The sequence below is a fragment of the Anolis carolinensis genome, chromosome 4 (genome assembly GCF_035594765.1).
Source record: "Anolis carolinensis isolate JA03-04 chromosome 4, rAnoCar3.1.pri, whole genome shotgun sequence".
NCBI lineage: Eukaryota > Metazoa > Chordata > Lepidosauria > Squamata > Dactyloidae > Anolis > Anolis carolinensis.
In genome coordinates, this window is record NC_085844.1 from 92,358,089 (window position 1) to 92,430,177 (window position 72,089).

Here is a 72,089-nt window from a genome sequence, read left to right on the forward strand (position 1 = left end):
TGTTGTTGTGTGCCTTCAAGTCATTTCAGACTTTGGGCGAGCCTAAGTCTAAAATTATTTATTTATTTATTTACTACCTTTATTTACTACTTTTATATCCCACCCTTCTCACCCCGAAGGGGACTCAGAACAGGTGTATGTACATACAATATTTTATATTATTAGCATAGCACAATATTAGCATTATATATTACTATATTGAACTATACCACTATATTGTAATATTACTGTATATGTAATATATAACATAATTAATATTATTATATGGTATTATTATTAGTATTATATTGTATAACATTATAATTTTTTATCAATATTATATGTATATACAATATATTATATTATTAAAACTGACATAAAAATATTATATTATTAAACTAAGGGCGGGGGCCAGGTAAATGACCCTGGAGGGCCGCATCCGGCCCTCGGGCCTTAGTTTGGGGACCCCTGCACTACAGGCACACACCAGTGAAGGAATCCTCTGATTGAAGCTCATTTTTACAAAGACTTTGTACACCAAAAGGTTCTCTGTACTTTTCCTCATTATCAGTAATGTTATGAAAATAGTGAAAGAAGGCTGGGGAGACAGACTGTCAGGGTTGGCTTACAACAGAATGTCTCAATGCAATAAAACTTGAGCAGGGAAATTTCAGAGTTCAATTTTGCTGCAGTCATGTCTAAAATTTCTTATATATTCCTTGAACGGCAAAAGACAAAACACCAAAGCAGATAAACCTACCTCACCGGCTCCCCAAATTTTCACTATCATAAAAAAGCATTGATATACAACGATGGCAAAGTGCGTTAAAGCGCTAAGCTGCTGAACTTGCAGACCGAAAGGTCCCAGGTTCAAACCCCAGGAGCGGCGTGAGCGGCCACTGTTAGCTCCAGCTCCTGCCAACCTAGCAGTTCGAAAACATGCCAATGTGAGTAGATCAATAGGTACCACTCCAGCAGGAAAATAACGGCGTTCCATGCAGTCATGCTGGCCATATGACCTTGGAGATGTCTACAGACAATGCCGGCTCTTCGGCTTAGAAATGGAGATGAGCACCAACCCCCAGAGTCAGGCATGACTGGACTTAATGTCAGGGGAAAACTTTAGCTTTATACAACGAAAATCATAAGTGGAAGCTAGTATCTGCAAAAGAAAAGAGTTTTTTTATCGTGGCAGAAGCAACTTGAAACATACTGCAAGTCACTTCTGGTGTGAGAGAATTGGCCATTTACAGAGACCTAAGCCAGGGAATACCCGAATGTGTTACCATCCTGCTGGGAGGCTTCTCTCATGTCCCCTCAAGCTAGAGCTGACAGATGGGAGCTCAACCTGTCTCGCAGATTCGAACTGGCAATCTTCAGGTCAGCAACCCAACCTTCAGGTCTGCAGTCCAGCTGGCACAAGGGTTTATAAATGCTTTAATGCATGTGCAGTGTATCTGATATGATTCTTCCATTTCACATGCACATATTGTTAGTTTTGGAGAAAAAGTTTGCTAAAACATGTTGAACTGCTCCTTTTTCTGTAGAACCAACCTCTACTCTTTCAATATCATTTCTGCTTCCAATAGCAAACTTTCTGTTAAAGAGAAAGTGTCCAAAATTGTATTTCCTTCATTAAATGAGGTGAAAAATTGTACAGAGATATAGAGTTAAAAGGCTGTTGTTAGCCTCTCAGTTTATAGCAGCATCCACAGTGATGTTAAAATGCAAACAGGAATTTACAAAGTCATGTCCAAGGTTTTCCTTGCTTATATCAGTTCCTGAACAACAAACTTTAAATAACCATCTCAGCAGAAATAGCTTTGCTGTCCTCAAACTGTCCGAAAGCATTATATTCATAAACAGATTAGAAAGTGAATAAGCAGAGCATGCAGGCCATGGACTTATAACAAAACTAAGCTGATATGTTTGGTAAATATAAGAGACCATTGCAATTCTCCCTTTTATCTGTGGATGTCATTATTCAACTGATGGAGAGATGAAGCTGGAAGTCAATTACAGTAGAGTCTCACTTATCCAAGCCTCGCTTATCCAAGCTTCTGGATAATCCAAGCCATTTTTGTAGTCAATGTTTTCAATATATCATGATATTTTGGTGCTAAATTCATAAATACAGTAATTACAACATAACATTACTGCGTATTGAACTACTTTTCTGTCAAATTAAGCACCAAAACATGAAGTTTTGGTGCTTAATTTGCAAAATCATAACCTAATTTGATGTTTAATAGGCTTTTCCTTAATCCCTCCTTATTATCCAAGATATTTGCTTATCCAAGCTTCTGCCGGCCCGTTTAGCTTGGATAAGTGAGACTCTACTGTATTTATTTGATACTAGCTTGGGTACCCAGCATTGCCCGGGTTGTTTGAAAAAGTCAATGTTTTAATTATACAAAATTCATAAGGTTGTGGATTAACTACACCTGACATCATGCCAGGTTAAACCCCAGAAACTCCATCAGTTCTTAAAGTTTGTTATGTTGGGAAACTTTGCTCTGGATGCATCATCAGTAGGGTTCAGTGTACTCTCTGGCTGTAGGGTAAACTACAAGTCCCACTATGGTGGATCAGTCCTCTCAAACCCCTCCAGTAGGTTGAGTTAGTCATGGGGGTTCTGTGTGTCAAATTTGGACCGGGTCAATCATTGGTGGAGGTCAGTTTCGCTGGTTGTGGGTGAACTACAACTCCCAGAAAGGAAAGTCAGTTCCCTGCAAACTTCTCTAGTAATCAAATATCAGCATATCAAGTATGTGTGCCAAGTTTGGTCCAGATCCCCTGGTGTTTGGGTTCACAGTGCTCTCCGGATGTAGGTGAAATACAACTACCCCAAATCAAGGTGAATTTTCCCCAAAGACCTCCAGTATTTTTTGGTGGTCATGGGGGCTCTGTGTGCCAAGTGTGGTCCAATTTGATCATTGGTGGAGTTGAGTGCTCATTGATTGCAGGTGAACTATAAATCCCAGTGCCCACATCTCTAAAATGGTTGGCGAATGGGCCTCACCATAAAAGTATACTGCAGAGAAGCTTATTCAGCAGCAGCAGCGTGACCCAGAACCAGTAGCCAGTATAAGACAAAATAAAAACACAGACTATTGTTTTCTTCCTATGGAGGCTTTTCTTGTAGGAAAATAATATGGTTGTACTATTTACAATATGGTGGCACAGTGTGTTAAAGCGCTGAGCTGCTGAACTTGTGGACCAAAAGGTCTCAGGTTCAAATCCCGGGAGCGGAATGTTAGCCCCAGCTCCTGTCAACATAGCAGTTCGAAAACATGCAAATGTGAGTAGATTAATAGATACCGCTCCGGCGGGAAGGTAACAGCGCTCCATGCAATCATGCCAGCCACATGACCTTGGAGATGTGTCAGAACCCTGCTACTAGAGCCTGGATGTGGCTCTGAGTTTCAGGGTCACTGACATTGATAAGACACCTGCGTCCCAGGACTCGGAGGAGAAACGGCTGATGGACTTGGCGGGGAATTTGCGCGGGGTTTTACTGAGCGGGAAGAGACTGTTCAAATGAGGGGGAGGGTATATAAAGGAGGGTTGGCCGGAGCCTCCCATTCTTGGCTTTTCTGATGTTCATGTTTCCTACAGTAAAAGTTCCTGGTGATACCACAGAGAGTCTCGTGTGTTCATTCAGGAGCGGCTGTGGTGAGCTGACACTAAGCCAAGAATACGGACACCATCCCGCTGTAGCGGTGAGGTGTAACATGCAAGTGGAGGATGAAGAGCTCTTGGGCGCCGGAGGAGGAAGGTTGGAAAGGGCAACTCCCGAGACGGACGCTGAGTTCCACCAGCTGGCGGCCTTGGCGTCATCCACCGCTTATGCCCAGCCAAATGGGGTAACCCAGAGGCGCGGAGTGGTGCGGGGAGATAGCACCGGAGGAGAGGAAGGTTCACCTTCCCCAGGCCCGCAAAAGATGGTGTTTCTGGAGGAGAGGATGTCGGCGATGGAGACCACCCTGGCAGTGATGTCGAGGGCGATGGAGCGCCTGGCGGTTTTGGCGGAGCCGGAGCGAGGAAGGGAACTCCGGGCTAGCTCAATGTGGGACGTGAGCATGGGAAGCAGCCAGGGCTTTGCAGACCTCCCAGCACCGAAGGGAAGGGAAATGCGAAAGGAGCCCGGTGCCCGGCCCAAGATCCAAACGAGCCTGACGCGGGTGGAGGAGAGTGACGACGAAGGGGGAAAGCCTCCGAGAATCCCGGCTACGCTCCCAACTGAGACCCTGGTGCCCCTGGCGAATGCCGGGCGTGGCACAGGACAAAGGGAAGCAGCAGCGGGGCCCACTGGCCCGCAAGGGGGCTTGCGACGGGCGGAGAATTGGGGATTGCCACCACAGGGACCCCTACCGAGACGAGAGGAACTAAGGATCGAGTTTGGGGGAGAGTCCTCTGAACTGGATTTTTTCCTGACCACGGTGAGGGGCTATATGGAGGACAATGCCCACACTTTTAGAACGGAATCCAGCCGGGTACGGGCCATTGGTGCAGTGTTGAAGAGGGGAGCGGCCAGCTGGTACGTTCAACTACACGCGCGGCGCGACCCATGTCTGGGGTCACTCCGACGCTTTATGGGGGCCCTGGAGACCCGTTTCCGAGATCCACTGGAGCAGATCCGGGCGAGGGAGGAGTTGAAGACCGTCTCCCAGGGGCAGAGGTCGGTATCTGAGTATGCGGAGGAGTTCCAATGCCTCGCTGAAAAGGTGCCGGAATGGTCTGCAGTGACAAAGATAGAACTCTTCAAAGAGGGGCTCAGGCGGGAGATCCTCTCCTGGGCGGTGCATCGTGATGAGCCTGACACACTGCGCGGATGGATTCAGCTGGCGGGGCGCATCGAGACATCGCTGGCCCAGGCGAGGAGGCACCGAGGAGGGCTACAGCAGCGGCCGCAGATGAAAGAGGGGAGCCGGAAGGAGGGATCAACCCCAGCCGGGAGGAGAACGGAGCCGACAGGGAACGTGAGCACCAGCAGGAGGGGCTGCTTCGTGTGCGGCCGTTTGGGCCACAGGGCTGCCGAGTGCTGGCAGAGAAAAGGGGAAGGCGGAGGCCCGCCCAAACCAAGAGCCGTGGCAGGGAAACGCGCCGAGGAAGAACCACCGATGAGGCACCACTCGGGGGGGTTGGTAAGTCAGGACAAAGCCATGATAGTGGTCCCCATTCAGCTGGAAAGTGGCAGCAAACAAGCAACCTGCAAAGCATTTGTGGATTGTGGATGTTCCAGGAACATCATCTCCCCTGAATTAGCCGAGGGATTGGGATGCGAAAGAACGAACCTAGAATCCCCAATAGCTTTTTCGCAGTTGGACGGATCCACAGCATCGGGATCATTAGCTAAGTACAGTGCCGAAGATGTAAAGTGTAAGATAGGGAGTTGGGAAGGAAAGGTGTCATTTGTGATATCACAAATAGCCAGCTATAATGTTATACTAGGCATGCCATGGCTGGGGCAGGCCAACCCGCAAATCAACTGGGAGGATAAGAGCATGATCTTCAGGATGAAGTTGGAAGGAGGGAGCCAGGAAGTGGAGAGGGAGCCGGGGAAAAGGGGGGAGGAAGACTCTATCAGGATAGCAGAACTGGCAGATAAATTACCCCCAGAGTATCGGGATTTTGTGGACGTATTTGATGAGAAGGAAGCAGACAGTTTCCCACCGAAGCTGAGAGTTGAAGTGAAGATAGAGCTAGTCCCAGGAGCAGAGCTTCCTAAGGCAAAAATATACCCAATGTCGGCTAGGGAAAAGGAGGAACTGAGAAAATACATTGATAAAAACCTAGCGAGGGGTTTCATAGAGCCTTCAAATTCCCCTCTAGGGGCGCCTGTGTTGTTCAGGCGCAAAAAGGACCAAACGCTGAGGCTCTGCATTGACTACAGGGGCCTGAATGCAATCAGTTCTGTAAATAAATACCCCCTACCTTTAGTGAAGGACTTGATCGCCCAGTTATCGGAGGGACAGATATTCACTAAATTGGACTTAATTGAAGCGTACCATAAATTGCAGATTAAACCAGAGGACAGGTGGAAGACGGCCTTCTCCTGTGCATTCGGATTATTCAATTATCGTGTGCTCCCTTTCGGTTTGTGCGGCGGAGGCGCCGCGTTCATGCAATTAATCAACGAAGTGTTGCATCCATTGTTGTACAAGGGAGTCTTTGTTTTTTTAGATGACATATTGCTAGTATCTCGGACTAAGGAGCAACACATAGAACTAGTCAGGGAAGTCCTGCAAAAGTTGAGAGAAGCAAAACTGTATGCGAAGCTTGCCAAGTGCGAGTTCAATAAAGACCAGATAGACTTTCTGGGGTATAGGATTTCCTCCCAGGGAGTGGCGATGGACCCTGCGAAGGTAGAAGACGTGAGGGGGTGGGAAGCCCCCAAAACACGGAAGCAGCTGCAATCCTTCCTAGGGTTCGCAAACTTCTATAGAACATTTATCAAGGACTTTGCGCGCCTCACTTTGCCATTAACGGATTTGTTAAAGACTAAAGGTAGGGGAGAAACAGCCAAAGTGAAGGCCCCAGGGGCCAAACTGACCTGGACAATAGAATGCCAGGAAGCTTTCGAAGCCCTTAAAAAGCGTTTTACTGAGGAGCCTGTCCTACAGCACCCTGATATGTCTAAGGCCTTTGTACTACATTGCGATGCGTCAGACCGGGCATATGGGGCAGTTCTGCTACAGAAAGACGAGGGGGGGAACCTGAAGCCATGTGGCTATCTGTCAAAAAAGTTTAGCGATACAGAAAAAAACTGGCCGATTTGGGAGAGAGAAGCCTTAGCGATTCTAAAAGCACTAGAGTGCTGGAGACACTTTCTGGAAGGAAGTGGAACACCGTTTGAGGTGTGGACTGACCATAGAAATTTACAGTATCTAAGATCCCCTCGTAAACTATCAGCGAAGCAAATTAGATGGGCCCAATATTTCAGCCGTTTTGATTTCAGACTCAGATTCTTCCAGGGGAAACATAATATACTCGCTGACGCTCTCTCTCGGATGCCTCAGCACGGGGGAGGAATTCAGGAATCTGAAGGGAGTATTTTTCTTGATAAGCAATGGGGCCTGGCAGTACTAACTCGAGCACAAGCGGCCAAAGAAAACAAACGTACTGCCATTTCCACGGGGGGAGGAGAAATATGGGAGGAAGAGTTGAAGCGAGCGTATGGAATGGACAAATGGTTACAAACAAACAAAGAAAAGGGAGAATTGTGTGGGGATTTGGTGTTTGTAAATAAGAAATTGTATATTCCTGAATGTTTAAGACGAGAAATGTTAAGGAAGTACCATGATAACAAGGGTGCGGGTCATCTAGGCCCCACCAGGACTATTAAACTGTTGGCCAAACAATGCTGGTGGCCCGGAATGAGGAAAGACGCCAGGGGGTACGTCACGCAGTGTGAATTATGTGCAGAGGGAAAAACACCACCGGGGAAGCCCCAGGGGCTATTGCAGAAGGTGGTGGAGCCCATGAGGCCATGGGAATGCGTAGCCATGGATTTTGTAGGCGAACTACCCCCCAGCAGAGGCCACAGATACATTTGGACAATATTGGACCTATTCTCAAAACAGGCACACTTTGTGGCTCTGCCAAAACTCCCTTCAGCTGAAAAACTTGCTGATTTGTATGTGAAGCATGTATATCGCCTACATGGGTGTCCCGACAAGATAATTAGTGACCGGGGAGTCCAATTTACTGCAAAATTTTGGGGAAAATTCTTACAGCTGTTAGGAGCAGAAAGGAACCTGAGCTCGGCCTTTCATCCCGCGACCAACGGGGGGGTCGAACGTACCCAACAGACACTGTGCCAATTCTTAAGGATGTACACCAATTATAGACAGGATGATTGGGCGGACCTTCTTCCGTTTGCTGAGATGGCTTTTAACGGGGCCGTACATTCGGCCACAGGTCGTGCCCCATTCGAAATAGTATACGGACAGGAGGTGGCACCTTTCCCCAGGCTACCCGAGTGGAAGGAAGGGGAGGGCCAGACCGACGAGGAATGGCCGGCCAAAATCAAGCAAGGGTGGCAAACCGTGGTAGAGGCATTGCGGGAAACACAAAAGAAGTACAAGCTCTTTGCGGATCGTAGGCGCCGAGAGGGGGACAAATTGGGCGAAGGAGATCTGGTTTGGCTGAGCACAAAAAACCTGAAATTGGGGTTCCCATCCAAGAAATTGGCTCCACGCTATATAGGACCATTCAGGGTAGCAAAAAGAATAAACGAAGTGACCTATGAGCTGAGGCTACCAAAGGACCTAGGAAAGGTACACCCGGTATTCCATTGCAGCCTGTTAAAAAAGTATAAAGGAACTCTGGACAGCGGAGAACAATAGTTGTGTTTAATCTTTTCCTTCCAGGACGAAGGGGAGGAGGACGCCATGTCAGAACCCTGCTACTAGAGCCTGGATGTGGCTCTGAGTTTCAGGGTCACTGACATTGATAAGACACCTGCGTCCCAGGACTCGGAGGAGAAACGGCTGATGGACTTGGCGGGGAATTTGCGCGGGGTTTTACTGAGCGGGAAGAGACTGTTCAAATGAGGGGGAGGGTATATAAAGGAGGGTTGGCCGGAGCCTCCCATTCTTGGCTTTTCTGATGTTCATGTTTCCTACAGTAAAAGTTCCTGGTGATACCACAGAGAGTCTCGTGTGTTCATTCAGGAGCGGCTGTGGTGAGCTGACAAGATGTCTATGGACAACGCCGGCTCTTCGGCCCAGAAATGGAGATGAGCACCAACCCCCAGTCGGTCACGATTGGACTTAACGTCAGGGGAAACCTTTACCTTTTACTTACTATTTACAAAAAACAAGGTTTTCATAACATAAAGTTCTTTATACTTCCTTGTTATATCTTTGCTTCAGCTTCTTACCTTCAAGCTGGGCTTCTCTCTCTCAATCTCCAAAATGAAGCAGCTCTCCTTGGAGCAGCCAAACACACAGCACTTCTTACACCGAGGCATTCTTTACACAGAAAGAAGTCTTCACACAGGAGGAGCTGAGTAACTCACCTGCTTATATTACCCTACTGGTTTTGCTTAGTCATTGCATCATTTTAACTGTGCCTGTACATCATTTTTGTAATTCAAAATACACTGTTCATTTTCAATCTTTCTGAAAGGCCAATTCCCCTCAAAGCCCACCAATATTCAAATTTGGGCATATCGGGAATGCATGCCAAGTTTGGTCCAGATCCATCATTGTTTGGGTTCATAGTGTACTCTGGATGTAGGTGAACTACAACTTGTATAAATCCCTCAAAGACCTTTGTTTTGGTATTTTTTGTTGGTCATGGGGGTCCTGTGTGCCTTCTCTGGTATGGTGAGCAATATGGTGTTTGTGGAGGACATTGGCAGAGCTCTTGGACATGTTTAACCTGCAATGTGATTGGAGGGAGGGCCATTGGTGTCTTCTGGGGAGTGGGAGCTATAGCTATTTCTGGAGGCAAGAGCTTATCTGTGCAACCAGCCACATACACACATAAATAATTTTCACTTTTATTATGTGTATAGATTGTGTTCTTTGCAAACAGAATATTTTATCCACACCTCCCTCTAAAACTAATTGGTTTATCTTTTTGAAAATAAATATAGCCAGAACCCTCACAAAAATGGGAAAATGTGAATTAAAATGAAGTTTTCACCTAGGTTAACATTTCTTTAGGGATCTCTTGTTCTTCCAGTGTAATTCTGTGGCCAACTTTTGGTCAAAGTTGACGACAGCATCACCTTGGAGGACATTGAAATTCCTAGAGATTTTCTCTCTAGGAATATCTAAGTTTTTCCAGCACGACTTTAGAGTCTAGTAACACTGCTGAGCTAGGGGACAGAATTAATACAGTTTGATACCACTTTTAACTCAATGCTATGCTAAATATTGTACTTTTACCAGATCTTTAGCCTTCTCTGCCAGAGTGCTGGTGCCTTGCCAAACTACAAATCCCAGGATTCCATGGAAGTTAAAGTGGTGTCAAACTGCATTAATGCTACAGTGCAGATGCACCCTGAGATCCCTGAAAGGCCATGAAAGATACCCAAACTCCAACTCTATAAATCCCAGCTGGGATGCCAGTAAACATAGGAATGACCTATAATTTTTTTAATTATATATACAAAATCAATACAAAATACAAAAAGAACAGGAAAAGATAAATTAACAAAAACATCTTAAGATATACATGCTCTAAGATCCAGAATACTTTAATATAGGTTTTTTAAATGCTTGCTCTATTTACAGGCTTTAGGACTTACAATAAAATTATATTGCATTTTTCTAAAGCTACCTGTACAAACTATATTGTCACATTTTCACAAGCATTATATATACATATAATATCAACACACATGCACAGACAACACATGATTATATGCACAATTACATTCTCAAGCTTCTATCAAATCGGATGTTGTTACAAAAATATAAAAGCCTTTGTATTATTAATTTTTGTTTTCTTTTTTTTTAAATCAAAAATTCTGTATGGCCAGGGATCATTTCAAGTCTTCCAATGGATTATCATTCAGTCATTTTAAGCTTTCCGCTGAATGTTGGACTGTGTACACAGGTCTTACGGAAATTTATATGGCTATGATTCCCAGAAACCCTGAGCTAGTGTAAGTTTGCAAAATGTACTCCAAAACAAGCAATCTTTCTAACTGTGTGAAAATTACATCATTTAATAAAAAGTTATCTGAACAACTTGGGCAAGCCATAATTGTTTTAAAACACAGTGCTAGAAAGAAGTAAAGCTCCCCCCACTTCAAAAAATGGTAAAGTAGAATTTCCTTACAAAACAAGGGAAGGATATTTACTCAAATGCAAGCTAAAGAATATGCTATGCAAAAACAGTCTTTTTTCCTTCAAAAATGTAAATAGCAGGTTCTAAGATGGTAAGAAGTACCATTTAAGATTTACCCTTTACTGTAATTTACTTTTTTTAATGCTTAGTTTAATCACATATCAGCAGGGTATATAAGCTTTCCACTGGCTTCCGAATGCAGCCTTCCGTATGACATACAAAAACATGTCTCAAGCTGAGGGGAGTGCTATCAAAATAGAAAACTGACATCCAAAAAAACAATTTTTCAAAAAAAGGATGGATGGGGCAAGGAAGGAAAATAAATAGATTTGTCCTGGGTAAAAGAAATAAATACTGCCACTATCTACTTCACTGAACATCCATCGATCCAACAGCTAAGAAAGGTGACCAGCAACGCCTTCAATTGTACAATTGTGCTTACAATATTAATTTACTATATTAATGGCGCAGAAATTAACGTAAACTCTGGATTTTCGGATTTTCTACATGTTCTAAAATATGTGCCTTAGCTCATTTTATTCCTGTGGGAAATTATCCTGTCTATGAAAATTTGAAGTCCTTGTTCCTTGGTACAAAGAACAGACAAGAGGTACTCCCATCTACCCATTCATCCTCATAGCACATTTTCACTGTTGACCAGTGGTTCTCAACCTGTGGGTCCCCAGGTGTTTTGGCCTACAACTCCCAGAAATCCCAGCCAGTTTACCAGTTGTTAAAATTTCTGGGAGTTGAAGGACAAAACATTTGGGGACCCACAGGTTGAGAACCATTGCTGTAGAGGATAATATATACCCTATCCACTTTGGAGGGAACAAGTCCCCCACTTAAATATGAATCAGACCTTTACTTAAGTAACTGAAGAGAGCATTTGATCCACATGATGAATGCCTTAATATGCAAGATGGAAGAATCACATGCACTCAGGCCATATGACCAGGAGGACATAGCTAGGTAATAGGGTTTTCAGGGTGAAAACTCGTGATGGCACCAATATTTTTAATTATGGTGTTGGTGAGAGATTTTCTGCAAGTTCTGTCTGCTACCTGGTCAAATGGAAACAACATCTTGTAAAAGAAATTCCTTCTTCTAAACAACCATTGAACTATGTGAATCCTCCCCAATTTTCAGTCTGTAACTCTTACTAGGGAAAGTATATGAGTTGGCACCATGTCCCTTTCCCAAGCTTTCCAAGATATTTGCTTGTACGGTAGTAACACAACAGCTGATACTAGCATCACAGTATGCCCTATTTCCCACATTAAACAATATTTTATACCCAGTGTATTGCACTGAGTGAAGATGGTCCTAAACTTTTGGGCACAGACCACAGTTCACATTTTGGCATTTTCTTCTCTTCCCAAAAGTCTGTTGCATCACTTCTTTTGAGTTGTTTTCCATCCAACTGAACATGTGGCACACAACCATCCTGAAGTTTCAATACATCCTGTCTGTGTTCAAGTTCAAAACTTATAATAAGCGACTTTGCTACTGAATCCAATTCTCTTTGGTTTACAAGAAGCTCTGAAATCCTTTGGAAAGGCTTGTCTGCGGAATCGGTAGCCAAAGCAGGTTGAATGCAGAAGGTATTAAAATTTCCAGCTAAGTGGCAAATCTTCTCTACAAAATACCTGAGTGGATTTCCATTTCTGTATGAAGCTGTGAAAAAAAATACAGTACAATAACTTACATATCATGTGAACGGTTACAAAGAAAACAAAAGTAGCATATACTTTTGACTTACCTTTTAAGTGTTTGTTTAGCCCCTTTCTCATTGAAACTTGTGGCTTAGTTCATAGAAATATGATTGCTTACATTGCTATAATTTCTGCCACAAGGTGGAGATCTACTCCTGGTTTCCTCTAGCACCAAGTACTGGCATTACATTAAAATTGTTGGATTTGAAGTGAATGGTTTGAACCATTCGACATCAACTAGCTGAAAGTGTAAATGTAGCCCTTGCCCATACTCCTTGCCTTACTCCTTACACCTTGCTTTGGTGTGTGCAGTAATACACTCTCATCCTGTGGTCCCGAATCTTGATTAGCAATGTCCATTTAGTACATATAGTCAGCTATAGTTATCTATAATGTTTTTGTCTTCGTCAATTTTATTCTGTTTCCCAAATTGTAGCTGTTTTTCCATCCCATGTAAATAAACTCATCTCCTTAATCTGGTTGTGAATCTGCCTTATTTTGGCACTGCCTAGTACTGTGTCCAATGCTAGCCATTCACATACTCCTGAATAACTTTATTTTCTAAAACATATAGAACCATAGAATTAGAGACCACATGGGCAAAATAGTCCAACCCTCTTCCATGCAGGAAAAGCACAATCAAAGTATCCCTGACAAATGGCCATTCAGCATCTGTTTAAAAGACTCCAAAGAAGGAGCTTCCAGCAGACTCCAAGGCCTATGGTTGAACAGCTCTTATTGCTGATATTCTAGCGAGTTCGGAAATTACTGTGCAGAAGATCCATATGTGCACATTTCACATGGACCACGAAGAAGAATTAAAGCTCTTTAATCATACTCTTAGAAGTGGTTTTGAAGAATGACAGAATGTATAAATTTAACAGCGCATACCTTGTAATGAAGAAGTAACCATCTGGTATACTTGGTCTAGACAGTGATGTAATTCCAAGAATTCGACAGCTCGCTTTAAAGCTTTCTTTAACTCCTGGTCAATGGATTCTTCTCTCCTTAATAGGTTTGTTATTTCTCTCTGTGTTGATAATATGTTATTATTATGATTATTAGAAAAACAATACAAATCTTGAAGGTAGCATAGAGTGCTTGCTAAGAGAAGAAGCAATTAACTAACTCTAAGTGAAAATTTGACTGAACAAGAACTTTAATTTACCTTTTTACAATCTGATATTATATCCTCCAGGAATTTAGCGAATGCCACAGCTTTCTCCTTTATGTAATTCTGAACCTGAAAAGGAAATGTTAGACATTGGAAATTACATCAGATCTGGCACACCACTTCGTTGGATAAGCCAAGCCATGCAAAAATTTGGCCTGGTTCATATAAACCAGGCCTCACAATATTTAGATGAAGTTTAGTGGGCCGCACCTCACTTTACACAACAAACACAACATTGTGATATTTTGGGTAGGGAAGACAATGTATACCCATACAGAATCCACAAGAAGTATTACATAAATTGTAAAAACATCCAGCATAGTAGAAGTGCAAGTTTCTTGCCATAAAATTTACAAAGTGTGTCCTTTGGCACCTTGAAGATAACATGTTTTATTTAATGTACATTTACATCTCACTTCATTAAGATTTGGTCTCTTTGCTTTTATTAACCTTATTTATATTCTGCTTTATCTCCGCGGAGGGACTCAGAGCGGATTACAGTATACACATATAAGGCAAATATTCAATGCCTTTTATACAATGAACAACAACATACAATATACAGACAAAGGTAAAGTCCTTCCCCTTTCATCTCCGGCGTCTGGAGACGATGCGCAACTCTGGCCATAGAGAGGCGCTCCTGTTCCATTTTTCCATGCCAAGGAACCTGTTGTTCATAGACATCTCAAATTGTGTTGCTGGCATGTCTGCATGGGGCGCCCTTTTACCTTCCCGCCGAGGCGGTACCTATTGATCTACTCGCATTGCATGCTTTCGAACAGCTAGGTTGGCAGAAGCTAGGGCTACCAGTGGGAGCTCACCCCAACTCGTGGCTTCAAAATGCCAACCCTCCGATCAGCAGATTTCCTGAAGCTAGCAGTTTAACTCGCTGCACTACTGCAGCCTCTATTCTCTCTGCGTAGATGCTTTCTACTTTTAATTTATTTTTTGACAGAAAGTACATCTTTGTGGAGGCAGATACAGAAGTGAATTGAGGGGAAGGAGAAAGAGAGGGATAGGAATGAATAGAGGAAGGGAGGGAGGAATGAAAGCAAGTAAATAAATAAATGGATGGTGAAGAACAACATAAGGACCAAGCTGAAGAGATGGGTGGAAGGTAAATGTGAGTGTTTGTGAGAGTAAGAAAATGTGTGTCCATGAGGGAAAGAGAGCTCATTAATAATAATAATAATAATAATAATAATAATAATAATAATAATAATCCCCCCCCCCCGGTAGGTGCCACACAGTCCTAGACACTTGGGAAGTGTTCGACTTGTGATTTTGTGATACGAAATCCAGCATATCTATCTTGTTTGCTGTGTCATACAATGTTTTATAATAATAATAATAATAATAATAATAATAATAATAATAATAATAATAATAATAATTTATTTCTATTCTGCCCTATTTCTCCGAAGGGACTCAGGGTGAAGAGAGAAACCAGAGATGCCTTGAATATGTCCTTTGTGTATGAATATATAAGTGAAAGAATTGATGCATGGAGTATGAGGTTTGTGCATCTTAGGGCCCTTCCAGACAGACCCTATATCCAAAGATCTGCTCCCAAGTTTTCTGTTTATCCCAGATTATCCAGCAGCACAGTCATATAATCCAGTTTAAAGCAGAAAATCTGGGATTAGATCCTGGGATATAGGGCCTTTCTGGAAGGGCCCTTAGTACCCATCTGCACTGCCATATAAAGTCCAGATTATCTGCTTTGAACTTGATCATCTGGCAGTGTAGACTCATATAATCCAGTTCAAAGCAGATAATCTGGATTATCTGTTTTGATCATCTGGATTATATGGCAGTGTAGATCCAGCCTTAGAAAAATAACAGTACAAAGGGGGGAAAGAGGGGAAAGGATAAGATGCCATGTTCATGTTTTGGCTTCAACCCCATATACCGTTTCCAACCACATCCCCCTGAAAGGCTATGTATGGCCCTGGCTTCAAAAAAGTAACTTACTTCTCTTTTCTAATATAGCATTTCCAGGGAGCAAGGATACAGCAATTAATGAAACAGCTAAAAAAAGATAGTTTATCAAACTGAGATTTTGAACTTAGTGAATAATACCAACCAGAAACGCAAAACAGTGAAATATTATAGAAAACATTCCAAGGCTGCTTTGTATCTTCTACTTTAATGGATTTTTTTGTCTCTTTGTAACAAAGTGAACTGTTTGAGCAATTTGTATCCTAACCATCACAGTACAAATGACTATATACTTTTGCATGGTGTCAACACATGTCACAAGATAGGCAAATCCCAAATGGTGAAGGAATGAATATGTACATAAGAATAAGGAACATGCTCCACAATTTCAAATAAAATGAGAGTAAAGCTTGGCAATACACTATTAAGGGAGATTTACAGTTAAAATGTGTTCCCTTCCTCGTGCCTAAAAGATTTTGTAATGATCTCCAGCTCACCTCATTTTGTGGATACCATTTTAACAGTTCCTTCTGCATTATTCTGGATGTCTTCAGTATACAATCTAAAATATACGACAATCCTGCATCCATTCCATCACAGATGTCCGACATGAATAGCTTCTGAAAGAGGGATTTTTTTAATGCACAAGTGACTTACAGCTTGACGAAAACTGAATGGTGGTTTCAATTGACTTTTAAATAACATATTTATTTATTTACAACATTTCTACCCCGCCCTTCTCACCCGAACATTTACTATCCTTCATCCTTGACATTTAATTCTGTTTTAATGTTTATATATTTGTATATTTATATATTTTAAATTGTACTGAAATGCTTTTAATGTAAGCCACTTTGAGACTCCATGTGGAGAGAAAAAGCAGGGTATAGATAAAAATAATAATTCAATAAAATCAATAAAAATTAAAAAAATAATAATGACAATAATATGCAAGAAGTTATTCTTGTAATATAAACAATTAGGCAGCAGACAACAGGATTTCTGCAGCCCCTTCTACACTGCCATATAATACAGATTATCAAAGCAGATAATCCACATTATCTGCTTTGAACTGGATTATATGAGTCTACATTGCCATATAATCCAGTTCAAAGCGGATAATCTGGATTTTATATGGCAGTGTAGAAAGGACCTGCATTACATTCATCAGATAGTTCAATTTGCTTCCTCTCTGCTGCCTTTTCAAGTTTTCAACAAATGTTTCTGCTTAAACAGGCCTTCAGACCTTATTCATCAGAGATATATAATTAGTTGCACTGCTTTTGAATTATCCAACATGCATTTCAAGTGTGTTAACTGTTTTTAGGTTTATGTCTTAGTAGTAGTTTTTAATCGGATGTTTAATGCTTTTGAAATTTGTACACTCCATATTGTTTCAGATGTTCTGTTTTAATTTTACTGTAAACTGCTTTGAATCCCATTTGGGAGAAAAGCATGATAAAATGAAGAAAGAAATATATTAGACAGACTAAATTAATTGAAATGCCTGGTGCTGAAAAGATTGTAACATGGGTACCAGGTAAACTGTCTCAGATTGCACAAAACATTTTTATGAAGTAGACTCTGGCCAAGATGACCACCCATTCATCCTGCATCATCTTTGCAAAATGTAATACTATCTTTATGCTTATAAAGATATGGAAGGAACCCATAAGGTCATAATAGTAGTCTCCTAGATCGCCCATTTCCATTTTCCTATTATAACAACCAGAAAAATAGCCTCACAACCCACAAGTATCCTTACGTTGCAGGCCCACTGATGAACTAAACTCTTGCTTGTTATTCAAGCTGTTAAACTTTGCATAAATGCTATCTTTTTACCTTTGCATCCCTTGCCTCTCTGTTGTTTTCCACCCCAAAATGCAAGCCACAGCCAGACAGTGCTGCTAAGTGCCCAATATAGTTTACCATCTCTCTCAAAGTCTCCTTTATTTTCTTCTGTGCCTCTGCTACCATTAATGGCAAATCTGAACTGCTGCCCTAAAACAAAAATAAATTATTGAAGTTAGGGAACACTTGAGTGGCTTATTATCATAGATTCCAGTTCAGATTATGAAAGTAGGATGAACTGGGTTACTTTCCACACAACCATATAACCCAGAATATCAAGGCAGAAAATCCCACAATATCTGCTTTAAACTGGGATATCTAAATCCACACTGCCATATATTCCAGTTCAAAGCAGTTAATGTGGAATATTATTCAGCTGTGTGGCAAGGGGCTGAGTCTACACTGCCATATAATCCATTTCAAAGCAAATAATCTGGATTTTATCTGGCGGTGTAGAAGAGACCGCAGTTACTCTGATAATCACAGTACAGTGAGGCCATAAGAGTTTAATTCATTCCGTGACCAGAATCTTAACTCAAATCGCTCTTATCTCAAACTTTCCAAATGAAATGCATTGAAATGCTATTAATCTGTTCCACACTTGCCCCCCTCTCCATTTTTGTTATGTTTTTAAATAAGAAGATGCACTTTATAAATAACAAATAATATATAAATGCACATTCACATGAAACAATGAAAAAAGCACGATGATAGAAGCACGAAGTTGTGAAAAGGAAGCACAAAGTGAAGAGGCAGAAGCATCATTTTCTTTATACTCATTCCAACCTTCCTCCCTCTCTTGCTCTCTCTCTCTCTTCATAAAGTCAAACATAACAAGAATAAAAGCCACACAAAATCAATTAACCCAAAGTTCCTCAAAGTGGACAACAGCAAAGCAGACAGCAATCTCCCAAAGTGGGCAAGAGCATGAGGCACGGAAACACAAGGCTCGGAGGCACGGAGGCTGCTCTCTTGAAACCCTAAAGCCCTGTATTCTCGTGCTAGCGCTTCCTCTGGCTCTATCTTTTAACTCAAAATGCTGCTCGTATGTCAAAGCAAAACTCGGGCTGAGCAACAGCTCATAATTCAAAACACTCACATAAATAAGGTTTAGTCAACACCTTTTTTGTCATCTTTAAAAAGTGTTTGCAATTTACCTGGAAAAGCAACTGCAGATATCCTCCCAAATGTTTCACATCTTCTCTCATTTCATCATAAATGTTTACAAATTCCTCATTTTTTCTGAAACAGTTTCCCCAGTGCTTGGTTAGAAGTATAATCTGTTTGAAAGCTGAGACAATCATGATGCTGCAGGACTGAGCAGCTTGATCAGTCACAAAAACTAAAACAGAAAGGGGGGGATTAGAATACCAATTACTCTGGGAAAGGAGTATATGCTTCCAGCTAGTTACAAATGAATCAAAACATGGATTTGAGAAGAAAATAGATCTTACAGTTCTCTTGACTGTCTTCATCTTGCTCATAAGCCTTTGTCAGAGCAATGACTCCAGTATGAATTGTGAACATAGTCTCCAAAAGACTTTGCGCTATGCTCTCCTCTTCTTCATCAGTAGGTTCAAACACATTCAAAGCCGAACCAATCAGTTCCTTACAAATGGTAGGAAGGAATGATTCAGGTGCATCTGAGCTCAAGCTGGTCAGTTTATTTGTTGAGCCTGTGGTACCAAAACAGTTTGGGGAATAAAACATATGAGAACAAATAAATATTGTAGATATCCCTGTAGAAGGGGCCTGAGTCTCCACTGCCAGATAATCTGGGATCAGATCCTGGGATATAAGGCAGTGTGAAAGGGGACTGAGAGAGTATGACCCAAGGTCAACCAATAAGTTTCCATGACTAAGCAGAGATTTGAACCCTGGTTTCTCAGAGGCCCCTTCTATACTGCCATATAATACAGATTATCAAAATAGATAATCCACATTATCTGCTTTGAACTGGATTATATGAGTCTACATTGCCATATAATCCAGTTCAAAGCAGATAATCTGAATTTCATATGGCAGTGTAGAAGAGACTGGAGTCTTAGTCCAACTATATTATGCTGACTATGTGAAGAACAGAACTATATAAATACATGTACACACACCTGGTAAGTAAGAGCTGTCGAGTCTCATCTTTACCTCCGACAAACATCCAGAAATCCTCTTGCTCTTCCTCAGACTTCTACTCCTCCTGGCATTGAGAAAGTATTTATTATTACATGTTAACCCCCCCCCCCTTTTCCTATGGCATAGGGTTTTATTATGTTTCTGGATTTTTTTTAAGTTTCAGAAACTATACATCTGTGAGTTTTCTTAAAAAATAGATATGTGTTATTTATTTACTTTTACAGTACAAGATGAATACAGCAACAATTCGAAGACTGTTAGAAACCATCTCTTAGTAAATATATTAGTCAGTGCTTGTATAGTAACCCAATAACAACCTTGGCTGCTCCATGAGGAAGATGAAGAAAAATTGCCTTAGTGAGACATTCCTCATGCATACAATCACCTTGTCCCTGTCTAGGTCAGGAGGGTTATAACTAATTTTCTTATCACCATTACAAATATAGCACTTTGCTTTCTTACTCTTCTTTGCAAGTGTAGATACTGCCAGCTGGCAGACAGTACTACTGTATATCTAATATACCTATCCATGGGGTCACTTTACACTCACAATTAGTATAATTAGTATATATTTACTGAGAAATCTTTTTATTGAAGGAAAGGGTTTTAAAGGAACTATTTTACCTCTTTGTCGAAACGGAAGAAACAGATGCATTTAAAATATCTGGTTCCCAGTCATCAGTGGGGTCATTAAAAATTTCATCAGATTTGTTGGTGCTATTTGTCTGGAAGGAAAGAAAATCCATTGGCTCAGATTTAGTGACAAATAATCATGGGCCCGAATTTCGTCTCATTTGTATAATTCATGTTTTTGTTTCATGCCATCCATTCGGAATGCACAAAACAATACACCCCCCCTCTGGAACAGAAATATTAATGAAACAGAAAAAAGTGGAAATGGTAGCTGTTTGGTTGACTGATTTTCAGTGCGCTGGCAGGGCCTACAGCCGAGCGCCGAGCACTCAATGCTGACTGGCAGGTCCTACAGGCTCTGCCGCCAATGGTGCTTTGCCACCAATGGGCCGAAAATCTTCGGTTTTTTCGGACCTTGGATGGAAAAGCTCATTTGGATAGGTGCCCGTTTCTAGAAGCAGCAGACAGAAACGGGGCCATACGAATTGGACAAACAGAAACAGATAGCAATTCCATACAAATGCATGAGACTAGTGACAAGTTTCTACAGTTTAAATAAAAAATCAACACACAATAAAGATTAAGACTAGTTTCTTATAATCGTCACACTTTGTCTGGATGAAACACCCCATTCCAGTGGAGAATATTTCTGTCTCCAGACAGGTTGAAATATCAGCAAAGACTGGTTGATCATAGCATACAATTAAATTGAAATCATGCCTCAACGATACATACAGTAGAGTCTCACTTATCCAAGCCTCGCTTATCCAACATTCTGGATTATCCAACGCATTTTTGTAGTCAATGTTTTTAATATATTGTGATATTTTGGTGCTAAATCGTAAATATAGTAATTACTACATAGCATTACTACGTATTGAACTACTTTTTCTGTCAAATTTGTTGTATAACATGATGTTTTGGTGCTTAATTTGTAAAATCATAACCTAATTTGATGTTTAATAGGCTTTTCCTTAATCCCTCCTTATTATCCAACATATTTGCTTATCTAACGTTCTGCCGGCCCGTTTGTGTTGGATAAGTGAGACTCTACTGTAATGGCAATGCAGGAACATTTTTGTTTTTATAGTATCTATCTGCTTTGATAATCTGGATTAAATGGCAGTGTAGAAGGGGGCGTAGATGGGTTTCCAGGGCTTTCACTCCAGAGCCTTCACTTTCTTTATTTTTATTTCTTCTGCTATTGTATTTATGGCTGGCTCTCTGTCACACATCCCTCAGGTAGCTCTGTAAACTAGCCACAGGTGCACAGCTATGGAGAAAGGGCCAAGTTGATTTCTTAAACAGACCTCATAGACTTCTTTCATTGCAGCCAGCTTGTCTTCAAACTTCTCCATGCTCCAGAAAGTTGTAACACCCAGCTTGATGTTACGGACCTGCACACAAGGGCCAGTGCCATTTTCTTTATCTGTTGCATCATGTCTAATGTAAAAAAACGAACCTACTTACATGAAGTATCAATAAAACGTGACCTTTTAAAACATTGGGAGAAGACCGCACAGCTAGCAAGGACAACTATCTAACAAATAGGTGCTGAAGTTTAAATAAAAAGCTTACCGTTAATCAAGAGTGTTAAAGAAACATTTTCTGAAGTATTAAGATTACTGGGAATATTACTGATTTTCATTACACAGGGCTGCCTCAAGGACAAAATCAGCTGGTTTTGTTTTATCTTTTTAAAGAAAACGTACAGACGCTGCCTTAATTTAATAATTAAACCAACAGAGCACAGCTTCTAATTATTTAGTTCAAATACATACCTGCAAAACACAGTGTGATTTTCCAATTTACTACTAATAGCATTGGCCTCTTTAATCATCATGGATAGTTTCAAAGAATTCCAGTTCGGCTCTGACAAATATTTTTAATAAAGAAAGAAATGGTTATTTATAACAGTACAGTCAATGATACAAGGCTCCTAACCCTGGAATTAACCACCTTACAAGTGGTCTGCTTGATATTACATGTATAAAAGCAGATAATAACAATCAGTGAAATCCAAATATCCCTGTGTCCATGAACACTTGAGTATGTTCCTTTGTTAGAGGCACTTTTTAGTAAGTAAGAAACCTAATTTAGACCCTCAGTGTAAAATATCCCTCAATGAGAAAATGACTCTAATTCTTGAACTCCTAACTAAAAATGGGGAGAACTAGGGGGAAAAACAATAAAAATTTTCTGGGGGGTTTTCAGGCCTTTCTATATCTACTTCTAACACTTTTCCGCACTTCTTCTTATGCATTTATTCCTGCTGGTTCAGGGGATATTCTCAAAGCTTTCGTGATTTTCAACATGACGGAAGCGAGCACAGTGAAGACCCAGCATACATATAGACACTGGTCCCACCATCCTTCTGGGATCACTAACATAGAGAAAATTATAAGACCTGTGTGCCAAAAAAATCTAGGTGCATGGAACCTGTAATATTAGTTTAAGGTTAACATTTATTATGGCATGAGCTCTCATGTACAATAGGCCACCTCCCTGGTTGCATGGGGTTTCCAAAGTTCGTAGCCAATTCCATGTCTTATGCTTGTGAATGTTGTTCAGAAAAAACTTCCGTTCCATTTTATCAGCATAGATAGCTTTTCTTTCCTGCCTCTTCTGGATTCTTACTGACACTGAGATCACACCAATGATCTTACCAGTTAATAAAAATGAGCCTTCTTTATAAATTTAATGCCTGCCATGTATACTGCATGGCTCACAGGGATCATGTAATTGCTTCTGACTTATTCGGAGTCTGACATGGAGAGAAATCCTACCTATATTTGAATTTACTGCAAGTTGTATCAGTTTTCAAAACAATGGTATGTTTGAATGCAAGGCAATATCCACTATTTTATACAAGCATAACACCCAGCTTGCTTCTCAGAAAACGGTTGGAAAACAGCTGTTACACTATATATACTTCCAGAAGAGTTATTATTATCATCATCATCATCATCATCATCATCATCATCTTTATTTATACCCTGCCTTTCTCCTCATGGGGACTCAAGTCGGCTAACAATGCACACTAGACATATTTAAAATGAGCAATACAAAAGTTAAAAGACAACTAAATAGTAACAGTGTGATAAAAACAGAATTAACATTTGGTAAATACGCTAAAATGGTATTTAAAACTCAAGGCCCATTGAATTCCAGGGGGCTTGCTTATAGTAGACACTACATTATGAAAGGCAGTGCATGCAATAGTGAATGGAATATCAAAGAAGAGCTGGCCATTGAACAAAAATATGAATCTTTGTAAATTCAACATACACTTTTTTCTAGTTACTGTGAGAAAATGAGATGCAGATTGAATATCTCTTATCTGAGATGCTTGTGACCAGAAGGGCTTTGGAGTTCAGATTTTGAATATATGAATATTTGCATATATGAGAGTTCTTGGAAATAGGACCCAAGTCAAAACACAAAATTGATTTATGTTTCATATATGCCTTATAAACATAGCCCGAAGGTAATGTTATACTCAATAGTTTTAATAATTTGGTGAATGGAATAAATTTTGTGTACACCTAACCACCAAAAAGCAAAGGGTGTCACTATTTCAGCAGCCTACAATTTGGGAATATTTCAGAATTCCAGCTAAGGGATGTCCAGCCAGTGTTTTAATACAAGTTGTGAAGCATTCCTTCTCAATGTCTGTTTCAAAGAAGAGATGGTCTATTAATATTATTTGTTAGCAATAATAATACTTGTAATACTAGTTTACTAAAATTAAGTTGCACCTTTCTTCCTATTTCCCCGATTTTGTTGAAGAGTTTGCACTTCCTGAGCAATTTTCTGCTTCTCGGCCTCCAGAGCTTCAAGTATCTTGGCATGACGGATTGTGTGATCTTCTAAAACCTAACACAAAACAAGGATTATGAGCTTTTCCTGTGAAAATAAACCAGCTTTTGAAAAGCAGCAGTGCAACTTAAATAACATCATTTTTAATTCTTGAATTTCTCTACCAGACTTCTATTCCATCTTAGTTTAAAGCAAATATATAACTTACCTTGCCTTAAAATGCATAAAATGTATACACTAGAAATTTCTCCATTTAATATAAATGGATACAATAATAATGAAATCTTTCATCCATAGTTCACACTTTGGAACTAGAAGTGATGGTGTTTAGGCACAGAAACATGCATTTAATTTCAAGAACAAAGGACTAATTAAAAGTATAGTCAGCCCTTTGCACAAGTGAAAAACTGTAAATAAAAACCACTTTTTTAAAATCTAAGACAACAACAAGGAAATTCTACATCCAATGGGGCAGGTCCAAGTGTTTGGGACCAAGGTTCTGAGTTTACTGCATGCTTACAATGGCTATCCATAAAATAAATCCCTATGCTACATTCACAGGGAGAGATATAAAGCATTTTATTTCACATTCACATTTCTGAAGAGCGATTTTTTAAAAGGTCTCTGTTCTTTTCAGTAAGATTCCAAATATCTGAGCCTGCAGAATGCTTACACAGGGCAGCCCCAGGATAAGCTTTGCAGTGGCCCAGTTCTGACTGATACATCAGCAGTGCATCCAAGTTATATAAACTCTCACTTGCCAAATATCAGCCAAGCTTATGAAAAGAGAAAGCTAGAGGACACTTGAAACTTTTACTTAAGGCTAGACAAGACAGAATTTAGTGAATCAGTAAGTTCTGTATCAAGGTACATTGTCCAATTGATAAGACAGGATGCTGGGTTCTGTTGTTTTGCCTTTAAATGTACCTCTTTGGCAGCCAACGTTTCCATTTCCAAGCGCTTCTTGTTGAAGTGAACTTCTAGCTCAAGGCCTCGCTTGGCTTTCTCCAATTCTTGAATTTTATTTGCAGTCATTTGATTATTCATTTCCTGCAGTTGTTTCCTATGGGATTCTTCTTTCTAAGAAAACACAAGAGACTGTGAACTATACAGGCAGTCCCCAAGTTGCAAACATGATAGTTTGCGACAGCCACAAAAATGTTTCCAGTGTATAACAACTACAGTAGAGTCTCGCGTATCCAACGTAAATGGGCTGGCAGAACGTTGGATGAGCGAATATGTTGGATAATAAGGAGAGATTAAGGAAAAGCCTATTAAACATCAAATTAGGTTATGATTTTACAAATTAAGCACCAAAACATCATGTTATACAACAAGTTTTACAGAAAAGGTAGTTCAATACACAGTAATGCTATGCAGTAATTACTGTATTTACGAATTTAGCACCAAAATATCACGATATATTGAAAACATTGACTACAAAAATAAGTGAGACTCTACTGTATTTCAAAGTAGCACCACAAAATTAAACAGAAAATAACACTTTCAAACCAGGAACAGAACTTTTTTTTTTTTTAAATTTTGTTACATATTGTTATCTAAGCATGCTCTATACACATATCCAAACCCAGCCTTACTTGTCTAGTTCTTCATAGAGAAAGTCACAAGTCTGAACAGGAAAGCTTCACTTCTACATAACTCTTTCCATGTAATAGGAGAAAACTACCAAACAAAAGTCGGATTCCCTGTCGTATGAAAAGTGTATGGGAAACTCTCCGGTTCAAACTGAGTACTCTCCACATGTTGACTGAGAGTAAGCTTATTTGTTATCAGCTATCAATAAAATGATCAGATTTAGGACTGGATGCCAGGCTGAAATATAAGCCTTTTGTGAAACATCACAGTTGGAAGATATTTTAGCAGGGCAGAAAAAGTCTTTTCACCCTCTTTAAAATAATCTTGTGTGTTCACTCATTTCATATAACAAAATAAACATAGTTTCTATAGAATAATGCTCAGATCAAAAACTACAAAACATTGCTTATAGAAGTACCTTGCATAATGGCATTAATACAGTAAGCTTTCTTGCTTTAGTGGATAAAAACTATGTTCCCATTTATTAGCAGCTCAACCCACTATCTAGCTATATTATAGTTTATATCTTTATATTCTCTCCCATCTGCAAAGAAGTGCAAAAGATGTTGATACAATCAGGCTACATATCCTCATCAGCACTTCAGGGATTTTTCTGATACTTTGAATTGATTGGATTAGTTTTTGCAGATGCACACAGTGACAAGACCTCCGCCTTCCCCCACTAAGAGTCACTTTCTATAGGTTCATGGCCATTCAATTAAAAATATTCAATGATGACTTACCAACTGAGCTTCTAATGATTTTATCCGGCTCTCATAATTTTTCTGCTGAGAACAAAGTTCTTCCTGGGCCATTTCCTTTGCAATTTGGATTCCTTGTATCATTTCTTCCTTAGCTTTCACCCTTGCTTCTTCTATTTCAGATTCAAGCCTAGGAGCATTTTTAAAATCAACAGGTGAGAAGGGCGGGATAGAAATAAATAAATAAATACTAAAGCTCCTACAGACATTGCTGTGACTATTTTCAGATAGAGGAAAGGAGAAAAAATATCTGTATATGACTGTACATTTCGATAAAAGGTCTTCCCGATCCACATTTGCAGGTTGGGCTTTTGCAGATTTGATTATTCACAAATTCCATTAAAAGGATCAGACCTCAAGAAGATACCAGGAAGTCAAAATAAATAAACCACTTTTTTATCATCTTTCTACTACTATTATTACAATCTATTCTCTACTTTTCTACTTTTTTTTCTAACTGCAGTTAACTAGCTCTGAAGATCATAACAGCAAATTTATTTAATCTTTTTAATATAAATAAAACTTTGTATATAGTATTTAATATACATATATCAGGTCAGATACTTCAGATTGCGTTCTCCATCTTACTTTATCTTTTTTCCCTCTTCTCATCAATTTCTTCAACTCTATATTTTATAATTGTATCATAAAATAAATCTTAATAAAGAGTATTAAAAAAATGTTCTCCCTAGGAATATCTAGATCCTCCAGTGTGACTCTATAGTCAACTTCTACCAGGTTGACTATACAATCACATTGGATGACCTATAGATTTCTAGAGAGGTGTTCTCTCAGATAAAACACGGCATTTTGTTTTCATTTACAGTTGACTAAAACTCTGAAGGAGAGTTGCAATCTGGAAAAACAAAGAATGAAGTTATCTTGTGGTCACTATTACCCACCCATCCACCCCCTTCCTTGGATGAGTGAGTTTTCATAAGTGATTATAGTCTGAAAAAAAAGCTCTTTTAAAAAGTAGCATCTGTCCAGGTTTATAAAACAGGATTTCCAATAGTTAAGGGGGCCTTCTATTGAAAGATAAAACCAGAATACAAAAGGCAAAATCAACTCCTAGAATTTGGACCAGTGAGGTTTTGAAAACCAACGCAAGTCTTTCAGCATAAAGTAATATGATGGTCTTTTTCTAAGCCTGTCCGATTATTAAGGTTCACAAGAGAGAATTCCTTTTGGAGACTCCCCCTGCTCTGTCCACCTCTGCTTTGAGAAAATCCTTTGCTGGGCATGCAAGTAAAAGGGTGAAATGCTCTTCCTTAAAAGTGAAGATTTACATTCATTATTTCAGCATTTAAAAAATAAAAAGGCAATTCTATAAAGGAATAATGGATACTGAAGAGACTAAACACCCTAAAGGATCCTGATCCCATCTGCTCTTGGATATTAAGCTTAGTACTTAGATGGGAAGTCATCAACGAATACCATTTGCTGCATGCTATTTAAATTAAATGGAAACTAGGGAGTTCTTTTTCAAACACCCTGTATTTCAGAGGAAGGAACTAACAGAACGACCTCTGAATATTCCTTGCTTAAGAAAATCCTATGAAATTGGTGGGGTTGCCATAAGTCAACAGGTGTCTTGAAGGCGCATACATATACAATGTGTTGAAGATGACTTAATATTTTAAGATGATTGTATGTCAATATGTATTATCGTTTTTATTTATTTTTATTTGAATTCTTCATCTTAGGCCCCATCTACAACGACATATAAAATCCAGATTATCTGGTCTGAACAAGATTATATGAGTCTACACTGCCATATAATTCAGTTCAAAGCAGACAACCTGAATTTTATATGGCAGTGTAGATGGGGCTTTAGAGAGTCCTAAAAGCCTTAACCAGGATCCCCAAACTAAGGCCTGCAGGCCAGATGCAGCCCTCCAAGGCCATTTACCTGGCCGCTGCCCTAAACTTTAGACTTAGGGTCAGCTTAAATCTGAAACAACTTGAAGGCACACAACAGCAACAATCCTAATTAACTTGACTATCTCATCACCAAGAAGCAGGCCTGCACTTCCCATTGAAATACTGGTCAGTTTATGTTGATTAAACCTGTTCTTAATTTTAAATATTGTATTGTTCTTTCATGCTTTTTTACACTACAAATAACATATGTGCAGTGCACATAGGAATTTGTTCATGTTTTTTTCAAACTATATTGTGGCCCCCAATGAACCGGCTCTCATCTTAAAATGCTTGATGACTCCTGGCCTAAACTTTTCATTTCTCAATGTCCACATGTTTTCCAAATATAGAATAGAACGGTACAACTTACTGGCATAAATGTTTCTACCTACAACCTGCAGAAAAATGAAAATGACATTTGATTTTTTTCCCCATATATGTATTGTTGTGTGTTCAAAAAAACCGGCATGCAATATTCATGTCATAAGCAGGAAGAACATATATTAATACTCACTGAGCCCTTTGTGCAGCCAGCAATTCGTTTTTTGCAAATTCAAAGCCCTTTTGACCATCCTCATGGAGACCAACCCCACAAGATTGACTTTTTGTTTTCTGAACTTCTACTGGATGATTAAACCTAAAGTAATGGTCACCTCCAAGAATGATCCGGTCACCCTGTAAGATTCAGAAAATATTCATTTGTGGAATTAAGTTGTATCACACTAAACAACCCAGAGTCTACTATAAATTGCATTATAGCACATAGGATATCTGTGCCAAAATCTACACATAAATGAATTTGTTCATGCATATTCCAGTCTACTTACGTGATGTAGATTTGTAGGGCCCAAAATGCATTTCCCATTAACATACGTCTTTGCATCTTCTAGTGGGATGATACTCACAGCACCATCCACATGTTTGATAATGCTACAAATATAAGAAACATTATGTTATCACAACAAAGTCTTACAATTAGGAATCATAGAATCATAGAATCATAGAATCATAGAATAGTAGAGTTGGAAGAGACCACATGGGCCATCTAGTCCAACCCCCTGCTAAGAAGCAGGAAATCGCATTCAAAGCACCCCCGACAGATGGCCATCCAGCCTCTGCTTAAAAGCCTCCAAGGAAGGAGCCTCCACCACAGCCCCGGGGAGAGAGTTCCACTGTAGGAGGTTCATTTTAGAACATTCCCAAAGATCAAGATCTGCACAGCTTATTATTTTCCCAGTATATGTTTTGTTTTACCATTTATTACATCAGAAGCTACTTCTAAGACAACTTTCTTTTTGAAATATTGGGAGAAGTTGGTGTTCAAGGCGAGGAGGGGGGAATTGAGTTCTTGGCTTCCTGAAATTTATGAACCGAATACACTTCACTTGTTCTTACAATCATAGCTATTACTCATACTGCAGCAGAACAGCCAAGATAGTTGAACAAAATGGGATTGTAAGAAGTTACATGACTTGATACAAAGATACTGTGAGATCCTAAGTACAGCCATGCTGTAACAAACTATAATTTCATCTGGTTGAGCATCCTGTTTTCCAAAATGGCCAACATTTTTTTACTAGGAATCAGAACAAAGAAAGGAAGACCCCTTCTGGATCTGACCCAAGTACATATGTTCACACAATGGCCAACCAGCTACATATAGGAAGCTAATCATCTAAACACGAGTACCTCATCACTATCCCATGTTATGCAATATATAATAGGACACTGCCTCTGATACTGAACGGGATTTATCCTGACTAGTAGTCATTGATGATCCTAGCTCTTTCCTATTGTTTCTCCTGGAAAATTGATGCTGAGAAGCATACTAGCTATAAGCACGAAAGTTTCCTACCACTATAATAAGCAGCTATCTCCAGTTACGCACACACAGCCTTTACTGGCATACAACAGCAAAATCACAACACAGGCATATACAAAAAGTCACAGATAAAAAGGAAAACATACTTAAAAGTTACTAATCTCAATAAAATTTGCAAGAGTCTCACAAGAGAATACACCAGAGTTGTTCAGAAGATATGGAATTGTATAACACCCTTGCCATTGAGAACAGTCAAAAATGGTATTCCTGTATTTTATCCATATACAGTAGAGTCTTGCTTATCCAAGCTCCGCTTATCCAAGGTTCTGTATTATCCAACGCAGGTTTGCCTTTTAGTAGTCAATGTTTTTGTAATCATTTTTTCAATAAATTGTGAAATTTTGGTGCTAAATTCATAAATACAGTAATTATTACATAACGTTATCATGTACTGAACTGCCTTTTCTATCCATTTGTTGTAAAGCATGATGTTTTGGTGCTTAATTTGTAAAATCATAACATAATTTGATGTTTAATAGGCTTTTCCTTAATCCCTCCTTATTATCCAACATTTTTGCTTATCCAATGTTCTGCCGGCCCATTTATGTTGGATAAGTGAGACTCTACTGTATTATCATATTTGGGGCAAACAAACAGAGAATGGTGAAATGTTTCAACAGAGACCAAGTCACAAGAACAAACCCTTTTGGAGCGTTGCACATTTTTATATCTCCCATCCAAAAGAGCTGATGGCAATACATTACATCTTGCAGTCACTAAAGCTCTCCACTGGATGGGATTTATCAAAATGAGAAGAAATGCTGCCATGACTTCATGCTCACACGGAATTAATGACATGGCAGGGGAACAAGTTTTCTTTGCTGCAAGAGTCAGATTATGAAAGTCAAGAAAGTCAAGCCGGGCTGTGGCGCAGCTAGCTAGTAACCAGCTGCTATAAATCACTACTGACCGAGAGGTCATGAGTTCGAAGCCCGGGTCGGGTTAAGCCTCCGACCATACAAAAAAAAAAAATAGCCCCGGCTTGCTGTTGACCTAGCAGCCCCGAAAGACAGTTGAATCTGTCAATTAGGGAAATATAGGGACGCTTTATGCGGGAGGCTAATTTAACTAATCTACAACACCATAAAACTGCTCACAAGGAAAAGAAGAGGAAGAACAGCCACCAATGGACAGTGAAGCAACAGCTCCCCCTGTGGCCGGAAATCGTGAAGCTGGAAGATGTTAAAAAAAATGCCTCTGTGTCTGTCTAAAACTGAATGTTGTTTGTCTATTGGCATTGAATGTTTGCCATATATGTGTTCATTGTAATCCGCCCTGAGTCCCCTTCGGGGTGAGAAGGGCGGAATATAAATACTGTAAATAAATAAATAAATAAATAAATAAAAGTCTGCTCTTGACTGACTTGCACCCTTCCACATTTGTAAGCTTTAAGAGTGTTTCCAAAGACAGGCCAGTTGCTTCAATCTTTCTAAGAACCAAAAAATACCATTCGAAATAAAATGATCTGATAGAGGGCATATAGTTATCGAAGTCTGCTTGAAAATGTATATGCAGCCAGAATTTTATAGCTTTCAACCATGCCAAGGTTTCAAGAGCAGTTTGACTCGTCTCAATGCATAGAACGGCATAAGGCACACATCTAGGAAGCCCCATTAGTTTCCAGAGACACTTGGAATGTAGTGTATTAAATGATTTATCGATTGCAGAAATCCTATTTGGGTAACCATTCAGTAACACAGAACCAAGTCTAACTCCAGTCCATTCCAGGGATAATTCTCTCCATGCAGAATTTTATATAAAACTATGCAACCTCATGCAAATACTTTGCACTGTGTTTCCTTTAGAAAAAAAATGTTCCCCACAGCACTTTACATTTAATTATTTCTTTGGAGAAACACCTACCAATGGTCATCAGCAATTAAGATGCCAGAGAGCTGAATATCATGGCGTGAATTTGGCTTGCATCTTCCAACCGTCGTTTGTCCTTCCTTAATCATGTAAAGCAACATCTCAGAGAGTTGGGGATCTTCATTGAGATTGACCAAGTTAGGCAAACTGTTGTCTACCTTGAACGTAATACCTGCTTTCTAAAATGAAGGAGTTAGATAAGTGAGATATTATTTAGGAGGGCCCAAAGTAGTATGCTAACGTTATTTATCTGCCTTTAGAAATATAATAAAGGCAAAGGAGAAGAATAGCAGTCAGAAAAGTTCAGTATTTTGCATCAACACCTGAATTTCTTTAAAAGGTTGTACCTGTAACTCCATTGTTTCCTCAAACTTCTTCTTCTCTGCTTGCTCAAGTTTTTCTTTCCAAGCTCTTTTGTAATCAGAGGGAACAAAAGAATGGTTAAGTTATTTTGCAAGGATTTTTCAAAGGTTAACACAATTCGGGAGGGAAAGGGATACATCTAAGCAGCCCTTGTGCCTTTCTGCTCCATAGATCAATATAAATAATGATCACTATCATCTTCTTATAACAGGAAGCTTGCAAAGCATGGAGAATCAAGTCATTTTGAACAGATAACATTAGGCAGGTTTAAAAAAAATACCAGTAATTCTGTAGAATTAAAACAAAACACTTGGAAGAACTTGATAACAACTTGGGCTTAACAATTATGTCATGCTATGAGCCTTGGAAAATGTCCAAAAATAAACTATAAAATTAATGCAATATCAGAAAATAAGATAATTTGTAATATAAAATTTATGTGTGTAAGTAGCTCAGAGCCTGTGGAAATGTTACTTCTTTTAACCATAGGTTCCAGATTCCCTCAACCACCTTGTCCACTGGTAATGCTGGTTGGAGTGATTTGGAATAGTCCAAATGTAAAATATTTCCTGCCTCCAAACAGTCCTATAAAACATAAGTCCAGTCAACAATGGACTTTCCCACATTAAGAAATTCAGATTTAATATTAATAAGGCAAGCAAGAGAATTGCCAGAGCAGCAATTTAACTAGATGCATTTGCTGAAATATAAATAATCAATCAGTAACTGACACAAATATTAGTTATCCTACACAATAAACATAGTATTAGCTAAGAATTGTTGCAAGGAGTTTTCCACAACTGAAGATTTCCACAGAAATATGTAGTCATGGCTTACATCTTAAATTTCCCAACATTTAAGAAATAGGTGCACTGACATGGCTTACTTGGTTTGACGCCAGACTAAGCATTAGTGAGAATTGGCTTCCACTAAAATGAGTGTGAAAGGTTATTAATAACTGCTTGAATTTCCATTAATTTCCATGGGATTTAGGTTCCTTCTACACTCCCATATAATTCAGATTACCAAAGCAGATAACCCACATTATGTGCTTTGAACTAGATGATATAAATCCCCTTCTACACTGCCATATAATCCAGATTATCGAAACAGATAATCCACATTATGTGCTTTGAACTAGATGATATAAATCCCCTTCTACACTGCCATATAATCCAGATCATCAAAGCAGATAATCCACGTTATGTGCTTAGAACTGGATGATATAAGGCCCCTTCTACACTGCCATATAATCCAGATTATCAAATCAGATAATCCACATTATCTGCTTTGGACCAGATTATATGAGTCTACACTGCCAGTTAATACAGTTCAAAGCAGATAATCTCGATTTTATATTGCAGTGTAGAAGGGGCCATAGTTCAAATAATTGAGTAGATCCAACCCTATGTATTTGATTTATTACACCTATGTAATGAATATCTATTTATTGCATACTGCACCTAAACAGACTGCACCTAACTATACCGAAACAGACAGCATTGTAATTGTATTGTGTTAATATATGTACATAATGATAAGGAGAATTGTCTATTAGCAATTCACTGTACTCGGACATTCACAAGCTCCCTCACCTTTGCATCTCAGCCATCTCTTTTTCTTGGTGGTGCAGTTTCATTCTTAGCGATGTTATTTCTTGAACATAAACTCTCTGCTTTTCAGGATCAATATTCTGAAGATTCTTTTGAGCCAATTTCAGTTTCTCAATTTCCGCTTTCAAGTCTGTATTCAGCAAGAAGACACAACAAAAGAATTCCTATATTAAACATTTTGGTGAGATGTTTCTTTCTCTCCTAGATCAACTGAAGCTGAGAGAGAAAACCATTTTCTAAGAATTGGCCTATAGACGCACACTGAAGATGAAATTCTAAGAACTCTTGTCAAGACATCAAAGCCAATTGAATTCTTGATTTTAACTTCTTACAAACAAGAATGCATAGTATTGTGCCACATTGTTATGACATGCAAAAATAGAAACTACAGCACAGGACAGAATTATCTGATTTCAATGGAATGGGAGTCTTTATTAAAGTTGCAAGACTAATGATTCTGCTTATCCAATTAGTAAAAGCCAAGGGTGAATCCTATTGATAACCCCAACTAGAATAAATGCATTGAAACAATTACTGAATGGTGAGTCAATGCTTATATAAATTCTGCTAATTTAATGACTCTATTTTTGTTGGAACCACCAACAGCATTCAGATCCAAGTACTCAATTTTTATAAAATGTCTAGTTCTCCAGATGTAGAAATGTAAACAGTACAATATATGCAAAAACATTCAACATAACAGTTATCCGGGAGCTGTAAATGACTCCAAGTCCCCTTTGAGCTGACCAAAGGGAATTAGAACTGCAGAGTAAAGAAGAGTACATTTTGTTCTTTCTCTCAACATAAAGGCGTTGTAGTTGTCATTGCACTGAAACAAATACTTCATATTGGCACACAAAAACAAAGATGCCTGCACTTCTGGTGTGTTTCATACACATATATTTATAGTTGAAGGACAAAACATCTGGAGACCCACAGGTTGAGAACACTGCTCTAGACTCTAGATTTAGCAGATGATATGAAATGGCACTTTTAAAGAAATATAATTACCTTGAATTAACTTAGCATTGATGTCCTCATTTACTTTGGCAATGTTGACTATGTAACAAGCTTGCTGAGCATAACGAAGAGTACTAAGAGTTTCCTCTACATTTCTAGCAGCAGGGCTTACTGTGGCAATCATAGTTGTTTTCGAATTTCCACCAAGGCTTTCTTTTAACAGCCTTTAGTTAAAGGAAAAGATAATAAAGATAAAGTGATTTTTCTCAATGAGGCCATACGATCTGACTTCCAACACAGTAACAATGAATTTGAATATATCCACAAGTTTCAGGTTATTACTAAAGGTGTGAGTCAAGATAGTGATTGGTTTGCACATTATATTCATTCATTCTCTTTTTTAGCCTGCCTTTTCTCCATAAGTAGGACTCAAAACAGTTTACAAATAAGATAAAAACATACAACAAAGACAGAAACTTGTAAAAGCTTATAATTAAAATCTAGTTAAATTGTTGATAGCATTTAATAGTTTAAATGCATTAAAAATAAAAGAAAAAAAATAAAAACAGTACACCAAAAAAATCACAACAAAACTGTATCATATATAAAATATGTACATACCATGTAAGGACAGATTCACGATATGGAATGAATACCTTCTTCTTGTTCTGATTTTGCTCTGAAAGGGCAGAAATAACTTTCCCCAGAGTTAAAAGGGATTTGTTTATACTCACGCCTTCCTATATAGAGGAAGAAAGGAATAACCAAGATGGATCTATATATTACATTCTTGTTCTGCACATTAGGTATTGTTGTATTACAATATATACTAAAGTTTATGTGGCTCATAGGGCCCTTCCACACAGCCATATAACCCAGAATATCAAGGCAGAAAATCTCAAAATATCTGCTTTGAACTGGGTTATCTGAGTCCGCAGTTCAAAGCAGATAATGTGGGATTTTATTCAGCTGTGTGGAAGGGGCCAGAAACCAACAGAGAAGTTTATTCCACTGGCGAACAACCTGATACTCAAGAGGGTAAATTTTACATTTTACCTTCAATCTTTCTCCACTAGTCCGAGCTGCAGAGCAGCGTTCGCTACCTGCGAGGTCTACTAGATTAACACGACTGATAATTCTATGTTCATGTTCCTCCTTTTCCACAATATCTGTCTGAAATGTAAAAAAAACCAGTTAGACATCTATCCCTATGTTAAGGAAATATCTCTAGTCTTTTTACTTCCCAAAGACTAGAAATGAGGAGATTAAAAATACAATAGTTTAATTCTGCAGATGAACTAAGGGTTGGATGACCGACAATCAATTCAGATCAAGAAAACTTCAAGAAAGTGACACATTTGACTATTTCTGCAACATGGGTTTTATAATCTCAAACTAAAGCAAACATGCATACGTACACACAAAATCAAAATGTCCTTTTTCTCCTTCTTTCCTGTCAGAAATTTTCCCCTCTCAGCTTATCCTTCAGCTTTGCATCTCTGTGTCTCTTTCTAAAACAAAATAATCTTTCTTTGTGATTCTCTCCCTCCTATCACTGTCGGGTCAGCCTGATCTCACCCAAATGTCTTGATCTGGCAACACTTAGCAATAACATCTTTTCCCAAATTCCTTAACTCCTTCTCCTTCTCCTCCCTTTAACTCCCTTTAACCCCTTCTTCTTTTTGAAATTCACATTACATTTCCTGGTCCCAACACCTAGCCTGCATCTATGAAGTCAGCTCAAAATAAGTCCATAAATCATCATTTATTTTAGTAATCTAAAAAAAACGAATCGTTTCTTTCCTAACACACTAACACCTCATGAACTAATAGCAATAGCATCTACTACCAAGATTCAATAGGAAGCAATTGATTTTTTTTAAAAAAAAAAAAGGCTGATTGCACCTATTATTTGTAGGGCTGGTTTGATGAAGGAAGGTGTGTTGCTTAATGTTATATATTGTTTTTAGTTTTTACATACTGTGGTTCCACCCAGAGTTGGGAAATAAATGTGATGATCACCTTATTATGGATCAAAGTTTCATTAATTTCATGCCCACCACTGTTGGATTCAAATTATAACTTATTAGGACATATAAAACTACTTGTATTCTACTCGTGCTTTTCCATTGTTTGCTAGGAATTAAACAGTATATAAACAGTTCTACTATCTAATCCAATGTTTCTCAAACTCTGATCCTCCAGATGTTTTGGATTTCAGCTCCCACCATTCCTTACAGCTGGTAAACTGGCTGGCATTTCTGGGAGCTGAAGTCCAAAACACCTGGAGGAGCAGTGTTTGAAAAATACTGATTAGTCAATGGTCTGTTGCATATTTTCTACTAAAACACAGTAAGAATCTTTACACAACATACAAAGAGAAAGTGGGCAGCTGATTTCTGAATTTCAAATGCATCCAAGTTCATTAGTTTTCAAACCTTTGTTTGTGTCATCACCAGGGTGAAAACAGAATGAGACCGAGAACTCTTGTCGTTCATGCCTGTGGCCGCAGTCGCTCTGTGTTTATTTCCTAACTGGAGCCAGCTCTGATGAAAAATAAAGACAAATTCAGACACTTTGAGAAAGCACATTAAATGCACAATTTAGAAGACACTGGAGCATTTAAACTGACAAAAACACAGATTATATTTCATTTAATTTTCAATTTGTCCTATGGCTGGAAAAAATATATTATTTTTAATGTGACACAACATTTGAATATATCTGTTGGCAATATACATAAACACATATACAGCCAAATCTAAGAATGAGGGTGGAAACCTTTTGATCCTCTGGATATGAGGATGTCAGTTCCCATTATCCCTTACCAGCCTATACTGACTGGGATTTCTATAAGTGGAAGCCCAAAACCATTGAAGCTCTATAGTCCATTCTCCAAAAATTGCCATTTTCTGCCAGTTGGATTCCTGATATACTGCTTGACATTTGCTAGACGATACATCCCATTGGCAATATCTTTCTAATCAAACCAGGATTCTAATACTGTACTAACTGTCTCTTGAACTGTGTTAATATTGTATTAATAGGATTACTGTGTTACTGGTATTAAAGCTGGTTGGTACCACTAACCTGTGCAAAAGTACGGAAGATGTCAGAACTATTTTCTCCATTACTCTAGAATCTTTTATTTAGGAAACCCAAAAACAAAATTTTCACATATTCACTTGAAAAACATATTTATAATTCCAACTATAGAAATAATAGACACTTGCCTGAATATCTGAATAAGAAGTAACAACATTCCTAAAAGGAAAAAAAATAGTTTTATCTACTGGGAAAAATTTAATTCCACTTAAGACAAATCCTATCAAGCTTGCAGCTTAAACACCAAATAGCTTCAAAAAAAGCTAACAGATCACTCAATGAAAGGTTCTACACATATTTCAAGTCCATAATGATAGAATTATTAAGAGTTTACTCAGGAATGTCTATTTAATCAGTTGTTTTCTTCTAGTGTTAATAACTATCAATTCATGATGCAGGTCAGCAAAGTGAAAACTTACACTGTCAGGTCTTCCACATATGGCCCAAAGACTGGATGTTCTCTCACACGAAGCTGTTTATCAGAAAAAACAATGCAGATCAGAGATATGAATCGGTCATATAAGACTACGTAACAAAATTTGAAAAAAAATCTGTTCCTGGTTTGAAAGTGTTATTTCCTGCTTAATTATGCAGTACTTACTTTGAAAGTAGCTGTTATACACCAGAAACTTCATTTTTGTGGCTGCCACAAACTATGTTGTATTGGTTGAAACTTGATGAGATATTCATTGAAAAGTTATAGCAAAATGTGCTGTAGGATGTCCCGCAAAAACAAAGTTTTGGCAGTTTAATAAACCTTTTCCATGTTTTTATGATAGAAACTATTAGGAAATGACATTTAAAACCCAGGAACAAAAATCTTATTACATAGTGTAATTCTTCAAAAGCTACAGTTCTCTGTCCTACAGTTCAATTTTTTAAAATTTAAACAAACTTGTTCACACTATATTTTATTCAAAAACCAATAAAGTTATCAAAGGTGTTCACAAGAATCGCACCAAACAAAACAGTATAAGAACTAAACACTTTCCAAGGGCAACAAAAACAGCATATTAAAAAATAGAGAGAAAAAGAGATGCCATCCTGCAGTTCAGGGAGATAAACTTTATATAGGCTTCTTGTGAACCGTATCTTGCTCATACATGAGCATGTCTCATAGCTGGTAAATACCCATACAGAATCTATGTGGCCCCCAAGAAAACAGACATTGGACAATATACATCCTTGCTAAAACTAGCTTAAGTATACACATCTATTTAGAAGCTTGGTTCTAAAAAGAGTGCTAATAATAATGGTGCAAAAATAATAACCAAGATCCTAGAGGAGTAAAATAATTAGCCAAATATACCATTTTGTAAGCAATTATACCTTCTCACCATTTATATGATAAACATTCAAGATGTAACTCAATGCACAAAAGATCAGCAGCAACAAATGGCAGTGATGTCAATGAATGGCAAAAGGCTGTCTAACCACTACTTTCACAAACCACAGCTTGAGCCTTTGTCTCCCAGCACAAAATCTCTGTATCTTTGATCACTTCTTTCATCAAAACCTGACTCTATGGGATCTTTGAAGGCTTGAGAAATCACCCCTCATATTTTTTTTTAAACAAAGTACAGTAGAGTCTCACTTATCCAACATAAACGGGCCGGCAGAATGTTGGATGAGCAAATATGTTGGATAATAAGGAGGCATTAAGGAAAAGCCTATTAAACATCAAATTAGGTTATGATTTTACAAATTAAGCACCAAAACATCATGTTATACAACAAATTTGACAGAAAAAGTAGTTCATTACACATTAATGCTATGTAGTAATTACTGTATTTACGAATTTAGCACCAAAATATCACAATTTATTGAAAACATCGACTACAAAAATGTGTTGGATAATCCAGAATGTTGGATAAGTGAGTGTTGGATAAGTAAGCCTCTACTGTAATAGCATCTCTCATATACTGCCCTAGCTGCAATGTCAGACATCAATGAAAGAAGCAGGTATAGATACAGCCGGCCGATATGAGGACCATACAGTGCAGCATGCTAATGCAGCCAGAGAATTCTGCTCCCCAAACTGAATATTATCTCAGCCAATGCAATTCTTTTATGAGACGAGATTACAGCCACCCCTTTGCATTTGTGTTTGGCTTTTGTAGATTTTATTATTTGTGGAATTTTTCACATTTTGATCATCCCATATAATTCCATGGTCGACTTCCATCAGAACAGAATGACACTGGAGGACCTAAAGATTCCTAGAGAAAATACCTAAGAATCTCAAGGTCTTTTAGTGAGATAGACAACCAGAGTCATGCTGGAGGATCTAGAGATTTCCAGAAAGGAAAATACAGTTTTAATAGGATTTGTTTTTACACTTTTGAGAGTGGCCTGTAGCTCTAATCCCAAAAAATGTGGAGGGCTGTCTGTAAATCTAGAGTTGTTTCTGTTGTTATGTTTATTTAATCCCACTTTTTCTCTCCACAATAAGACTAATTGACTGTTACTATTCTCATAGACTTATTAGGTCATGCAAAACACAAATAGTAACTTACAGGGTCTTTCTTCTGTCCAGTTTCCCGTCTGAAGATGAGCAAGTCATGAATTTTTTCATTATAAACTTCGAAATAACTCATTTCAAGATGATAAGCAATCTAATAAAAAGAAGCACCAGAGATTAGTCTATAAAGGAATGTAGCAATCTTTAGTGTCTCCGGCCACTACCACACAGCTTAATAAAATCCCTTATTACCTACTTTGAACTGGAATATATGACAGTGTGGACTCAGATAACCCAGTTCAAAGCAGATATTGTGGGATTTTTCTGCCTTGATATTCTGGGTTATATGGCTGTGTGGAAGGTCCCTCCGTGAAAGGATGAAGTTTGAAGACAAAAATGAACTCCCTTTCAAATCATAAAACTGACGATGAGCTCAAAGATGAGCTTCCTTCCTTTATTTATTTATTTCCAACATTTATATCCCGCCCTTCTCACCCGAAGGGACTCTGGGCGGCGTACAAAATTGGCAACAATTCGATGCCTACACATAATTAAAACAGCAATGAAAATCCAATAAAACAATTAAAACAATATAAAGATATAAAAACATAGGATTAAAATCCATTCCTCCAAAATCCGCATGCTGTAGCCGTAAAGTCGCTTCCTTTCTTCCAGGAGTATCACCCAACAAGGATAGGATCATAGTATCATTAATACCTGTTGGGTTTCTGCTTCTTCTATTCGTTTAAAGAGATCTTCGCAGAATCTCGGTATTATTCCTCGCTCATCGTTATCAAAGCCCATCATACTGTAATGATAAATATTTCACTAATTAGCTTAAGGTGTTTTTAAACTCTGCAAGAGCAGATGTCTTTTCATCTGATTTCATCTAACTAGTATTTAGAAGATATCTATTTTAAAATAAATGTGCAAACCATTCTGCAGCATACTGTAAAGTCTAATATGATTTTGAAACTGGAAAATTTAGCCATTTTCTCTAATGCAAAGGAGAACAACATTCTCATAGATTTGTTTGGCAATTTACTCATAGATTGATCCAGGGACTACAAAATATAACAAATTATAACAAATTTGCTAACTGTAACCTTATTAGGTATGTTCAAACAACAGGGAGCAAAGGCTTAAAACATATTCTGGAGCACACAGAATAATTGGGCTAAACTTCATTATGAATTATCTTCATTTGTAGCCTCTAGTTCATTGGTTCCCAACCTTATTTTTGATCAGTGACCACTTTAACCACTCTCCAACATTAGTAGCAAAGGGGTTATGAATCAGTTTTTGGTCAACTTCAGATTCAGTTTCGTTATTTGGGATGTTGATTCAGAAAATTGCACATCAGCTCTGGTTTCTGATACAGAACATATGCATCCAGCCGTCGCCATCTGCTCACCCACAGAAAACCATATTTAATAATCTAGAGCTGATGTAGTCTATCCAATGCAGTTTTCTGAATCAGCATCCCAAATAACCCCGGGAACAGGCCTAAAAACTAAGACAAGAAATTTCTTTTACTACTTTTAGTAGTAACGGTGAGACCATATTTTAGTTCTTGCGGATCACTAGTGGTCCACGGACCAGATTGGCAACTACTGCTCTAGCTGCATAGTTAACCCTGTAAAATGCCTTTAGCATGTCAAAAGAAGTAAAATATGGCCTATTTAACTGGTATGGTGACATGCTGAGATAATTCACACTGAATGTAAACTATAGCCAGCATGTGACTTTTGTTAACCCTCTGGTAATGGACACCAGGTTGTGTTAATAGCTTTTAACATCTATAGAGCACTTTAGAGTAATTCCATTTTCATCATCACATTATTCAGCAACCCTGTCCTTTAGAACTACTGTATACCATTATTTCCAAGAACTCTTAGCCACATCTTAACACTAGCCCACTAGACAAAAGAAGTGTTACAGTCCATACGATTTTAATAATAATAATAATAATAATAATAATAATAATAATAATAATAATACTTTATTTATACCCCGCCACCATCTCCCCAACGGGGATTCGGGGCGGCTTACATGGGGCCATGCCCAGAACAATACAATATAACAAAATATAAAAACAACATATCAAACACAATTAAACAATACAATAGATAATATACATTACAGCACAAAGTCAAAAAAGCAATAAAAACAAGGGCAGGCCGCATGAGCACTAAGTTAAAAACTCGGGGTGAGAAAGAAATAAGAATAAAAACCACGGGGACCAGGGACATAAGATAGTGGAACAGTCTAGAGCAGGGGTCCCCAAACTAAGGCCCGGGGGCCGGATACGGCCCATCGAAGCCATTTATCCGGCCCCCACGACACAAGGGGGTTGGGCTAAATGACCCAAGGGGTCTCTTCTTCTCTTACAACCATTATTATTATTATTATTATTATTATTATTATTATTAACATTGAGGCTGGTGGCCATCTGTCAGGGGTGCTTTGCTTGTGCCTTTTGGTGCACAAAGGCAGAAGAGAGTTGGACTAAATGGCCCAAGGGGTCTCTTCCAACCCTCTTTATTATGATGATGATTATTATTAACATTGAGGCTGGGTGGCCATCTGTCAGGGGTGCTTTGCTTGAGCTTTTGCTGCACAAAGGCAGAATGGGATTGGACTAAAAGGCCCAAGGGGTCTCTTCCAACCCTTATTATTATTATTATTATTATTATTATTATTATTATTATTATTATTATTATTATTATTATTAACATTGAGGCTGGGTGGCCATCTGTCAGGGGTACTTTGCTTGTGCTTTTGGTGAGCAAAGGCAGAAGGGGATTGGACTCAATGGCCCAAATGGTCTCTTCCAACCCTCTTTTTAAATTATTTATTTATTTATTTATTTATTATTGCTCGGTGGCCAACTATAGTCCGGCCCTTCAACAGTCTGAAGGATCGTGAACTGGTCCCCTGTTTAAAAAGTTTGGGGACCCCTGGTCTAGAGGATAGATGTTGGAGGGGAGTAACAAAAGAAGTACAGTAGAGTCTCACTTATCCAACGTTCTGGATTATCCAACGCATTTTTGTAGTCAATGTTTTCAATATATCATGATATTTTGGTGTTAAATTTGTAAATACAGTAATTACAACATAACATTACTGCGTATTGAACTACTTTTTCTGTCAAATTTGTTGTATAACATGATGTTTGGGTGCTTAATTTGTAAAATCATAACCTATTTTGATGTTTAATAGGCTTTTTCTTAATCTCTCCTTATTATCCAACATATTCGCTTATCCAACGTTCTGCCGGCCCGTTTATATTGGATAAGTGAGACTCTACTGTATATGACAGTTACTCTCCAAAAGCACAACGGAAGAGCCATGTTTTTAAGTCTTTCTTAAAAACTAATAAAGTGGGGGCTTGCCTAATCTCAATGGGCAGTGGATTTTAAGTGACTGAAATTCTTACTAAAATTTCCATAGGATGATGTATCTTTATTCAATTGATTTAATTTCCTCCCATTTTTCCCATAACTAAAGGTAATTTTCTCAGCACTGAGGCAATTTCATTATTCACTTAAAATCATGAACAAAGAAAACACTAGGAGGCAACATAGATTCAAAGCAACCCCGCAAGCAGCAACCTTCCAATACAACTTACGTGTATGACTTTCCAGAACCAGTCTGTCCATATGCAAAGAGGCAGGTGTTGTATCCTTCAAAAGCCCTTTCCAAGAGAGGAATTGCCAAGGATCGATAGACCATCTCTTGGCCTGCAAAGTTAGGGCTCTTGTCGAAAGACCAGAATGAAAAATCAAAGCTGAAACTGTAGGTTTGTTTTGTGTTTGGATGGTTTACAACAGTCTCTTGGCCAGCCATGGAAATGATCTGGAACCTTTCTTCATTTCTCTCTCTGAATAAAGGCAGAAGGTTAACATAATTTGCAGGAGATAAAATTAAATGCAACAAATTAAGAATGCTCATAATAAATTAAAAAACATATTTTAATTCAATGTGTTTAACTGATGTTCTAGAACAGGGGTCCCCAAACTAAGGCCCGGGGGCCGGATGCGGCCCTCCGAGGTCATTTACCTGGCCCCCGCCCTCAGTTTTATAATATAATATATTGTATATACATATAATATTGATAATAATATTATAATGTAGTACAATATAACACTAATAATAATACCATATAATAATATTAATTATATATTCTATATTACATATAATATTACTAATAATATTACAGTATTGTGGTATAGTTCAATATAGTAATATATAATGCTAATATTGTGCTATGCTAATAATATTATATATTGTATGTACATATAATTTGTAAGCCACTCTGAGTCCCCTTTGGGGTCAGAAGAGTGTGATACAAATGTAGTAAATAAATGCAGTAAATAAATAAATAATAAATAAATACATTTTAGACTTAGGCTTGCCCAAAGTCTGAAATGACTTGAAGGCACACAACAACAACAACAACAACAACAACCCTAATTAACTTGACTATCTCATTGGCCAGAAGCAGGACTACACTGCCCATTGAAATCCTGATAAATGTATGTTGGTTAAAATTTTTATTTTTAAATATTGTATTGTTCTTTCATTGTTCTTGTTCTTCTTGTTGTTGTTGTTGTTGTTGTTTTTGCACTACAAATAAGACATGTGCAGTGTGCATCGGAATTTGTTTGTATTTTTTTTTCAAATGATAATCCGGCCCCTCAACAGTCTGAAGGATTGTGGACCGGCCCTTGGCTTAAAAAGTTTGAGGACCCCTGTTCTAGAACAATGATGGGCAACCTTTTGCGCTTGGTGTGTCAAAATTCACCAAAAAACCTAGCATGACTTTGGTGGTGTGTCACTTTGAGAAAAAAACCATAATTTTGCAATATGTAGTTTAAATAACAAAAATATATAATTGTAATATATAACTGTATTCAATAAATCAAAAACTATTTACTACCATTATTTCCATGTACAACAATCTATGGTACCTCTTGCAGTTTCCATGCTGATTTCTCTCTATTCTAGTTTCAATGTAGTAATGAATAATGAATAATAATAATATAATAGTAATAATATGATAATATACTACAATAATAATAGAATAATAATAGAATATATATATGTGTGTGTGTGTGTGTGTGTGTGTAATGTGCATAATTCCCATGGAGTAAACAACAAAACCACTGGACCAAATCACACCAAATTTGGCCACAAAAGACAAAAGACAGTCATCCAATCAATCTGCATGCAGCAGCATGCAGATGGCTAGGCCTGTCAGTGCTGACACGCGTGTCATAGGTTGGCCATCACTATTCTAGAAGGAGTTCTAATAATAATAAAATAATATTTTTTTTCTAAGAACATAGCTTGGACTAACTGCCAATAATTGGGAAAGGGGGAGATTAGGTACAGTAGAGTTCCGGTTATCCGACAAACGGGTGGGCCGAATGTCGGATGACCGAAACTGTTGGATAATAATAATAATTTGTATGACTTTAAATTGTAAGCACTTAGCACATATTTAACACCTCCTTATTCTGTAATCATATTAACTGTAAGCAAAATGGGTATGGGGGGAATCAGGCAAAATGTTGGTGCCCCAGAACACAGTTTGTTAATGGCCTTAAAACAAAAAATACATAGAATAAGTATATAGGCATAATAATTATGTTAGTATCACTTAATGTAGCAATAAAAACTACAGGATCCAGTGGTCCTGGTAATGACTTTTAGTCTTTACTCCTTTTTTGAAAATATAGGATCTGTTAAAATGAAAGAGCAGGTCCCAATAAGAACATAAGGATCCTTTGAAAAGTTGAAAATAGAAATAAAGTGAAACATGATAGCCTTTTCATTAGCAAAACTGGGAATTAACAGTAGGTGGTGCACTACGTATAGAGACAACAGAACCAAATTTGGTAGTACAGGTTAAGTATCCCTTGGCACTAAAAATGCTTTGGATTTTTTTTCCAGATTTGGAGATATTTTCATATATATAACGAACTATCCTGGAGATGGGAACCAAGCATAAACATAAAATACATGTATGTTTTATATATATCTTAAGTACATAGCTTGAAGCCATGTGAATGATTGTAGGGCATCCTGGATTTTGGAACAAGCGATACGCAACCTGTGCCAGTGTTCAGACAGAATGTTTTGCTACATGTTATCTAACCAAAAGGACATAACAATTCATGTAGTCACATACCTGCCGCTGAAGGGGCGGACTCTCACAGCCACAGTCACTTTACTATTTTCAATTTTAAAGGGGTCGTCTTTAATGCACGTGTCCTGCTTTGGAGTATCGTCTTGCAGCACAAACATTTGCTGGATAGATCTGGTATTTTCTTGCACCCTTCCATTTTTAATACTTTGAGCATATGATGTTGTTTCAGAGCACAATGTCTTATTTCTCACAGTGGAGATAGTAGAAGTCTGAGCATGTTGAACAGGCATGCATTTGGGGGTAAATTTAGGGCCATCTGTCATTCCTTTTCTTGGTGTTTTCAGCCTTTCCACATTTTTATTTTTAGGATTGCCATCTTGCACATTTACTATTCCATTTTCCTTACGGAAATTCTTTTCTCCCATAGATTTAACAGCAGATGTCGTATCAGATTTTGCTGGAAATAAAAGTGAGGATCGAGGAACATTTTCACTCTCAGTACTTACTGTCCTGTGTTTCAGAGGTGTGTAGCTCCTATAGCTGTTTGAACCGATCTGATCCAAAGACACATTATTTTTCATACTGGGATTTAGCTTTACATCCCTGCAGGGTGTAAGTGACTGAGGACCAGTCTTAACAAGTGGAGGATCATTGCTATTCCTTTTTGCTGGAAACAAAGTTGTGTTGTTTTTCTGTGATAAAAGTGCAGTGTTTCCTCTTCTCGCTTCATTGGCATTGTTTGTTTTGGGAATCTCCGTTGATCCAATCCTCTGACGGCACTGCAGGGTCAATTTTTTTTCTGTCTGTGTGTTTTCCCCATCACATGTTGCATTTATACTGGATTGTTCTTTGCTTGTAGCAGTTCTTCTCTGGAGGGTCAACTTGCCTCCATTTTTAAGGGCAGGGGAGGCACTCGCCAGCATGTTACAAGCCGAAAGCACATAGGTCCGATTTCTTTCTTTAGTCTTATTCAGGGACTGGGACAGTGAGTTCTCCCTCTCATTTTCTGACACATCTGGTGTAGGTTGTTCTCCAAATCTGTCTCTAATATACGCATTTTCTGGCAGATGCTGTTGTGAAGAACTGCTAAGAGTCCTAATATGGCTTATGTTTGGAACTTTATAGATAGGCATTGAGGCATAAAGCAAGCAGAAGTAACAGAAATCAAATTGTCTTGGTAAAGTTTTTTTCCTGAATGACACAGTTGGCTGTTATTTTCTCTATGATACAAAATATGTCACGACATGATCTGTTGAAAAAAATAATAGTTGTCATACACACAAAACTCTGAATGTCTGTGTAACAAAAGTCAAAAAGGAACAGAATGTAAGCCAAAAATTAGGAGTCTGAATTGTCTCAGGTTTCTTTCAAATTAGATTTGTGCTTTCAGTGAAAACCTTGCCCCATTTCATGTCCTAGCTTTTGTTGGGGTCCTGATCCATTCTTTGGGAACCTCCCAAAACAAGGAGGGTGGATATTTGTTTTCGGTTTGGGCCCCCAAAAATCAGACCATTATAGAGGGGGCATCCCACCCACTGGCTCCCCTTCTTGCGCGCTTTAAGGAGGCTTCAGATCTTCTTACCTGGCACTTGCTGTTTTTATTCTAGAGTAAGAGGCACTCCGCTGCAGGCACTAACAGGCATGCACACTTTCTGGGCCTGCACGCATGCACTCTCTTTGGAAAGAGAATGCATGTGTGGCGTGGCAGCAAACCCGGAAAGCGTGCACGCCTGTCAGCGCCTGCAGCCAAGCGCCTCTTGCTCTAGAGTAAGAGGCGCTCAGCTGCAGGCCATCCAACCCACTGGCTCCCCTTCCGCACGCACTTTAAGGAGGCTTCACATCTTCTTACCTGGCACCTGCTGTTTCTACTCTAGAGTAAGAGGCTCAGTCTCCGCTGCAGGCACTAACATGCGTGCACGCTTTCTGGGCCTGCATGCATGCACTCTCCTTGGAAAGAAAGTGCATGTGTGGTGTGGCAGCAAGCCCGAAAAGCATGCAGGCCTGCCTGCATGCCTCTCTGAGAGTGCATGTGTGGGGAGGCGCAGGCAGGCCCAGAGCTCAGCTGCAGCTGAGCGCCTCTTACTCTATATCAGTGGTTCTCCATCTGTGGGTCCCCAGATGTTTTGGTCTATAACTCCCTGAAATCCCAGCCAGTTTACCAGCTGTGGGGGATTTCTGGGAGTTGAAGGCCAAAACATCTGGGGACCCTCAGGTTGAGAACCACTGCTCTAGAGTAAGAGGTACTCGGCTGCAAGCACTGGCAGGTGTGTGTGCTTTCTGGGCCTGCCACCACACCACTCTCTTTCCAATACAGTAGAGTCTCACTTATCCAACATAAATGGGCCGGCAGAACATTGGATAAGCAAAAATGTTGGATAATAAGGAGAGATTAAGGAAAAGCCTATTAAATGTCAAATTGTGTTATGATTTTACAAATTACACACCAAACCATCACGTTTTACAACAAAACAACAGAAAAAGCAGTTTAATACATGGCAACGTTATGAAGTAATTACCGTATTTACGAATTTAGCACCAAAACATCGCAATGTATTGAAAACATTGACTACAAAAACATTGACTATTAAAAAATTGACTACAAATAAAAATAGAATTGCAGAAAATGAACTTACAGTCACAACACTGTTGGAAGTTAAGTCCGTAAGAAGTCCAGTCCTGTGAAGATTTTTTAAAAATCTGAGATCCTTGCCTGCCTAGAGGAACAGCTGTGGATCCAGGCAGGAGGCAGACTGTGTTGGATAATGCAGAACATTGAATGAGCGAAGGTTGGATAAGTAACACTACTGTATATGGTTTCACATGGACTTATAGGTTTCATTACTTTTATTTCCTACATTTATTTATTTACTACATTTATATCCTGCTCTTCTCACCCCAAAGGGGCCTCAGAGCGGCTTACAAATCAAATGAACATACAATATATTATTAGCATAGCACAATATAAGCATTAAATTACTATATTGTACTATATCATTATATGGTAATACAGTAGAGTCTCACTTATCCAAGCTAAACGGGCTTGGATAAGCGAATATCTTGGATAATAAGGAGGGATTAAGGAAAAGCCTATTAAACATCAAATTAGGTTATGATTTTACAAATTAAGCACCAAAACATCATGTTATACAACAAATTTGACAGAAAAAGTAGTTCAATACGCAGTAATGTTATGTTGTAATTACTGTATTTACGAATTTAGCACCAAAATATCACGATATATTGAAAACATTGACTACAAAAATGGCTTGGATAATCCAGAAGCTTGGATAAGCGAAGCTTGGATAAGTGAGACTCTACTGTATTATTACGTAGTAATATTACATTAAATATATAATATATAATTAATATTATTATATTGTATTATTAGTAGTATATTGTATTCCATTATAATATTATTATCAATATTATATGTATATTATAAATTTATATATTTATAAATTTATATTATTTAGTGACACAACTACACACTGCAGACAATACACGTGTCACAACACACAGTTTAGACAGCTCTAATCTGCACAGTGTAATTGATGCACTTTGACGCCATTGTAACTACTACCCTGTTTCCCCGAAAATAAGACATCCCCAAAAAATAAGACCTAGCAGAGGTTTTGCTGAATTGCTAAATATAAGACCTCCCCCGAAAGTAAGACCTAGCAAAGTTTTTGTTTGGAAGCATGCCCGGCGCCCGCCAAACGAAACACCAGAGCATGCAGGATTGGTAAATGTAAATGGAAATAATGGTAGTAACAAGAAATTCTTGACAGGAGTCACATTTTGTCTGGTTTGGTTATGTTGGTTTGTGATGACAACTACTGTACAGTATATAATAAATGTTCATTTTTTTGTTCAACAATAAATGTGAATTCTTCTTCATGGAAAAATAAGACATCCCCTGAAAATAAGACCTAGCACATCTTTGGGAGCAAAAAATAATATAAGACACTGTCTTATTTTCGGGGAAACACGGTATGGCTCAAGGCTATGGAATCATGGGAGCTGGAATTTGATGAGGCCTTTAGCATTCTCTGCCAAACTAGAATTCCCAGGAACTCATGGCATTGGCTGAAAAAGTGGTGTCAAACTGCATTGATTCTGTAAAGTGATCCGGAGAAGTCACACTCTCTCGGCCTCAGAGGGAGGCAAAAGCAAACCCTTCTGAACAAATCCGGCCAAGCAAATTGAGGCCACTTCTACACTGCCATATAGTAGATAATCCACATTATCTACTTTGAACTGGATTATATGAGTCTACACTGCCATATAATCCAGTTCAAAGCAGATAATCTGGATTGTATATGGCAATGTAGAAGGAGCCATAGTCCCCATTAACCCCAGCCAGCACAGCCAATGTAGGGGACTATGGTGCCCAGTGTGCACCATAGTCTTAAATTACAAGGAAGCAGGGAGGGCACCAGAAAGGAGACTTGAATTGCTCCACACCAAGACCCCCCCACACAATAAAAAGATGGTTCATTTCACAAAAGAGGGTGGGAGTGGCCCCTCCCGCGCCGAGACTTACCTGTCACCAACCAACAGAACAAAACCACAGTGGCGTCTCCAGCTCTCCGTTCGAATACGCCGCCGCTGCCTCTTATTGGCCAAGACATTGATGACGACAGCCGTGAGGCAAAGAGGGATTGGGCCGCCAGTATGATGTTTGGAGCAACACCTCCGGTTCCCAAGCGGAAGCGCCTGCGAGTCAGCAAGGTAAGGAAGGGCAAAGCGATCAAGGCAAGAGTCCAAGACTGTATCCATTTAGGTGGGAGGAAGGGTGCATCTGTCTACACAATGTATGTGGAAACCACTTGAACTGCCATGGGCCAATGCTGTGGAATCCTGGGAGTTGTAATTTTACAAAGTCTGGTCCCTCATCAAACTACAAATCCCACGCAGTAAGTAAATGGGGAAGTGTGTTAAAGCACTGAGCTGCTGAACTTGCAGACCGAAAGGTCGCAGGTTCAAATCCCGGGGGCGGAGTGAGCACCCGCTGTTAGCTCCAGCTTCTGCCAACCTAGCAATTGGAAAACATACCAATGTGAGTAGATCAATAGGTACCGCTCCAGCGGGAAGGTAACGGCGCTCCATGCAGTCATACCGACCACATGACCTGGAGATGTCTATGGACAACGCCGGCTCTTCGGCTTAGAAATGGAGATGAGCACCAACCCCCAGAGTCAGACATGACTGGACTTAACGTCAGGGGAAACCTTTACCTTTAAGTAAATAAAACTTTATTTCTATCCCACCATATTTCCGCATGGAGACTCTGGGCAGCTCACAGCATAAAAGGCAAACATTCAATGCCATAAAAATACAAACAAAAATTAACACATTCCAATGGACAATACAAATTTCATTTAAGTCTACTGTCAGTCTCAGGGCCCTTCCACACAGCCCTATATCCCAGAATATCAAGGCAGAAAATCCCACAATATCTGCTTTGAACTGAGTTATCTGAGTCCACACTCAGATAATGGAGGATTTTCTGCCTTTATATTCTGAGATATAGGACTGTGTGGAAGGGCCCTCAGATAACCCAGTTCAAAGCAGATATTGTGGGATTTTCTGCCTTGATATTCTGGGTTATGTGGCTGTGTGGAAGGGCCGTCACTGAACTCATAAGGTTGCAATGAACAGGACACTCAGGACACTTTTACACTGCCATATAAAATTCCAGATTGTCTGCTTTGAAATGGGTTCCCATCCACACAGTTGAATTAAAACCCACATTATCTGCTTTGAACTGGAATATGGCAGTGTGGACTCAGATAATCCAGTTCAAAACAAATATTGATGTCTTTTATGCCTTGAAATGGCTGTAAGAGCCCTGCATTGCCAGATAATCTGCAATAAAATGATAATCTGGGATCGGATCCTGGCATATAGGGTAGTGTAGATCCAGCCATAGCCAAACACAGAACTACAGATAGATTTTTCTCTAATATTTTACTAAAGGCCCTTCCACACAGCCATATCAAGGCAGAAAATCCCACAAGATGTGCTTTGAACTAGGTTGTCTGAGTCCACATTGCTATGTATTCCAGTTCAAAGCAGACAATGTGGGATTTTATTCAGTTGTGTGGAAAGGGCCTCAGGCTTGATTTACACTGCCCTATATCCCAGAATCTAATCCCAGATTATCTTCTAATCCCAGATTATCTGGCAATACAGACTCAGGGCCCTTCCACACAGCCATATAACCCAGAATATCAAGGCAGAAAATCCCACTATATCCGCTTTGAGCTGGTTTATCTGAGTCCACACTGCCATATATTCCAGTTCAAAGCAGAAAATGGGGGATTTGATTCAGCTGTGTGGAAGTGGCCTCATATAATCCAGTTCAAAGCCAATAATCTGGAGTCAGATCCTGGGATATAGGGCAGTGTAGAGCCAACCTGAGTCTCTTTAAAAATAGCTATGTCATATATTCTTGTGTATATATTGACCTTGTTTATAAACAAAGGGTCGATTTTAGGAGAACATTTGGATATGAGTTAAGGTGCCACTCACACTGAACCAAGGATAACAACCCTGATTTAAGGTAATGTTTTAAACTCTGATTTGAAGACTTATACATGAGTCTTTTTGTCTGATTTGAAGCCCAAATATTGATAAAGCCCGGGGATTTAATTACTCAAAGAAAGAAGAAATGTATCACCAATGCAAAGAACAAGAAGGGTGGTTGTCTTCTGCTGTGAAACACAAAACTGTGCCATATTAAAGACTAATATGTAGCAAGACACTTCATAGACAGCTCACTTTGGCCCTTCTACACTGTCTTATAATTCAGATGATCAAAGCAGAGAATGCACATGATCTGCTTTGAACTGGATTATATGAGCCTACACTGGCATGTAATTCAGTTCAAAGCAGATAATCTGGATTTTATATGACAGTGTAGAAGGGGACTATATTTCACTATAGACCAGTCGTGTAACACTGCCATATGACAAACTGCATTTATTTTGGTTTTGTTTCTTTTCAAAAGAGACAAGTGAAAACTTCCACATTCCAGTGGGCAGTAATTGCAAGAAAATTCACTTTATACTGAATCAAACTATTGATCCTTCTAGCAATGGGTCATTTTTGGCTCCACTTCTTGCAATTTGTTGTCTAACAGGGATCCTTATTTATTCCATCCTCTCATAGCAATATGGGAATCGGATTCAGAGTACCTTAGATTTCCCTAAAGCCCTATCTATACTGCTATATAATCCAGTTTCTGAATCCAGATGATCTGCTTTGAACTGGATTATATGTCAGTATAGACTCATATAAGGCAGTTCAAAGCAGATCATCTGCATTCAGAAACTGGATTATATGGTAGTGTTGATTCAGCCTAAAGGAACTCTAGCCACCTCACTAAACTTCAAATCCCAACATTCTACAGAATGGAGATATGGCGATTGAAGTGGCATCAAATTGCTATAGCAGTCTGGTATAACCGCAGAAATATATACATTCATATCTGCTCCTAGCATTGTGCCACTTTGACTGCTTCTCACTCCATGTTGAACAAATATGAGGCATCCATTGCCTTAACGAAAAAAACAGAACTATCCATTTAATATTATTTGTGGGATGCTGGGCAGCACTTAATGTGAAGCCCACACTTTCTTAATTGTGCTCTTCATATTGCACATGAACCCATCAATTGTAGAGCTTCCATGCACCATCTGTAATTCATAGGACAGTGCATATGTTTAACCTGAACTATATTTTGCATCCAAAATAAAAAGCGTCTGGTAACAAATCTTACTAAGCGACCTGCAGTAAATTTCCAGCCCATGAAACAAAGCAGAAGATTAAAATGCCAAGATGTAAATATGACAAATTGTGATTTTGTACACAGTTGAACTGAAGAGAAGAATTCTGACATCCTACTGATATCAAACACCCGCTGAATCATGAAATTAAATCAATGGGATTTCAAAGGGATTATTTTTATTCGGATTATAGCCAAAGAATTATGAAGTGCGAGTTGAAAACGGCTTTTCATTTACAAATGTAATATTTACAAATACAGTACAGCTCATTGCTTCTGAAAGGTGCTTTTGTCATGTTTTCTGATAATGTCCATAAGGTTGTCACCAGTCACAAGTCCCTTCTGAGACTGTTTACTTCTCTGCTGTTCTTTCCTCTTTTGGTCATGAAGATACGGAGAGTTCAATAACTGGGGAGGGAGGATGGTGCCCGTGGGTTTCACTCGCTTCACAACATCCCAGAACAGTTTCTTGCTGTTGTTATTAATAAAGGTAATTGCCGTTCCGCTGTGACCGAGCCGACCTGCTCTTCCAACCTGAGAAATTAAAAGCAACAATGCTTAAGGTTGGCCAAATTGTAAAATTGAGATGGCTATATTATTTACAGTGGAACCCTTCATCATAGTTACATCTGAAAATGTCAACCCTTATGCCACTGTATCTTGGCAGCACCAAACCAAACATGACTTCTCAGCAGTTACAAGATTGTAAGCCAATTTTTCAATCTTGAAACTAATGGACAAGATGTCAAATATTTTCTGTATCTATGAAACCCATTCAAATGACTCCTTTCAGTGAAAGCCACACTTCATCCTACCAATTAGCATTCATTGATTGATTAGCTTTCATTGACAATGCAGCCTGTCCTCTACATTATAGATTCAACTTTTGCGGATTTGATTACATTATTCAACAAAATTTGGAAAAATTCTGTTCCTGGGTTGAAAGTGTTATTTCCTGTTTAATTGTGCAGTACTTACTTTGCAAGTAGTTGTTATAACCCAGAAACTTTGTTTTTGTGGCTGTGACAAATTATGTTGAATTGGATGAGACTTTATGAAATATTCATTGAAAACCTACAGCAAAATGTACTGTAGGATGTCCCACCAAAAACATTTTTTTTGCAATTTGATAAATTTTTTATATGTGTTTATGATAGAACCAATTAGGAAATGATATTTATAACACAGGAACAAAATTGTGTTACATAGTGTTATTTGCAGATTTGATTATACATCCTTTTTGAGAATCTCTAGATTCCCCAATGTAATTCTATATGGTCAACTTCTGATGGATCATAAAGGCATGCTGGAGGACATAGAGATCCCCTGAGAGGTATTCTCTCAAGTTACAAAAAGCTCTTTTTAATTCAAGCATTTTCCACTTTCACAGGGTCCTGTGAACCTAACCCCATGAGAGTGGAAGGCCTATTGTATTTAGTAATGCTATGCCAAAGTTATTTACTGTTTTCTTACAAAAGGGTATGCAATGTAGTCTGTAGCATCATAAACACAAATATTCAACATATTTTAATTAGTCTTGAGTAATTAGTGTTAATTAGTGTTCCATGTGAGAACATATGGCCAAATTACAAAAGGAAGAAAAACTCCTGATACAAAAACTTTTTTTTGCTTTTATTTAGTTGGGACAACTCAGGTTTTCATATACATATTTACTTGTTAAGTATTGCTGAAAGCTGACACATGCAGAAAAATCAGCTTTATTATTATTCTCAAAGGCCACACATTTGAAGATTTGTCAAGCAATTGTACAAGATTCAGGGGAGGCCCAAAGAACTGGATAAAAACCCACACAACTAACCTTTGAGTGTAAAGCTATACTATAGAAATACCCAATAATAATGAAAACACAGATGTGTATTTACCTGGTGTACATATTCATCCATACTAGATGGCATGTCAAAATTTACCACCAGCTTAACGTTGACAAGGTCAAGTCCACGTCCAAGGATTCCTGTGCTTACAACGACTTCATACTTTTCTTGGAATAAACCCTAGTTCAAGGAAGAGATATATAACATTTCAAGTAAGAGCTGTTTGACTGCAAGATATAAGAAATGGTGGGATGGGGAGGGGGGAATGAAAAATATATGATTTATTTATTCTTTCACAAAGACTCAGAGGTTTCCCGTTACGTTCGTGCAACACGCTAAAGTGTCACGACACAGTTGGGAAAGCTCTGTGTTATGTAATTTTCTAATGTTTGCTATCAAACCTAAGAAAATGTCACAGAAAAGTGACCATCAGGCTAGCAATATTGTCTGATCACATCTGGAAACAAAAACAGGAAAAAGGCAAATAAGAATAGAATAACACTCCTAAGTATTTTAAGAGAACTAAAGCTACTTCTTCCCAATTATATTCTTTGAATTCAAGTTCCGGAAAAGCACTTTTCTAGTTGCCACTTTAAATGTTCACGTTTGTTTTAAAACAGCCAAGAATAAACTGAATCGAGGTGGCAAACAAAACATATAAAAAAAAACCTCAGTGGAACCCATTGTAGTCATCATGAGAAATAAAGAGAGTGGATAAAAAGGGATTCACTCATAATACTAAAACTGGGTTTATTCCATTGAAGCTGAATTAGCTATTCCAGACAAATAAAAGGAAGCATTTATTTGCACAGCTCAAAAAATACAGTTTGCTATCTCAAGATGCACCATGGCCACCAACTTGCTTTTAAAAAGTATTAGACAAAGTCATGGACAATTTCTGTTGTTTTGGGCCCTTGGGTCAGCTTTGATTTACAATAACCATATGAGGCCTCCGAGAGAGCCTGTTATTATCTCAGTTAACAACCAGTCATGGTGGCTATATATTATCTTTTTTCCTAATGTCATTATGCTTCCAAATACCAGTTGCTGGGGAACAAGAGCAGGAGAGTGCTATTTATGTCCCTACGAGCGCCCCACACACATCTGTTTGGCCATTGCAAACCCCCCCCCCCAAAAAAAAAACCAAAGCTCAACTAAATAGAAAGCTTTCTCTGATGCAGAATGACTCTTTTTATATTCACCACCAAACTTTTTCAACATCGACTGCATACAGGGAGGCAACTATCGTAGGCATAAGATTTTGGAGGCATGAAATTGTTATTTATTGATCTTGCTGTTACTGTATTACTGTATTTTTACAGCCACATTGGGAAGAAGTACCTCTGAGACCTAAGAGTATTTTAAGAGTTACTAAAACAATTGACAACATATAATTATAATAATTTAAATATATAATTATAATATTTTAAATAATAATTATTATTATTACTGTTATTGTTGTTATTATTATTTTATTTCTTACTCACCTCTCCTCATGGCTCAAGGCACGTTACGGAGTAATTAAAACACATAAACATTGTAAAAATTCCACACGTACACATATTAAAATATATTTCTATAAAAGATACATATTAAAAGGTATTTCTATAAAATACACAGAACAGTTATAACCATCTTTAATACTTATTTTGTACCAACAATAGGACTGCACAGAACACTATGGTCACAGAATGATTCAGTAGTTGCAGTCCTGAAACTCTATAAAAATTATGCTGTCATTCAGAAATGTGGAAAAGAAGAACACAAGTAATCAAGAATACAGACCAGTAAAGAAATGGCTACAAACCTGTAATATAGTATTTCTTTCTGTCTGTGTTTTATCGGCATGCATGGATATTGTTTCCAAGCCTGTGATTTTATGAACAGCATCACTCAGAAGATCTGCACCCAGTTTACACTCCACAAATACCAGTATTGGCGGCTTGAAAAGTTTCTTATCCTAAGCAAAGGGAAACAGCTTAATTTATTCTTGCTTATCAACACAGACAATGGTTGCCAATAGCAGTTACAGCTCATTTTATCTTCCACAGCACTCCATCATCCCACCGAAAAAGTGATGATTTTATAAAAGCCAAGTGCGGACATTACATTTTGCAGTTCTATATTCAAAACCATAACTTATGAGATTCACATCCAAATACTGATTTGAATTTATTTTATGATATCTGCTTAGCCGAGAGAGCCAGTATAATATTTATAGCATCAATTACTACAAAGAATTGAAGACAAGGAACACAAGGCCCCTTCCACATAACTGTATAAAATCCACAATGAACTGGATTATATGGTGGCGTGGATTCAAATAACCCACTTCAAAGCAGATATTGTGGATTATCTGCATTGATATTCTGGGTTATATGGCTGTATGGAAAGCCCCAAAGACAAAGGCCATTAATTTAAAAAGCTTTTCAGCATCACTTGCGCAAAAGTACTATATATGTGATTTTGTACTACTATATATGTTAGCATGGGATCATACATTAGTGAATGAGCACATGTTTTGTCTGGATACTCTAAGACGCAATCATTAACATTTCCAGATGGAGATGGGCCCTTTCTACGTTACCATATAATCCAGATTATCATATCAGATAATCCATGTTGAACTGGATTATCTGAATCTACACTGCCATATAATCCAGTTCTAAGAAGATAATCTGGATTTTATATGGCAGTGTAGAAGGAGCCATGCAAAACCTCTTGTTCAAATCCTGAAGAGCTGCTGTTTGTCAGTATAATAATACTGAACTAGATGGGATACTGATATAACAGTTCAAACAGCTTCCGATGCTTTTAGCTACTAATATAGAAAGAAATCGGTTAACAGTAAACTAATCAATAAGCTGTTTGTATTAGATTTAACAGAAAGGTCTACCAAAGCGGATTACAATGATTAGTAATAGTAGTCTCCCAAAGGAGACTCAAGCCCCTTCTACACTGCCAAATAATCCAGGTAATCAAAGCAGATAATCCACATTATTTGATTTGAACTGGATTATTTTAATCTACACTGCCATATAATCCAGTTCAAAGCAAAGAATGTGGATTTTATACGCCAGTGTAGAAGGGGCCTCAAAGTAGTTAACACTAAAAACCATACAGCATGTATATTACCCCATCACATCTGCAATGTCCATGATTAGCAGAGGCAAAACCAGAGGGATCTCTTCCCACAAATACTTACATTTAGAATTTCAAACAGTTTCTTCTTTTTCGAAGGTTCCTCCACCCACAGAATAATCTGGCGGACATTGGAACACGGCTGGTTCTTCTCCCCGATGGTTATTTTCACATGGTTTTGGAGAAGCCGATTTGCCAACTGCTCGATACCAAAAGGCATTGTGGCCGACACCAAAATAGTTTGATGGTCTCTGGGGATATTCTCCAAAATATCTAGCACCTGCTGCTGGAAGCCCATCTTCAACATAGTGTCGGCCTATTTAAACAAAGAGAAAAATGAACTAATTAGCATCAGGTTTTCATTTGATGTGCATGGCTGAGAAAATAAATATTGCTTCATGCAATGGATTTGATTTACAGGAAAGGAGATTCTACTTGAACATTAGGAAGAACTGCCTGACTGTGAGAGCTGTTCAACAGTGGAACTCTCTGCCTCGAAGTGTGGTGGAAGCTTCTTCCTTGGAAGCTTTTAAACAGAGGCTGGATGGCCATCTATCAGGGCTACTTTGATTGTGCTTTTCCTGCATGGCAGGAGGTTGGACTGGATGGCCCATGGTGTCTCTTCCAACTCTATGATTCCATGATAAAAATTCATTATCAATGGATTCTCCTTAAGATGGAAAAGTGTGTTATAGTTTGATTGCTTCAATGGATTTGGGAGATTGAGGTTTAAGTTCTTGCTCAGAAATAAAACTCATTGCAGACATTAGGGCAGTTACTCTCAACTTTACCTGCCTTACAGAAAGGCAGGCATTTTAAAAAAAGAAAGTTTTTAAGACTGAGTCAGAGGGTGTTTTGATGCTTTTAATAGTTCTAATTGTTTATTTTTTAAAACAGTACTAGCTTTAATTCTATTTGAATGTTTATAGTCTTTAGGTTTTAAATTGTGTATCATTGTTACCACTGTTTAATGTTTTGAGCCTCTTTTAGAGAAAAAAGTGATATATAAATCAATGTAATAACAACACTATATAACAAAAATCGTTTAAAAAAATCTGTTCCTGGTGTGAAAGTGTTATTTCTTGTTTAATTATGTGGTACTTACTTTGAAAGTAATTGTTATACTTCAGAAAATTTGTTTTTGTGACTGCCACAAACTATGTAGAATTGGTTGAGACTCTATGAGATATCCATTGAAAAATTATAGCAAAATGTGCGGCAGGATGTCCCACAAAAAAAGTTTTTGCAATTTAATAAACTTTCCCCATGTGTTTAAGATAGAACCAATTATGAAATGACATTTATAACCCAGGAACAGAAATTGTGTTACATAGTGTAATAAGATGAATGACAATAACGGAAAGAAATGTAAAGCCACCATGAGCTGACAAGAAAAAATCTAATACTGTAAATGAAAAAAGACTGAAGCACTAGCTATGCCCTTTAAAGCCCTATACAGTTTATGTCCAGATTACCTAAGGCCCTTTCTACACTGCCATTTAAAATCCAGATTATCTGCTTTGAACTGGATTATATGACAGTGTAGATCCATATAGTCCAATTCAAAGCAGATAATGTGGATTATTTCCTTTGATAACCTGGATTATACAGCAATGTAGAAGGGGCCTCCAGCAGATCTAAGATTTAAGATAAATTACACTGCAACAAGCCAAAAAAACAACTACATAGGAACATAATTGAAATCTACTACACAATATACATATGTACATATCTTGCTTACTAAGGCCTAATGTATGTGCTTGCTAAAGTCCCATCTACACTGCTATATAAATCCAGATTATCTCCTTTGAACTGAATTTTATAACAGTAGACACTCGTATAATCTAGTTCAAAGCAGATAATGTGGATTATCTGCTTTGATAATCTGGATTATATCACAGTGTTAATCCAGCCTATATGGAAACAGTCACTGCAGCTGCTGTTTAAGGCCCCATCTACACTGCCATATAATCCAGTTTCTGAATCCAAATTATCAACTCTGAACTGGATTATATGGCAGTGTAGACTCATATAATCCATTTCAAAGCAGATAATGTGGATTCACAAGCCGGATCATATGGTAGTGTAGATCCATCCTAAGAAACATCCACCCAAGATTTTGTCTTCAAGACATAATAAAGACTTACCTCATCCACTACAATTATTTTGATATTATGGAGTTCAACAGAACTTTGCTTTAGAATTTCTAGGAGCCTTCCAGGTGTTGCTATTATAACCTAATAGAAAAATTGGGAGAAAACAACTTCATACAATAAATCAAAATCTCAAAATATTTTTATTGAATTGATATATTCAAATTCTTCCCTGTCATCAAAACTCAGGGAAGCACAGAAAATAAATCCATTTAAGCAATGTAAAGCAGTTTGAATTCAAAACAATATGGAATAGTTTAAACAAATTAAAGGCATATTAAACAACTAAACAAATGTGATTATAATCTTCCACAAGCAATGGAAGAGACAAGTCTCTGTGTGTTTATTGTTAGCCTATATTCAATAAAAGGCCTTAAAGAGTATTTTATTCTGTAAAAGCCTCACGGTTTGGTCTATGTATTGAACCAAGTGGCCTTTTCCAGGAGACAACACATTCAAAATATCAACAGCAGAAATTTGTTGGCAAAAAAAAATCTGTCTATAATGTGGAGTGTAAAATAATAAAAGGGCCATCATTTACTGAATAATCATGAAGTCTTTTTATACAGTAAAACATAGATCATCAGTAAGTACATGGAGACTTTCTTGTCCTTTGCTTGCAGATATTATAATCCATGCTCTTCAGTGCCTGCTATGACAATCTTCAACAAACCTATTCACCAACGGGCCAGGGAGGTTTTTAACAAAAACACTCAGGGCAGGAAGTTGCATTTCATCAGATAAATTAAACTACTAGAAAAAAGAGGTGTTTTTTTCTACCTGAGAGTGTTGTTTTCTAGTTCTCCCAATCTGTTTTGATTCCCAAGCCCCGACCACCCATATAAGGCATTCCCTGGGTTACAAACATCCGATTTACAAATGACCCCTAGTTAAGAACGGGGGTGAGACAACAGGAAGTGCAATAAATCTTCCCCTCGGAAGGGAAATTCAGTCCTGTAAGAGTGGGCAAAAGGTGTCTCCGCTGAAGCTCTCACCAATTGTTTCCACAACATGCCATTTTTTTTCCAAAATCCAGGGACAGAAAGTGCAGTGAAATCTTCTGAAGAGTGGCACAGACAGAAAAACAAAGACCACAGGGGTGTTAACCATTCCTTATGCTATCCAAAGCTATATATATATATAATATATTCACTTATTTAACCTGGTTTTCAAATGTGGTAAAGAAGGATGGCAGGATCTTTCGTTTTCATAGATGGAGATAAGGGGGACCAAGATTATGAAGAATAAAACCTGTTATAATAAGTGTTGATGGTTTTAACTATTCATTTTTTAGCTAGCCCTAGATTAAATTCTGTTTCAGTGTTCATAGGCTTCGGGTTTTAACTGCACATGGTACTGTTTTAGCACTGAGTCCCTTTGGAGAGATAGGTCGGTCTACAAATAAAGTTTTATATTATTATTATTATTATTATTATTATTATTATTTTCAGTCTCATTAAAGCCCCTTCTACACTGCAATATAAAATGCAGATTATCAGCTTTGGACTAGATTATATGGCAGAGTAGACTCACATAATCCACCTCAAAGAAAATAATCTGGATTATCTGATGTGATAATCTGGAAAATATTATAAAAAGGAAAAGAAGCATATAAATCAATATCATCATCATCTAATTATGAAGGAGGGCACAGGGTGAAATAGGATAGGCATCTTACACATTTCCAGAAATCCTTTTACTAAATTCCTACTGTATGGTTTGTATAGAAATTCATACTCTCTTCACACTCTCATCAGCATCAGAGGAAGTCCAAACATAATTTGGAATTCTCTGAAAAGATTGAGAACAAAAAAAAATATTGATTTTGGGCTCATACCCTAAAAGGCACTAGATCGCATCTGATCTTGGAAGTTAAGCTAGGTCAGCCCTGAGTAGTACTCATATAGCAGACTGACAATAAATACCAGGTACAGTAGGCTATATTGCAAAGGAAGAAATTGGCAAAATCAACTCTGCATATTCCTAGCCTAAGAAAACCTTTTGAAATTCACCAGGTTATCATAAGTCAGCAGGCAACTTGAAAGCGAACACGCACACACAAATAATTTTATGCTGTTCTACATATTAGGGCAAAAAAGTCACCTTAACGTTCTGTTTCAGGCGATGAAGCTGAGGCGGTAAAGGTAATCCTCCAACAAGAAGAACTGTTCTCATGTTTGGTAGCCCAACCATAAGCTCTTTCGCCTGTTTCTCAATCTGGATAGCTAACTCCCTGGTTGGCGTCAGAATAAGAGCAGATGGTGCTTCTACCTAAAACAAGAAAAGAGTTACACATGTCACCAATACATTTTCACAAATAAAACTCTCATCTAACTAAAATATAAAGAGAACTACTGGTACCCCTTAGATCAGCTCAAGAATCTTCTTTTCATCCAGAAGTAGGAATGACATAAAACAATCAGGGTGTGGCATTAGATACCAGGGGAATCTATTCTTATTTTGATCATTCTTAAACACAGAAATAAGAGCGAGTGGGTGAAATGTTACAGAAATGGTATAAAGGCCCATTCACGCATCTAAATATGGGTTTCAGGCATTAAAAAGATTGCTGCAATGGCTAGCAAAGATATCTGAATGAGTCATCAAAGAACTAGACCTTTTGTACCAGCCAAATATCACACCAAGTATAATTATTTGCAATGGCATCCATTCACAAAGGACCCTTCCCCACTGCCATATAAAATCTAGATTATCTGCTTTGAACTGGATTCTATGGCAGTGTAGACTCAGGGCTCTTCCAGACAGGCCCTATATCCCAGGATCTGATCCCAGGTTTTCTGCTTTAAACTGGATTATATAAATCCACACTGCCAGATAAAACCTGGGCTCAGATCCTGGGATATAGGGCCTGTCTGAAGGACCCTCATATAATCTGCCATATAATCCAGATTAGCAAAGCAAATAACCCACATTATCTGCTTTGAACTGCATTATATGAGTCTACACTGCCGTATACTCCAGTTCAAAACAGATAATCTGGATTTTATATGGCAGCGTAGAAGGGGCCTAGGATGGATGTGCTCTCTCCTTACATTGACAACCTTCATGATGTCAAAAGCAGTTAAATATTTCATTGTGCTTGCAGCAGAACAGTATTTTTGTAATTCCCAGGATCAAAAACATGTCCTGAAGGGTTCACCAATCATCCTGGACAGATTTTAAGTGTACACAATAGGATATACAAGACAAAAGAAAACACACATATGTCATATCATCTTATACACAGTGTAATCACTCGGCATCTGCAAGGCTTGCTAAACAGGCTGATTTCCCTTTTGTGAAATATAACTGAAGTATTTTCTGTAAACTTCACTATAAACACTGCACATTGTTGCTAACAGAGGCCCCTTCTACACTGCCATATAATCCAGATGATCAAAGCAGATAATCCATATTATCTGCTTTGAACTGGATTATATGAGTCTACACTGCCATGTAATCCAGTTTAAAGCAGATAATCTGGATTTCATATGACAGTGTAGAAGGGACCACAGTGTAAAAATGGATGGCATTCAGAAATCTTTCACTGCTTCCAATTTTTGTGACCCCAACATTGAACTAAGGGGACCCCATTTGGGGTCGGGATCCACAGTTTAAGAAGCGGTGCTTTAATATTTCATAATATTTTAATAATCTTAACTGCTGGCTATGATCTCTCGGTTGACTGGGACAATCTTGGCCAATTCAATAAATCCCTTTGCATATCCAATCCACTGGCACTGAACTTTTTTTCTTACTTTCAAAGCAATGGAATGAAACACAGAACTTCAAAGCAAAACCGCTACCAACCAACCAGAGAATTATTCCTCTAGAATTCTCAGTATAACAAAAGATAAAATCTCATGGAGGATTTCTTCCAGGAGTAACCTCCCTTGTTTGCAGGCACACACACGGAAACGTGTCACACAATTTCCACCTCTTTTTGAACTTTACCTCTCCCATGGCTTTAATTATAACAGGAAGCAGGAATGCAGCCGTTTTTCCTGAGCCTGTGTCAGCTGTGGCCACAATATCCCTGCCCAGCAATCCAACCGGAATCATTTGCATCTGAACCGGAGTTGGAACTTCATAGCCAGATTTTTTTAAATTGGAGCTCAGAACATCAGGAAAGCTACAGTGTTCAAACTCAACTATGGGTCTTGCAATTCCTTCACCTTGGACAACTATGCCAAGCTGTTGTTTTAAGTTGTCAATCTGCTCATCTTGAAGACTTGATACAAAGGCATTTTCTTCATAGGCATAAGGGCCATTCAGGAAACTGGGGGGAAGTTCTGCTTTATTAGTAATAGCCAGTTCTACGTTTTCTTTCTCCTCTCTGACACGTAAAAGGTGTTTGGCTTTACACTCCAAGCTGCAAACGTCTTCGTCCGTCTTGTCGCAGATATACTCCCCATAGCGGCCACAGACCACACATACAGGTTCTCCAGGTAGTGGCCAGCGTTGGGTTTTACAGAACGATTTTATGGGCTCCTCCACAAGAGAACTGTTCTCTTCGTTGGATTCAGTAATGGCCACTGATGCATTGTGAGAGATCTGTGGCTCACTGTACCCTTCTACTGGTTTGAATACATTCGTCTCTGTGGCTGGTACATCTCTTATATCCGACTTGGCCTCTCTGAACTCTGTAGCCTTTTCAAATGAGGACTCATCTGGAGAGGACTTATTCTTTTTAGCTACACAGGTCTCCGAGTCAACTGCACTCCTCTTGACTTTAAGAGACCTTGGAACAAACATTCTTCAGAACCCTGTAATAAAAGCAGAGAGCAATTATCAGAAAACCCAAAGACAGATTCTCATGCATTCTTTCGGGAACAGTTTCTGTTAATTAGAAATTTCAGGGTACTGTGTGTGGAATCCACATTTGATATATGTATTTTGTTGTATGTACAGTAGAGTTTCACTTATCCAACATAAACGGACCGGCAGAATGTTGGATAAGCAAAAATGTTGGATAATAAGGAGGGATTAAGGAAAAGCCTATTAAACGTCAAATTACGTTATGATTTTACAAATTAAGCACCAAAACATCATGTTTTACAACAAATGGACAGAAAAAGCAGTTCAATACACGGTAACGTTATGTAGTAATTACTGTATTTATGAATTTAGCACCAAAACATTGCAATGTATTGAAAACATTGACTACAAAAACACTGACTACTAAAAGGCAAACTGCACTAGATAATATAGAACATTGGATAAGTGAAAGTTGGATAAGTGAGACTCTACTGTATTTTATATTGATATGTTTTGACTATGCAATCCATGAGGAGAGGTGGTGAACAAATACAATTTATTATTATTATTATATTGTATGACACAGCAAACAAGATAGATATGCTGGATTTCGTATCACAAAATCACAAGTCGAACACTTCGCAAGTGTCTAGGACTGTGTGATGTATTTTTGGATGATGCGCGCAGATCCCAGTAGGGTGGCCTTTTGCAGTTGGCAGATCGTAATTTTGTCAATGCTTATTGTTTCCAAATGCTGGCTGAGATCTTTTGGCATGGCACCCAATTATTATTATTATTATTATTATTATTATTATTATTATTATTATTATTATTATTATTATTATTATTATTATTCTACTTCCGGTCACTTCTTGTTGGAAAAAAAGGCCTCTCCTTCACCTAAAAAGGGGCAAGAGGACTACAAAATGGCACAATTTTCCTTTAAGTCCCTTAGGGGGCATTGAGGAGGCATTTTGGTAAAAAACAAATGGAGAGAATTGCTTTTGTTTTTGGAGGAAGCCAGCGGAGTGAATGTAGTGCTCCAAGACGTCTACCCCTTTTTAAAAGTCAAATGAAATAGTTGCCATCACTTAATGTAGCAGTAGCAAATGATGTAATTTTTTAACAGATTGTATGTTGTTACACATACAGATTTCAATCCTTGGGTTCACATGGCACCTACCTAGAACATCATTCTGGGAGGAAACTAGTTTAACTGCTTCAGGATTCAATAAAAGACTACAAAATTAGCTTGATCCAGACTTTAACTAAAATGACTGCTATCTTATTGCTATCTTGTGTTAATGACAAAAAGTTTGGATACCAGGAGTAGGACAGAGTAGGATTATGGGACAAACAGTGCATACTTAACGGGTGTCATTTTTTCTGACTGTGCATTGCACTGTTCAGTGTATCATCAGCTCTTTTTAGTTCTTAAAAGTACTACCTGGAAGTATTTGCTCTACATCTTATATCAAAGTAAAACTAATGCAATAGCAGCAGATGTATATGTGTACAGGTTGAGTATCTCATATCTGAAATGCTTGGGATCAGAAATGTTTCGGATTTTGAATTTTTTCCAATTTTGGAATTTGTATAAAGAGATATTTTGGAGGCATTACCCAACTCTCTACACAATATTTGTTTATGCTTCATATACACATCATATAATAGCCTGAATGTGATTTTATTTTGTTGTTTATTCGTTCAGTCACTTCCGACTCTTCGTGACCTCATGGACCAGCCCACGCCAGAGCTCCCTGTCGGCTGTGGCCACCCCCAGCTCCTTCAAGATTAAGACAGTCACTTCAAGGATACCATCCATCCGTCTTGCCCTTGGTCATCCCCTCTTCCTTTTTCCTTCCATTTTCCCCAGCATCATTGTCTTCTCCAAGCTTCCCTGTCTTTTCATTATGTGGCCAAAGTACTTCATCTTTACCTCTAATATCCTTCCCTCCAGTGAGAAGTCGGGTTTTATTTCCTGGAGTATGAACTGGTTGGATCTTCTTGCGACGTTTTTATATAATATTTTAAATAACTTTGTGTATGAAGCAAAGTTTCAGAAAGCAAAAGAATCACTTTCTCAGATATCCATACGGACAATTTTGGATATTGGAGTATTATAGATTCCAGAATTTCAGATAAAGGATGCTCAGCCTATATATATTTCACATAGCCTGTTCACATGGTCTATTGTTAATTGTATGATAAGTTTTAATTGCGTTAATTACTTCTGATCATTATTAGTCATTAGAGAAATGTGTCCCAATTATTTTATTTTGTATATTCAAATTTCTCACTTATTATTTTGAGTTGTTTTAGAAGTATATCCCGATGTTGTCAATTTGATTGTTTATTATTTTTGAAGTGTTTTTTATGTTATGTTTCTCAGGCACTGAATGTTTGCCGATCTTCTGTTGTTCACTGCCCTGAGTCTCTTTTGGGAGATAGGGCAGTATAGAAATATTTTTTTAATATTACTTTTATTATTACTGTATTACTATATGATTTTTATTTGATTGTTTCACAATTCAGTTTTGAGTGGGTGAACACTGGAAAAGTTTTCTCTATCCACTTCCTCCATGCCATGTATACCTAAAGCCCCTTCTACGCAGCCATATAAAATCCAGATTATCTGCTTTGATAATCTGGATTATGTGGCACTGTAGAAGGAGCCTCCGTTGCTATTTGTTTTTGATACAATGCATGTGCTTTCCATCAATTTATTTCTGCATTGCATTTTGGCCCAGAAATTTCAAACACACACACAACATAGAATGTAAAATGTTACAAGCATTTTGGAAGCCTATATCAAATAAAATGTGCATAGATATAATTGAGTTGAGTTGCAATGCAATATGCCTGAGGACACAGGGAAGAGAGAAGTGGACACATCCACTGCATTTATACATGTTTACACTAAAAAAAAATGCAGTTTGACACCACTCTAACTGCTCTGGCTCAATGCTATGGAAGTCTGGCAGAGAAAGCTAAAGGTCTTTTAAGAAACTACAACTCCCATGATTCCATAGCACTGAGACATGATAAAGTGGTGTCAAAGTGCATTAATTCCACTGTGGGGATGTGCTCTGTGACCCTGACAATCAGGGCTTTAATCCCTGCTCAGTCCTGGAAACTCACCGGGTGATCCTGTGAGGAGGCACAGGCTGGATCTATATTGCCAAGCAGATAATCTGGATTTTAAATGGCAGTGTAGAAGGGGTTACACTCTCTCAGCCTCAGAGGAAGGAATAAAGCAAACCCTCTTGGAACAAATCATGCCCAGAAAGCCCTGGGATAGATTCGCCACAAGTCAGGCCCCTTCTACACTGCCTTTATATCCCAGTATCTGATCCCAGTGGAGACTCATATAATCCAGTTCAAAGCAAATAACCAGAGATCGGATCCTGGGATATAGGAACTGTATAGAGGGTGCCTCGGAAACCACCTGAAAGCCCACAACAGCATCTGTGTGTGATTCTATAACCAGTCGTTCTCAACCTTTTAGTTTTCCCAGCTTTCGGACTTCAACTCCCAGAAGCCTCTGCTAGCTTGACCAACTGTGAGGAATTCTGGGAGCTGAAGTCCAAAAGCCTGGAAGGCCATAGGGTTGCGTTCAAAGGACTATTACCAGAGCCTACTTTAAGTAAAGCAGAGAGATCAGCATCAATGGGTCCAATGCAGCCCTCCCGCCTTCCCGATGGCATTACCGCGCTCCGGTTCCCCCAAGCAGCCGGGATTCCTCTCTGCAGGCGGCGGATGTAGCCCTCCGCTTCCGCCGGGGCCTCCTCGCCATCGGCACGCAGTCGCATCATAGATTCCGCCCTTTTCTCTTAGAGAGAGAGAGAGTTGATTGGCACATGCCTCACACTTCCGGCTCCGCTTCGACGCTCCTGAGCCAGAGGATAACTACTACTATCCCAGCAGAGGAGTCTTTTGAGTTCACCCTCTCTCCTGTTGTTATCACGCTCAGGGACCCAACAGAAAGTAATGCTTTGTTATGTTGTCGAAGGCGTTCATGGCTGGAATCACAGGGTTGTTGTGTGTTTTCCGGGCTGTGTGGACATGTTCCAGAAGCATTCTCTCCTGACGTTTCGCCCACATCTATGGCAGGCATCTTCAGAGGTCAGGAGAGAATGCTTCTGGAACATAGTCATACCGCCCGGAAAACCTACAACAAACCAATGCTTCGTTGTCTGGATATTTCTGGCTTTTTTTTTTTTTAAAAGGGGTTTTAAAGAAGTCAAACCTGGATGCATTCTGTTTCAAAAATGAAAAATGCAAAGAGAAAAACTAGCCAGGTTGTGAGTTTTTCGGGCTGTATGGCCATGTTCCAGTAGTATTCTCTCCTGACGTTTCGCCTGCATCTGTGGCAAGCATCCTCAGAGATTTGTTCAGAGGTCTGCTGGAAATGAGACAAGTGGAGTGCATATACGAGGGTGGGTTTAAAAGTTGCCTCCTGTGTCATAAAAATGTTGTGAATGAACATCCAACAGCAGAAGTTGCTACAAATCATAGCCTGAACTATCCTCTACTCCAGTGTTTCTCAACCTGTGGGTCCCCAGGGGTTTTGGCTTACAACTCCTAGAAATCCCAGTCAGTTTACCAGCTGTTAGGATTGCTGGGAATTGTAGGCCAAAATATCTCAGGACCCACAGGTTGAGAAGCACTACTCAAAACTACCATTCAAAATAGTCACTATAGATTTGTACACATTCGCACCACAGTTTAACCCAGGCATCGAAACCACGAGTTTTGCTTTGTGACCCATGATTTCAAAACTGTTTAATCTTCATTCAAGTCATTGAATGAAACCACACAGGTTGTATGACACAGGAGGCAAAACATTTGGATCCACCGTCATATATGGATACCAAAGTACATAGCTGCTCAAGTACCAGTACAGCTAGATCATCTCTTATCCAGAAACCTGAAATACAGTTGTCCCTCCAGTTTTGCCTTTTGCAGATTTGATTTATATTATTTTAGGAAATCTACAGGTAGGTAGGTAAAGGTTTTCCCCTGACATTAAGTCCAGTCGTGTCCAACTCTGGGGGTTGGTGCTCATCTCCATTTCTAAGCTGAAGAGCCGGTCTTGTCCACAGGCACCTCCAAGGTCATGTGGCCAGCATGACTGCATGAAGCACCGTTACCTTTCCGTCGGAGCAGTACCTCACATTTGCATATTTTCATACCGCTAGGTTGGCAGAAGCTGGGGCTAATAGCGGGCGCTCACTCCGCTCCCCTGATTCGAACCTGCGACCTGTCGGTCCACAAGTTCAGCAGCTCAGCGGTTCAACCCGCTGCGCCATCGGGGGTTCTAGGAAATCTGTAGATCATGTCTATTCTTCACAATGGCTCTATGGTCAACTTCCTCCAGTCATGATGAAAGACCTAGAAATATCTAGAGAGAAAACTACTACAAATTTCTCTCTGCTCCAGTGTTCAACTTCCAGCAGAAGTTGCTAGATAACCTAGAAATTCCTAGAGAGGAGTTGGAAAAAATAGCAATTTCTTTATTTGCAGTTTTTTACTTTCACAGAAGTCCTATGCTCCAGCAAATGCAGAAGGCTGACCTAGACTCTAAAATACAAAATTGTCCAATGGATGGTTCAGTCGTGACACTTTTGCTTTCTCATGGTTCAATATACACAAACTTGTTTCACGCCCAAAATTAT

At 38.6% G+C, this 72,089-nt stretch overlaps 2 protein-coding genes across 5 annotated transcripts; both read right to left on the reverse strand.

Moving 5' to 3' along the window:
• Window positions 1–10,076: 10,076 nt before the first annotated feature.
• On the reverse strand, window positions 10,077–51,383 carry kif14 (kinesin family member 14). 3 transcript variants are annotated; one of them, XM_062980792.1, is made up of 31 exons: window positions 51,282–51,383; window positions 49,372–49,488; window positions 46,781–47,987; window positions 44,216–44,467; window positions 41,302–41,392; window positions 40,640–40,738; window positions 38,543–38,595; window positions 38,252–38,282; window positions 37,457–37,564; window positions 36,075–36,191; window positions 35,640–35,758; window positions 35,070–35,242; window positions 34,041–34,188; window positions 32,430–32,493; window positions 32,077–32,261; window positions 29,159–29,261; window positions 28,846–29,006; window positions 26,391–26,538; window positions 24,979–25,131; window positions 23,991–24,108; window positions 22,014–22,104; window positions 21,543–21,675; window positions 20,224–20,324; window positions 19,578–19,660; window positions 18,924–19,145; window positions 18,627–18,811; window positions 17,461–17,619; window positions 16,116–16,238; window positions 13,672–13,746; window positions 13,395–13,533; window positions 10,077–12,465 (listed from the first exon to the last, which is right to left on the reverse strand). In XM_062980792.1, exons 3-31 carry the CDS (start codon window positions 47,869–47,871, stop codon window positions 12,080–12,082), a joined length of 4,911 nt encoding a protein of 1,636 aa, XP_062836862.1. In that variant the 5' UTR covers window positions 47,872–47,987; window positions 49,372–49,488; window positions 51,282–51,383; the 3' UTR covers window positions 10,077–12,079. The 3 variants fall into 3 exon arrangements, with proteins under 3 accessions (XP_062836862.1, XP_062836861.1, XP_008113231.2); XM_062980791.1 differs by having other exon boundaries at window positions 19,578–19,663; XM_008115024.3 differs by lacking the exon at window positions 49,372–49,488 and having other exon boundaries at window positions 19,578–19,663; window positions 51,282–51,379.
• Window positions 51,384–54,689: 3,306 nt separating this feature from the next.
• ddx59 (DEAD-box helicase 59) lies at window positions 54,690–70,263 on the reverse strand. Of its 2 annotated transcripts, none has more exons than XM_003223610.4 (8): window positions 70,122–70,263; window positions 65,608–66,419; window positions 63,757–63,924; window positions 61,648–61,737; window positions 59,565–59,816; window positions 58,167–58,319; window positions 56,411–56,539; window positions 54,690–55,061 (listed from the first exon to the last, which is right to left on the reverse strand). In XM_003223610.4, exons 2-8 carry the CDS (start codon window positions 66,406–66,408, stop codon window positions 54,795–54,797), a joined length of 1,860 nt encoding a protein of 619 aa, XP_003223658.2. In that variant the 5' UTR covers window positions 66,409–66,419; window positions 70,122–70,263; the 3' UTR covers window positions 54,690–54,794. The 2 variants fall into 2 exon arrangements, with proteins under 2 accessions (XP_003223658.2, XP_062836863.1); XM_062980793.1 differs by having other exon boundaries at window positions 70,053–70,249.
• Window positions 70,264–72,089: the final 1,826 nt, after the last annotated feature.

Excerpts from the sequence above, each read along its gene's own strand:
- kif14 (XM_062980791.1), bottom strand. The coding sequence starts at position 47,871 with ATGCCTATCTATAAAGTTCCAAACATAAGCCATATTAGGACTCTTAGC. Across the intron at positions 41,393-44,215 it reads GGTTCTGGAAAGTCATACAC|TATGATGGGCTTTGATAACG; the intron begins GTAAGTTGTATT and ends TTATCATTACAG. Across the intron at positions 16,239-17,460 it reads GAGAGGCAAGGGATGCAAAG|AAGCTATTCATGTCGGACAT; the intron begins GTAAAAAGATAG and ends TCCCTCTTTCAG.
- ddx59 (XM_003223610.4), bottom strand. The coding sequence starts at position 66,408 with ATGTTTGTTCCAAGGTCTCTTAAAGTCAAGAGGAGTGCAGTTGACTCG. Across the intron at positions 59,817-61,647 it reads AAATAATTGTAGTGGATGAG|GCCGACACTATGTTGAAGAT; the intron begins GTAAGTCTTTAT and ends TTGTTTAAATAG. Across the intron at positions 56,540-58,166 it reads AAAGAAATACTATATTACAG|GGTTTATTCCAAGAAAAGTA; the intron begins GTTTGTAGCCAT and ends TCCTTGAACTAG.